Source organism: Toxotes jaculatrix, chromosome 14 (genome assembly GCF_017976425.1).
Source record: "Toxotes jaculatrix isolate fToxJac2 chromosome 14, fToxJac2.pri, whole genome shotgun sequence".
NCBI lineage: Eukaryota > Metazoa > Chordata > Actinopteri > Toxotidae > Toxotes > Toxotes jaculatrix.
The window spans coordinates 196,281-260,111 of record NC_054407.1 but is presented as its reverse complement, the minus strand read 5'-3'; the positions used below and the strand labels follow the sequence as shown (position 1 = coordinate 260,111).

The window sequence follows — 63,831 nt, the reverse complement described above, 5'->3', positions numbered from 1 at the left end:
TGGAACAGGTGACAGTGGATTAAGGTGAACAACCTTGCATCTCAGCCTCTGACCCTCAGCACATTATTGTTGTTAGTTTTTGTTTGTAACTTTATAGGTGTCAAACTTGAGATCACCATTACTGTTAACCCTGTATACATGGTCAACACAGCCTAGTTAAAATGTTGGTAGTTGAACCTGCGACATGTTGAATCTTATGTATAATGTTAGACACAATGAATAATATGTAGCTTAATAATGACAAACTGTGTGTGAAGCTGTTATAGCTGATGTAATGCAGCTATCAGGGTTTAAGGTTGTGAGCAGACACATTTGTAGTCTTTACTTCCTCAAATTTTCCATCTTCATTTAACAAAACGAGAATACTTTTGACTCATGAGTCAAATGTTTAGAATTCATCTCATTCAGACAGAAATTTGTTCATATCAAACTTATTTGATTCAAAGATTAAAACAAACCATTGCTGCCACATCTCATCATCTGCTCCAGTTTAATTCAATTCAATTCAATTCAATTCAATTTTATTTATATAGCGCCTTCCACAATCAAAATTGTCTCAAAGCGCTTTACAGAGACCCAGAGCCTGACCCCAGAGCAAGCACTAAAGGCGACAGTGGCAAGGAAAACTCCCTTTTAACAGGAAGAAACCTTGAGCAGAACCTGGCTCAGATGGGGGGACCCTCCTGCCGATGGCCGGGCTGGGTGAAAGGAGGAAAAGGAGGAAGATAGGACAGCTAGGAATGGAGGAGAGGGGGAGAAAGACATGCAGCATAATACAGACAATGTGGAATCATGTTGACAAATTACTCCTATAAATGTTAATCATGGTCTATGTAGTGTTTTTTGTATCTGCTGTTTTGTTCCTTGTGTCAGGAAGCTCCCAATCACCCAGCTCCTCCTGTACAACCAGCAGCACATGATCCACCTACAAAAGGTCCTTCCTCCTCCTCCTCCTCCTCCTCCTCCTCTATCTTGTTTAGTACCAGTGTCAAAGAAAGCCAACCCATCTGACCCCAATGACTTTAGACCTGTTGGCCTCATGTCTGGCACATCTAGGTCCACAGATGAAACCCAGTCTGGACCCTCTTCAGTTTGCCTTCCAGCCTCAGGTGGATGTAGATGATGCTGACACATGTATGTTGCAGTGAATTCACTTCACTTCAGTGGTAGTGAAGGCACTGTGAGGATAATGTTCTTTGATTTCTCCAGCCCCTTTCATAACATCCAAACACTTCTTCTGAGTGGGAAGCTGCTAAGGATGGGTGTCAGCACATCTACGGTCTCCTGGATCTCCAACTATCTGACAGACAGACCTCAGTTTCTGTGACTGACTCCCTGTCTGATGTGGTAGTGAGCAACACAGGAGCACCACAGGAGACTGCCCTGTCTACATTCCTGTTCACTCTGTACACCTCTGATTTTCAGTACAATACTCAGTCATGCCACCTGCAGAAGTTTTAGGATGACTCTGTAGTGGTAGGATGTATTAGGGATGGACAGGAGTCGGAGTACAGACACCTGGTGGATGACTTTGTGGAGCAGGAATCATCTGCTTCTGAATGTGAAGAAGACCAAGGAGATGGTGGTCGACATTGGGAGGAGAAGAACTGAGACCAAGCCCGTAATTATCATGGGGGATGAGGTTGAGACTGTTGACAACTACAAGTACTTCTGTGTCCACTTAAGTAGCAGACTGGACTGGAGGACCCACATTGATATGTATGTAGCAAAACAGCACGTTCTCCAACAAACTCATTTAGCTCCACTGTCATAATAATAAATAAATAAATTTCAGGAAATCATTCCTTCCCTTCTGCACAGCCCTGCACAACAGCTCACCTCTGTGTGACAGATGAAGTTTTAATTTAATTCTAATTTTAATCCCTTATTGTCCTTCAAGTTGTTTCCAACTGGGGGAAATTTCTCACTTGGTGTGAGTAAAATGCAGAGAGCATGCAGATGCACTAGAGACACTGGGGCAGATGGCTGCCTACTAGGGCACCCAGGGAGCTGGGGTGGATCGGCGTTTTGATACCGGCGACCTAGCGATCTCAGGCTGGTCCAAAGTCCAAAGCTGCACTCTTCACTTGCTGATCTATCTATCTATCTATCTATCTATCTATCTATCTATCTATCTATCTATCTATCTATCACACATTATACTTCATATAATCTCAACAGTAGAATATTATAAATGTTATTACTGTTATGATCAGCACCCAGGGTGGGTGTTTTGAAATCTGTTTTGGACCTTGTTGGATTTTTGTTGGGCTCCTTTGGACTATCTGGAGCTTTTGTTTAAAAACTGTTTTGGACTGTTGTTGGTCATTTGGACTCTTTGGCATTATCAGCCCCTGGGTCAGTTTTTGGATTCTTTTAGGATTTTGTTAAACTCCTTATGGACTGTTTGTGGACTCTTCTTTGGTTCTGTACTTTCTGTTTTATTTTGCAGTCCTGCTACTGGTCCTTGTTCCTGATTCCATTTTGCATTTCTTGTTTATGTATAATGTTAGACACAATGAATAATATGTAGCTTAATAATGACAAACTGTGTGTGAAGCTGTTATAGCTGATGTAATGCAGCTATCAGGGTTTAAGGTTGTGAGCAGACATATTTGTAGTCTTTACTTCCTCAAATTTTCCATCTTCATTTAACAAAACGAGAATACTTTTGACTCATGAGTCAAAGTTTAGAATTCATCTCATTCAGACAGAAATTTGTTCATATCAAACTTATTTGATATCAAACTTTGTTCTTGTTGAGCTCCCGTTCCTTGTGTATCTGTTCCTAGACTACTTCCTCTATCTGTCTGGTTTCCCACCTTGTTGATTGTCTGTCCTGCCCTAATGTGAATCACCTGATGACACAGCCATCATGGGGTGTATCAGGGATGACAGAGAGGATGAGTACAGGAGTCTGGTGAAGGACTTTGTTGTCTGGTGCCAAAGGAACCACCTGTCGCTCAATACCTCATAGACTAAGGAGCTGGTCATAGACTTTGGGAAGTCAGAACCATGTCCGCCACCACTTCCTGAGGAGGCTGCGATTGTTCGTCTGCAGGAAACTCCTGTGGATGTTTTACTAGTCTGTGGTCGCCAGCGTCCTCATTTATGCTGCGGTGTGCTGAGGGGACAGCTCATCTTAAAAGGACTCCTCCAGGCTGGACTAACTGATCAGATGGGCCAGCTCTGTGGTCGGCATGAAGCTGGACTTTCTGTTGACAGTTGCAGAGAAGAGAACACTGAACAAACCACTGGCAATCGTGGATGATGCCAGTCACCCTCTGCACACTTTGATCAGCGCAGGTGTCAGATGAGTCAGCACTTTGGGGCTCTGGGGATGAAACATCCCACAAATATGTTCTGATGCAACATCAACAATTTTGCTCAGCAGCACTGGTGCAAAGTTCTTGATCCAGTGCACCAGGATATGGTGTGGGTAGGTCTGCCTGATCTCTGTCAGGATAGACAGAACCATGTCATCCCTGATGGAGCAGGAGAAGGTTGTCATAGTCAGGAAATAATGTCTTGTTATGTTTTGTCCTGTGTTCATGTTGTCTTGTGAGTTTTGCTTTTATTTTGGAATGTGTTCTCCTTTTGTTTCAGGTGGCGTACCCTTCCTCTTGTTTCCCGCCAGTGTGATTGTTTTCCCCACCCTAATTGTTTCCACCTGTTCCCCTTACCTTGTGTCTTTATATAGTCTGCGTCTCCCCTTGTCCTGTGCCAGTTTGTCTTGTCTTATTGTCAGCAAAACAGCGTTTTTGCCCATGTTACCTTCTCTTCGTCAAGCCAAGTTTTGTATTTTGTTGTTACTTTTTCTTGTCAGAGCTACTGTATTCATTGTTAGATTTTCCTTTGTTACTTTGTTTAGTCATTGTGCCTTTTGTCCTTGTATGAGTGATTTTTTGTTCTCACATTTTCCCTTTACCTCTCGGAGTGATTTTCAGTTGTACTTAAAATATTGTCTACTTTGTACTTTGTTTTTGATTCGTGCACTTGGGTTCAGGTCCAAGTACAGCCATAACAAAGGTGGCCTGCTATTCCACACAGACATTATCCAAAGTGGCCTTTGTGACCCCAACAGACAGTTTGCTGAGGGCCTGGGAAGGCCTATTGAAGAGGGGGTGAAAAGGAATATCTTTTTGAATTGGCGTTTGAGTAGTGTTTGAATTTGTTTCCATTCAACTGGGTTACATTGCCTTTGTTGATTGTTATTCCTTATTTGGTTATGTTTTGCTTTACTATCATTGTTTGTTTGATTGTGATTTAGTTTTGTTTCGAGGTTCTTTTCGAAGTGGAGTGCTAATGTGGGGAGGCTGAGCACCTGTGGTGAGGGCCCTTCACTTGACTGCATGTGAGTTAATACACAGGGACACTATAGACCGCACCGTTTGCTGTGAGGTTGCTGTGAGTTTGGTTTTGCTGCACCAAAGGTGAGTAGTGGTAGCACACCTGGGACTCCTTTGTGTAGTCTGCCTCTCTGCATGCAGCCTCTGTCTAGTATTTTAACTTAAATTTTAAAACCTCATATATTGTTCTTCTTTTAAATGAATGTCAAGGCCTTCCCCTTTTTTTAGTAGATAAATTGTAATAAAGTACATTTTAACTATTTCATTAAGTATTTTCATCTGTTTGTAACCTTTTTCTTTCTTTTCCACCAGTTCCAGTGCTTTATTTTTTTTTTTTTTTGATTATTAAATGCATTTATATATTTTTCAACTCAGGTCTCTGCCTCAGTGATGTACCTGTCTGTACTTTTACAAAGTATTTATGCTAGGTATTTCCAAGATACTTTGTTCTGATCGATGAGTCACTTCAGACATAAAAGAAAGGCAAGTATAACTTTAAGTATTAACCACTGCAAATTATTAAGCTGGTCATCATTAACTTGTCACCACTATGGGAACATACGGACACAGTATATTCCATTTTTTTTTCTTTTTTTTTTCTGTACTTTTTCATAAATAATAAAGACACAACAGCAACAATCTCTAGAGAAGCAGGAAGGTTTCCTCACCCTTCAGTTCATTAGTATATTCAATCATGATTACTGAAAATAAATTGCCTCCAACTTGTGCTCACATCATTCATTTATCTGACTCAATGTCAATATCTTCCTTATTTTGCAATTTTTCCCAAAATGCAGTATGGAAGAGGCAGAATGGCTGGGGGCTGGAAGAGGAGAAAGTGGGTCTTTGGCATGCTAGGGGTGTGTTGCAGTGGGAAGAGGCCAGGGAAACCTGTGCTCCGCTTGGTGGAGAGAAGAACGAGGAGGGGGCTGGTGCCAATAATTGCTCACCATGCAAGGAGGGGGTCAAGCATCATTCGTGATGAAGGGCGAGCCTACAGAAATGCTTTGCCTCAGCTTGGCTACAACCATTACACAGTGAACCACAGTGTAGCATATGTCGATCCAGAAACAGGGGCTCACAAAGGGCCTGGAGAACATACAGGGTGTGGAGAGTGAGGGGTAACCGCACAGAGAAACTACTTAAAGACCACCTGGCAGTCATTTAGTGGCATGATTGGCTTGCTAGGAAACATCATCATGGTCCCCTAGGTCGCCTACTTCATGATATTAGAAAAGTAAGGTACAGCTAGTCAGAATAAAACAGGCTACACAACAGAGAAACCATGTCATGTCATGAAAAAGGAAGGGAAACTTCTTCCCTTCCTGAGGAGGATATAAGAGTTCAGAACTTGGAGTGGGTGGGTTAGTTTTTCAGAAGAATCAACATAGTTGTTATTGTTTTAAGACAACATTGTGTTTTTAATGTGCAGGCTGTTGAAAAGCACTTGTTATTGCTTTATTCTGTTTCGTAGCACATTGGCTGATGTGCTTGTTTTAATAAAATGTTTTATACTCTTATACTCTGTACTCCTAATTCTGTTACTGTTTGATGTCACAAAGAAGAATGGATCCCAAAGTTGTCTACAATATTTATTACATGTGATACAAAAGTCTACAGATCTTTAGCAAACATTATTAGATATTTGTTAATGATGAATATGGTTCACTTTAGATTAAGGGACATAAGAACATCTGCAAATGATTTATAGATGTTTTATGAATGTCTAACAAATCATTTGTTTCAACATGAAAGGACAAGTTAGTAATTGCTTCGTATCTGTATTTATTAAAGTCGTTCATAAGAGGTGAGTAAAAGGTCCACAAATCATTTATAAACATTAACAGACATTTGTAAATAATGAATTTTCTTCACTTTAGATTAAGGGACAAAATAACATCTGCAAATCATTTATAGATTTTTTATGAATGTCTAACAAATCATCTGTTAAACATGAATAAACAAATGGCACAATGCGTTTTTTTAACACATCTACACTATTTCACCAATAATTTGCTAATAAGGTTGATCATATTGAAAATTAGTTGATGAATAAATCATGTACAATGTTGACACAGCATTTTTAATAATGTCTAAATCATATATAAATGTTGTACAACTTTAGTTATAAATGGTTTTTATAATCATTTACAAATGTATATAAATGGTTTATTCATGATTAGTTTAATATCTACTAATAGTTTATAAATGTCTTGTAACTTAAGTAATAAATATTTAATAATCATTTATAACTGTATATAAATGCTCTGTTCATGATTAGTTAACTATTAACTAATATCTACTAATAGCTTATAAATGTCTTATAAGGGTTTGTTATTCTAAAGTGTTACCCACATTTCCTGTGAAGCCAAAGCCTGATATGACTTATTCCTCTGTCATTGAGCTCATTTGTTGTCCAGAGACTATTAAAACACATCAGTGAGCCTCACTGTTGCAATGGCTGACATGTTCCTTTATTACTTTGAAAGTGAGGAGTCCAGTTCATTTTCAGTCCAATCTACATCCACAGTCCTGCTGCCATAAACACTGGCTCGCTAACCAAATGTGTAGAAATCTGCACAAGAATACAACAAATAAACCACCTTCTGAGTTTGGGCAAAGACAGGGTGAGGAAGTAATAGTGTAATAGTGTTTCCTGAAATCCCACAGTGTTTTCTCTTATGTTGCTTTTTCTGATTCTCTTATGGTCTGATCTGTACGTGTGTTTTCTTGAGGCCACCCTGTGTCTCTCATATCTGAATGGACAAAAGCACAAAATAAACACTCAGCAAACAAAATAACATTGTTCATGTTTGAGTCACGTCTTCCAGAGATACACAAATTTAGAAATCACATATTACAAGTACAATGAGCAGTAATAACCACAGTACATCTTATACAAAAGACACATGCATTGAATTTGTTAAAACTCTAAAAGTTTTACAGTGTTGACAAAAATCTTTTCTACAATAAGAGCCATGTGTCTGGAACGTTGCAGTCAGTTCATGAGCAGATCACGAGACACGTGACCAGACAAGGGAAATGTCAGTGAAGACCATAAAGTGCCACTATATGTAGACGTCATCTAAGTTTGTGTGTTCACTCTGTGAGTCACCTGCTCACTTCTATTCAGTTTAACTCTAAACTCTTTTTCCTTCCCTGTATCCTCAGGTGTTTTGGGTCAGTGAGTCACTGAGGTTCACAGGTGAATTCACAAACATTAGACACAGATTTATACAGTTCAGCTTCAGTAGTTATTTTTCAATGAACTTAGTCATTTCAAACTATTTGAAATGAAGTTTCTTTTTTGTTTGTCATAAGAGCTTGAGACACATTGCTTGTGCTGAAGGGACAAAAAGAAAGCAAGTTTCTTATTACTGTTGTAACGGCTGAAGCCAAGAACACGAGGGAAGGACACAAACACAGACACTCCAGGCAGATGGACAGTGATAATGTCCCTTTACTTAATCAGCTCAACCTGATTAAAATAAACTTGCACACATGTATTTAAACTACACATGGTCAGTGAACATCACACAGCTTTAATATGTGATAAAAGAACTTTTTTTTCCTCTGGACATTAGACAGTGTCCACTGTGACGGTCCACCTGAGTATGAATGTTTAACAGTGCTTCACTTCACTCCATGTGGCAAATCATGGTTGTGGTGCTGGATGAAATGAGTTGGACTTGTCCAGATTAGTCCTGCTGTCAGTCCTGAACCATGAAACGCTGCCTTAGTAGCAACATACTGAGCACACACACACAGAGACAGAGGACTCACACACAGACACAGTCTCTTCCTCGCTGGATAACAGTTCCGGTAGGGGTCGCTAATGTCCGTGTGAAAGCAGCAGAAGAAGCAGCGACAGAGTCTCCAGCTCTTGTGTTCATCAGCAGCGTTCAGACTGGGATTTCTTCCTCCGCTCGGCTTCATCTGCAGCGCTTTCTCTTCTGGAAATGAACCGCTGGACACGGAGCTTCGTCGGGAAGAGCGCGGAGCTTTTGCACCTGATTAAAGGACACCATGCTTTACTTCTGGATACACACCGTGTGGATCCCCGCCGTCGCTTTCCTCTTTGGATTTCAAGGCAAAGGATCGTTTCACTCTTTTTCTTCCTGAAAACACCTGACATGACAGAGAGGTCTGCGCTCCTCACGGCGAAGCCTCTGACTTTCTGCTGCTTCCTGTTACAGCAGAGCTCTGTTTGCTCTAAATGAAGTTAGTGATGAGTGGAGCTGAGCCGAGCTGACAGCAGTCTTCATGTACAGTAGCAGTGTGTGACACAGAGAGCAGAGCAGCCTCAGAGGCTGATGGTACAGCTGACAGCTTCAGTACAGTCTCCTCTCAGCACAGTAGTAGAGTAGTGCAGAAACATGTGGAGCCTGTTGGACTGTCTCCACTGCTGGACTTATTTCTGAGAGCTGGTCTCTCTGATGAAATGTGTGTGTGTGACATTTGTATTAGGCCGTATGCAAGTTAGCTTGTGTGTATTGTTAAATAGCTGTAAATACCAAACCTAACCACAGAGTGGACTCTGGATACAAACCCCAGTCTCCCACCTCCACTGCTGTTAATAAACTTCTGTTTCCTCTGAACATCATCCAGCCACATTATGTTTCACACATAATGGATTTGCTTTTCCACAGTTTACTACAGTTTAGCGTATTTAGTGTATGTGGTTGTAGTGAGTGAGGGAGTGAGAGAATGAATACAGGAAGACAGATGGATCAACACGGTGAACAAAACATACAGGTGTACAATGACAGTGTTGTGGTAAAGCTGAGTTACAATCCAATATCATAATACAGAGAGGGAATATATACTTCATTAAAATGAGCAGTGAAAGAGCACAGACGAGTCACATCAATTCACTGAACTCCTCCTGTCACAGTCACAGAATAATGATCACATTACTATAGAAACTTCTGGATAAATGATGGAACAGTTCCTCATTTTCTCCGACCACAAAGAAAATGTGTTTTTAAAATGAGTTTTGATTTTTAAAAAAAAGGTAAAAATGAAGAAGTTTTCTCCTCTCTCTTCAAAAACTTTTCAAGAGTCATCATGAAGAAATAAAGTACATCATTGTGTTTAATAGTGAACTGGAAACACAGAGCCTGGAAATGTGGTGTAATTGTGGTCATAATAATAAAATTCTACAGCTGCTGCAGTGAGAACTTTTCCTTCATCCTTCTTTTCCCATCACACACACACACACACACATCATCATCATCATCATCATGGAGAGTATAGGACTTCTTAGCAAATCAGGATCGGTATTGATCACTGTTCATTGTTTTACCTGATGCTGCTCTGACATAACAAACTATAACTACTTGCAGAACAAAGTGTGTGTGTGCATCTTAAAATAAGGGTTAGTCGACACATTAAGGTCTCATCTATCTGCACAAACAAATCTCTCTTGTGTTCTATTCATCCAGTCAGCTAATAATATTCACAGTTTCATAGAAAACAAACAGAAACATAATGTATCACACAAGCTGCTCCACATAGACCTAGCATAGCATTTGGAGCAGGCACACAATTAAATTCCTCAAAGTTAAATTTAGGTTCCATTTTTCAAGAGAACTTCCCAGAACCTTTTCAGTCTATGAACCTTTAAACATATCAGCTCTCTCACACTGACTGAGGCTGAATTCTGAACAGCTACAAGATTTGGAGCTTAGTGACCATCATCAAAAGACAAGGAAACAGAAGAAAGAAAACATTTCAAAAAATGAATGTACCATTTCCTCATATGAAATAGTTTCACTGCTTAATAATAATAAGATCCTTCAACAACTAGGACTTAATACAGTCCTGTAGATGAGCTGCATGGAGCAGAAAACAAGAATCAGAGCTGAGAGTCTAAAGTGGCAGAGTTAAACTTCCAAACTTAGTCTGTCCTCACAGTCATCAACAGTTTTCCTCCTACACTCAAAACACAGCAAATGAACACTCATCCAAATGCATCACATGCCATCTCAAACACATCAACATATTTTAGATTCCAGTTTCAGGACTAAGGTTTTGAAAGCAGGAAGAATTCTCAGCAGCCTAAATTTACTCCACAGGGAGGAAATCACTGATTGTTTTACTGTCCCTTAACCAAAGAGGGTGAACATGAACACAGCCAGAAACACTTCATGCAAGAGCTGATCCAGCTTTAAGTCCTACGACTCATTCTGCAGATTTACTACAGGACATAATTGTATTGCACTGGAAATGAACTAAAAATCAAAGCCAAAAGGAGATTTGAACCTAGTGTTCAGTATAAGACAAGTGGACTCAGAGATAGGTAAATGTAAGAAGGCTGAAACTTTAAAGCACAATAATAAGTAGATGATTGTAGAAGTGGAAACAGTGTGTGCTGGTTAGTTTGCATTGGACTGGGAGATTATTTCTCCTGAGTCTTAAACTGTGCTTCTTTGTTTTTGGGCCAAATCTTGAGAGATGATGAAAGTGATTCACACATTGGAAATAAGAAGATTTTACCAAGACATCAAACTGTTTCCTGTTCACAGCATTTAAAGTGAAGTCCTCCATCAAGTATCATAATACATCACAGACCTGACCTACATTGACGTAACTTCCTAAAATAACACACAGCACTCTCCACTTTGTACTGTGACATCCAACTCCATCATTTCCATTAGAATTTCTTTAGAAAGGATCTTGTTGCAGACAGTACAGACTCCTACAGAAATCCTTTCCTTTAACACAAACTACAGTGCATCACACCAAAACAAAGTTAAGAAGCTGAGCAACCATGAGAATATCTCACAGTCATGATCAGCATTAAAAAAAAACAATGTTGTCCATGAATGATAAGCACACAATCAAACCACCGGGCTTATGGGTATGATTACTTGTTGTCCCAATTTCACAAACATATTATTTGGACAAAACATTTCAAAACATTAACTTCTAAACTAGACACTGACATGAACTACTAACATGTACTGACTTACTGAAAACCTTGGAGGTGATCTGGACTTTCCTGTAGTTTCCTCTTGTCCTTGTAACAGCAGTAGCTCCTCCCTTCCTTGTCAATAATTGTGCAGAAATATCTGAGTGCTTCTTTCTTCCTAAATCATGAGCAAGTCCTGTCCAGTCCAACTGTTTCTGCTCCTGTTTGACTTCTGAACTTGTCTCTGGCTGTGTGTCCACTTACTGCAGCCTGTGACATCAGACTGTAGAATGTTGATACATCAAAGGCATCAAAGGACAAACACACTCTCTCTCTCTCTCTCTCTCTCTCTCTCTCTCTCTCTCTCTCTCACACACACACACACACACACACACACACTCACACACACATCATCTGTATCCATAAACACATGGAGGAAATCTCCCAAACACAAACTTAACCACAGTGTGATTCACAGTTAACAAACACACTTGCATGTAAACTCTCACACCAGCATAAAAATAAGTCATTGTTTTAGGATCTGAAGAAGAAGATCCAGGATGAAGGAGATCAGGAGACAGGAGCCCCACAACAGAAGAGAGAGAAATAAAAGAAATACAATTAAAACACAAACTTACAAACAGATGAAGAATCACCTTAAAGTCATTGTAGTAAACAAAGTTTTGTTTCTGGACCCAGACTGAGAAAATACCAGTAACTGAAAATAATGATGAAATAATGTTGGAGGAAAAAAATTCTTCCTCCTTCATCCAGCCTGGTTATTTTACAGCTTCTACTCCCAGAACATGATGATATAGTGTCAGCTTTAACTTTCACCATCAGCTTCCTACTTGATTCAGGTGACAGGTGTAACTGTTATCTCAGTGTGATGCAGAGAAGAGACCAACATACAGCAGGACTCTGTGGATTTACGGTCAAACAGCACAAGATAAGTTGAACGAGATCTAAAAGAAACATGAGTCAAAATGATTCTCTGTGCAGCAGCTGATCTGTTGCAGAAACAACAACTAAAACTGTGGTAATAGAGAGATAGTGAGCTTCTACTAAAGCACTGCAAATTCACTCATAACTACAATGAATTCCTACAACTTTTTCCCAGTTAAGCAGGAAAAGTTTGGTTTGCATTATCAGTAACATAACACAGCTCTGATATGGCTGTAACTGATCAGTAAACAGTGACATAAGGCTGATATCCCAAAGTACAAACAAGAGCACAGGAGTGCGACTAAACTCCAAACTGTAGAGACTGAGGTAGAAGCTGCAAAAGTCCTGAGAGCTGAAAACAGAGAGACGTTTTAGAACAGAGCTTTCTCTCTAATCTTCAGCATAGATACACAAGTTTAGCTACTGAAGACACAGCTAAGGAGAGGAGAATGTTAAGAGTTGGCAATGGCCGACTGTGTTACCAAGCCGGGTCACAGCAGCAGTGCAGCCATCCCCTACTACCCTGGAACATTGTGTTCCCAGAATGCAGGTTTACTTGTGGTTCCTAAAGTCTCCAATAGAGAGAATGGGAGACAGAGCCCTCAGATATCAGGCTCCTCTACTGTGGAACCATCTACTAGTTTGGGTCTTGGAGGCAGACGCCCTCTCCATGTTTAAGAGGAGGCTTCAAACTTTCCCTTTTGATGAACCTTATAGTCAGAGCTGAGTAAGGCTTTCCTGAATGAGCCACTAGTTATGCTGCTATAGGTCTACACTGCTGGAAGACTTCACATGATGCACTGATTTCCTCTCTCCTCCTCTCCCTCTCCATCTGTACACATTCATATCCCATTAATGTATATTACTAACTTGGCTTCTTCTCTCTCCCATGGTGTTGTGCTTTCTCGTCTCTGCAGTTACTTCCACCTCCAGAGCTGCAGAGTCTGGATCTGTGGCTGCAGGCAAACTACTGTTCCACATGCAAAGCACTGGTGGTTGATCTTCAACATAAATGATAAAAAGACTTGGAGGACGCCTGTTTCAACTATATAAGTCAGACTGCTGAAGCCTCATGTTTGCTTCTTTTGAACTTTGGAAGTCCCTTTTACACAGGACATGGACTGTGGATTTTATGCTCCATCATTTAGGAGGATCCAAAGCAACAATCACAAATGATTTCAATTTACATTAAAGCATGTGAATGTTTTTGAACATTTGAAGTTAAAAGACAAACTTGAAAAAATAGGCACCTTTCCTTTAACACAAACCATAATACTTTGAACCAAAACCTAAGTTGACAATAAAAAACTCACAGATACAATGAGCATAAATAAACTGAACATGTAATGAAACCTTTGGGCTGAAGTTCTTGTGTGATTAGACATCATGCCAATTTAACAAACACATCCCACTGAACTGAAACACTGACATCAACTAAAAAAGGTTTGACTTACTGAAAACCTTGGAGGTGATCTGGACTTTCCTGTAGTTTCCTCTTGTCCTTGTAACAGCAGTAGCTCCTCCCTTCCTTGTCAATAATTGTGCAGAAATATCTGAGTGCTTCTTTCTTCCTAAATCATGAGCAAGTCCTGTCCAGTCCAACTGTTTCTGCTCCTGTTTGACTTCTGAACTTGTCTCTGGCTGTGTGTCCACTTACTGCAGCCTGTGACATCAGGCTGTAGAATGTTGATACATCAAAGGCATCAAAGGACACACACACACACACACACACACAGAAAAAACACCTCCACTCCTTCAAAGTGTATCTATCTCCTGTCTCAGTGGTGACAGTGAGTGAATGAGTGAGTGGGAGTCTCTCATAGTGAGACACTGAAGTTATTTTACATCAAAACAGTAAATTTCCAAATGAAATCCAGTCATGAGATTGAACTGGGATGAGGACAAACACAATAACCTTATAACTAATATAGTCTTTTACATTTACACGTGGTCTGAATCACTTCATTTATTAAATCATAAGTAATCACTACAATATACTGTAAAGTCATTTTGAACTTTTAGGAACTAAACATGGTTCTGATAAAGATTCTGTGAGTTTAAAATAAATGCAGCAAGAATCTAAATAATTGCATCTATAGGCTGAATGTTTGTTGTATGTGAACCTACAGATGATCCTGTATGTCTCTATCTTCTCTGTCAGCTTTGGATTCTGAAATCTTGTTTTGTCCTGTTTGAAAACCTGTCACTGTTGGAATCCATTTCTTTTTAACCACAGTGAATTAAAGACGATCACAGCTTTGATTCAGTATTAATCATTTGATTATGTCATATCCAATGATATTTTTACATTGTTGTATTGGTATGTTTACTTAAATCAGGGATCTGAAACAGTGGTCAGCCATCACTGACTACTGTTCTTTAAACATTTATTATATAGCCATCTAAACATCATGTTGACATTGCAGTAAATAAAACAAACAGAAGAGTCACATTAAAATGATAATCTTTCAAGTGGCCTCATCCTGAGGTATAGGTGAGTGATGTCTGTCACATTCAACAACATGATACTAGGAAGTCAAAGTGGAAGCACTGGGATCTAAAAACAGTTCTATGCAGCTGAATAAAATATTTAAATGCTGCCTTCACATTGCCTACTTTTAATTTGATAGTTAAAGAACATTTTGCTGACAATGCTACAGACTTTTACTGAAGTAAGATCAGCTAACAGTTATGTAAAAGACAGTTTACATGACATTTGTTCATTACACAGGTCCAACATAAAGCCTGTCAGTCAGAGCAAGGTAAAGAGACTGAAACATATTTAATCAGAAACATGACAAAGCACATGTTAAGAACTTTGTCTGGAAACTTTGCTTCACTAAGTTTTCATGCTGTTTATATTGGGATTTTCACTCGTCCTCTCTCCTTTCAACTCGGTGACAGATGACAATTCATTTGTTGACTGACTTTAATAATATTAACCACATTCATGTGTCAGGTTCTGCTCCAGCAACGTTATCAAAGCTTAAACTGACCTGTCAATACAAAGTGTTTACATTGGGTCAATATATTACTAATATATGCATTAATATGTTTGTAGCACTCTTGAAGAAACCACAGAGAGCTGGGTAGTTGTATGTTGCTTTAATCAAACTGTAAAATGGACAAACAGCAGCATTATCAATGATGAGCTCCTGTCTATGTGTCATTGAAGCAACACAATCACGTTTCAACATGTGCTGACCAGGAGCGACTCCAAACCACCAACTCCCTCTGGTGGTGAAACTACAACATTACAATGCCTGTACTATTTATATTGGGTCACACTACTTGGTTAAAAATAAATGAACAGCTGAGAAAACTAAACAGTTAACAAGCAGTAAATATGAAGATAAGAGTTCAGGAAGCAGACACACTCTGTAATTTTAAAATTAGGCTTAAAACCTTTTTGTTTGACAAAGCTTATAATTAGTTGTAGTTACAGTTTTAGTTATTATGACTAAACCTATAGTTTGTCACAATTATTTCTACAGACACTGTTACAGTTAAGGATAAAACCCAGAGTAGGGCTGGCTCAGGCAACTGAACCATCCTTTATTCCATGTCATTAACTCTGTGTCCTCTCTGTCCCGTAGTCCTGTGCTTGTTTCTCTCTGGTCTCTCTTTCTCTGTACCTTTCTGCAGGTATCTCTGGCTCCGGAGCTGCATGTTCTCTGTCTGTGGTCCTGGCTCCACCCACCTGCTGCTGTTTATTGTTCACAATGATCCATTTCTAACACATTACTATGTTTTTATGTTCCACTCTGCTACAGATAAATTTTGGATTAATATTCTATGCAGACTGTAATGTAAATAATTACCAATGATGACAGCTTTTTGCTTCTGTGCTCTGTTTCCTATCATAACTGTAATCTGCTGAGCACACAGTATCCACTAACTGAATGCTGGCCCTCTAACACTGTTCACTGCCAACCCTGTTGTCATTATCAAGCTTACCTCTGTCTTTTTGTCACGCAGAATCAGAAAATGCAGAAAAGAAAAAGACAGAAGATGGACACCTTTTTCAAAAAGAAAAAAATTCCTGTAAGTTAAACGCTTAAAGTTGAAGAATGTTGACATTAAACAACAGTAGCCTATTTAAATTAGATATTGTTTACATTTAATGCATAGTATTACTTTTCCTTATTCACTGAGGTTTCCTAGTGCCACAGCTGGACACATCCTCTACTCTTTTGAAAAGCTTGCTACGCCCCTGCGGAATTCCCAACACTGTATCCCACTGTTCCTGAAAGTTTACTTTCACTTTGACCGAAGTTTGTGGCGCAGATGATTTTCTCTGTCTGAAGGTAAATGTCAGCACTTTTAACGTTTTACAACACTTCCTGTTGTTAGCTGAATTATCTGATGTTCGAGGTTTTGGATGTTGTTGTGTTTTTTATACTGCGTTGTGGTGTTTAGTTGTGTAGACTCTGAGTTGTCACTGTAAAATCGGGATGAGGCAGGAGGAGGACCGTTATTATCCACCATGTTGTGTGGATATTTGTAGTAGAAGCAGAGTGAGCTGATGGTCAGTAGCTGAACACGGAGCCTTTGTTAGTCTGTGGCTCCACTTACTGCTGACTGAAGGCAGCTTTTCCTGCCTGAATCAGCCTGGGGAGGCGGCGGACCTGAGCCGCTGCTCTCCCGCCGTCTGAGCCGCTAAATGCGGTCTGAGCTCGGCCGGACAGCGGCTGGAGAACAGCTCTGACTTTCTCTGTCATTAGATGAACTCTACGTTTTTATTTGTCTATCTGTGTCTCTGCTGTTTGGTTTGGTTTGTTGTAAGTCATTTTCTACAGAAACACTGCAGACAAACAGATTGTGAGATAAAACCAGTGGATCTCAGTCTGTCTGTATCAGTGAATGGAAATGCTCGTCCCTGGATCCTGTGTGTGCTGCTCTGCACTTCACTGCAGCTTCATGGCCCCATCTAGTGGACTGACAGTGGAAGTACAGCAGCTGATGGCAGCTTCCTCTGCCTCACACTGCTGTCTGACTGCATTCAACTGACACTGATATGAAAGAGGAAAGAAGAGCCAATCAGTGGAGGAGCAGCTGATATTTCTACAGGACAAATGATGGATTTCAGGATTTCAGTTGATGTGCAGATGAATGATTTGTATTTTCTCTCCAGATGAAGGTAGAAAGTGTGTGTGAGCTGATGTGGATGTGAATTCAGCATCATGAATCAGTGTGAGGACAGAGAGGAGGGAGCCCCTCCCCCTAAAAAAGTCTGTGTGGGGACCATGAGATCCAGACCAAAAGCTCAGAGGTGAGATGAGGATCTGTAACTGTCCATGACTCTTCTCCATGTCAGAGCTCAGCACTCACATCACTGCACCATCATTATTCACACTCAAAGCTCTGTGTGTGTTGTGTTGAAGGCCAGAGCAGCAGCACACACCAGACTCTGCTGAACCTGGACCTGAGCCCAGCCCTGTGTCCATGAAGAGTGACATGTCAAAGGGTCGCTTCATTGATTTCAAAGGACAGCCTCCCTCTGCTGCAAAGAAGTGAGCTGCAGCTGACTACATGTTTTCTTCTTTACTATGAGAACACTGTGTGAATAACAGATATGTTGTCCATGTCCCCGTGTCCCTGATGATCTTAATCTCTGTGTCCACCAGGATCCATCAGAGACCAGACTTTCCTGTACCTGAGCCCGGCTGTGTGTCCATAAAGAGTGACATGTCAAAGGGTCGCCTCATTCATTTCAAAGGACAGCCTCCCTCTGCTGCAAAGAAGTGAGCTGCAGCTGAGTTTAAAATGTATCAGACAGCTGCCCTGTATAACTGGTCTTCTATGAAAGATGAAGTGATTGTGTTTTGTCTCCAGGCTTCATGAATGACACAGTATATGAACATGATCAGGCTGAAACACAGGCTTTAGTGGCAAAGTTGATGTTTCTCTTTTCAAGAAAAGCACTTCTTATGTTCTTATATGTGTCATTCAGATCAGAACTAAAACTCCCTGTAGCTTAGCACCTATCCAGTTCCAGTGTTTGTGTTAGTGTCCTGTAGCAGAGGTGAGACTTCTGTCAAACCCAGTGTGAGTCCTTAAAACTCATCATTTAAAAGGTGGACTTGTTGTGATGACTCTAGGTCATGAGGTACAGAACTGATTGCTTGTTTCCTCTCAGTGAGAATGTCACAGCACAGTAGTGTTTGCTTTAATCAGGACAGTCACCACAGAACATAAAAGCAGCTGTTGTTTGTGTACAAAGCATAAAACGCTCACAGATGCTGCAAATATAATGTGAGCTAATTCTTCATGATTCCTCCACAGAATGGACCAGGAGAGCTCAGAGGTTCCCAGTGCTCAGGCTGCCCAGCAGCATCAAACACACCTGGACTCCATATTTATGGTCTGTACATGGACAACAACTACTTTGACATCTGTTGTGTTGACAATAATCTCCATGCTGCACTTTTTAGAGCAGTGGATTGTCAGTGTGTCCAACATGGATCTGATGTTTGACTCCATGGTTTTACTTTGATTGTGTCATTCATATAGTTTTCTGTTCCAGCTGCTGGAGGAGGACATTGTCACTTTTGTGAAGAAGGAGCTGAAGAAGATCCAGAAGGTTGTGAATCCAGATTACCCAGAATGCTCAGAAAGTCAGAGGGAGGATGCTGAGGTGTTGGACAGTGAGGATGAAGAGCAGAGGAGGAGCAGCAGAGAGGCTTTTGTGAAGATCACAGTGAACTTCCTGAGGAGAATGAAGCAGGAGGAGCTGGCTGACTGTCTGCACAGCAGTAAGAGGATTTCTCTAAAGATTCAACACGATGGACAAATGGGACATTTACTAATGTCTCAAGACATGGAGGGAAATATGTTCATGTGTGTTCTTTAGGGGGGTGAACATGTCATGTTTTCTTTATGAATCAGTCATTGATGTTGTTTCTTGTTTGTTCATTCAGGACATGTTGCTGCAGTTTGTCAACGTAAACTTAAATCTACTCTGAAGAAGAAGTTCCAGTGTATGTTTGAGGGGATCTCTAAAGCAGGAAACCCAACCCTTCTGAATCAGATCTACACAGAGCTCTACATCACAGAGGGAGGGACTGGAGAGGTCAATGATGAACATGAGGTCAGACAGATTGAAACAGCATCCAGGAAACCAGCCAGACCAGAAACAAGCATCAGACAAGAAGACATCTTTAAAGCCTCACCTGGAAGAGACGGACCAATCAGAACAGTGATGACAAAGGGAGTGGCTGGCATTGGGAAAACAGTCTTAACACAGAAGTTGACTCTGGACTGGGCTGAAGACAAAGCCAACCAGGACATACACTTCACATTTCCATTCACGTTCAGAGAGCTGAATGTGCTGAAAGAGAAAAAGTTCAGCTTGGTGGAACTTGTTCATCAGTTCTTTACTGAAACCAAAGAAGCAGGACTCTGCAGGTTTGAAGAGGTCCAGGTTCTGTTCATCTTTGACGGTCTGGATGAGTGTCGACTTCCTCTGGACTTCCACAACACTGAGGTCCTGACTGATGTTACAGAGTCCACCTCAGTGGATGTGCTGCTGACAAACCTCATCAGGGGGAAACTGCTTCCCTCTGCTCGCCTCTGGATAACCACACGACCTGCAGCAGCCAATCAGATCCCTCCTGAGTGTGTTGACATGGTGACAGAAGTCAGAGGGTTCACTGGCCCACAGAAGGAGGAGTACTTCAGGAAGAGGTTCAGAGAGGAGGAGCGGGTCAGAAGGATCATCTCCCACATCAAGACTTCACGAAGCCTCCACATCATGTGCCACATCCCGGTCTTCTGCTGGATCACTGCTACAGTTCTGGAGGATGTGTTGGAAACCATAGAGGGAGGAGGGCTGCCCAAGACCCTGACTGAGATGTACATCCACTTCCTGGTGGTTCAGTCCAAACTGAAGAATGTTAAGTATGATGGAGGAGCTGAGACAGATCCACACTGGAGTCCAGAGACCAGGAAGATGGTTGAGTCTCTGGGAAAACTGGCTTTTGAGCAGCTGCAGAAAGGAAACCTGATCTTCTATGAATCAGACCTGACAGAGTGTGGCATCGATATCAGAGCAGCCTCAGTGTACTCAGGAGTGTTCACACAGGTCTTTAAAGAGGAGAGAGGACTGTACCAGGACAAGGTGTTCTGCTTCGTCCATCTGAGTCTTCAGGAGTTTCTGGCTGCTCTTCATGTCCGTCTGACCTTCATCAACTCTGGAGTCAATCTGCTGTCAGAAGAACAATCAACCTCCAACTGGTCTAAACTGTTCAGAGACAAACCTGATCCAACACAGTTCTACCAGAGAGCCGTGGACAAGGCCTTACAGAGTCCAAATGGACACCTGGACTTGTTCCTCCGCTTCCTCCTGGGTCTTTCACTTCAGACCAATCAGACTCTCCTACGAGGTCTGCTGACACAGACAGGAAGTGGCTCACAGACCAATCAGCAAACAGTCCAGTACATCAAGAAGAAGATTGAAGAGACTCCCTCTGCAGAGCAAAGCATCAACCTGTTCCACTGTCTGAATGAACTGAATGATCGTTCTCTAGTGGAGCAGATCCAACAGTCCCTGAGTTCAGGACGTCTCTCCACAGGTGAACTGTCTCCTGCTCAATGGTCAGCTCTGGTCTTCATCTTACTGTCATCAGAAAAAGATTTGGACGTGTTTGACCTGAAGAAATACTCTGCTTCAGAGGAGGCTCTTCTGAAGCTGCTGCCAGTTGTCAAAGCCTCTAACAAAGCTCTGTAAGTGTATAGATAGTTGGATTTATCATTATATAGAGACTCTGCTATTTTATTCAGCAGGAGAGAAAATAAATTCCTCTCTCTCTCCTCTCTCTGAGCTTCATCACATTGAATCTGAATTAAAATAATGGATCCAACATTAAAGAGCCAAGTCTCAGCTTTAATTTGAGCAGGTTGACATCAGTATAGAAAGAACTGTGTGGGAGATTCAGCCCTTTTAGTGGTTCAAAAGTAACTGGACAAATACACGTGTGAAACAAACTCATCACATTTAATATTTAGTGTAAGATCTACTTGATCTCAGTGCTACATTTGACACTATTGATCTCAATATTCTGTTACAAAGATTGGAACATCATTGGGATTAAAGGAACAGGTTGGGTCGAGAGAGAGAGTGAAAGAAGGATGGGAGGGGAGGAAAGAGAACATAAGACAATGCAGGTTTCATACAGACAGCAAGATTAAAAGTAATAAGAGAACAATAGCATGATTAGTAATAGCACTAATAGCAATACAATAGTGCTGCACGATTTGAGGAAAATGTGCGATTGCGATTATTGTGGACAATATTGCGATTTGCGATTGCGATTACGATATTATAAATGAATGGTGTCATGAGTCCACTTGCTTGAATATCAAGGACAACACATAGAATAATGAGACACAAAAAAATACAAAACCTGAAGATTACAGACTTTATTATAGAGTTTGTTCCAAATAACTTAATATCAAAAGTTAAAATATTAAAAAATAAATAAATATTTTCAAAATGTATCCGTGATTGTACGTTGTGGTTCTTTCAGGCGGTTTTCAGTTTTATCTTTCATGTTACTTGGTTGGGCTTTTATTTGCATGCGCTCGTCGAATTTTTCTCTGTGTTGTGTCAAATGTTGATAGAGATTGGTCATATTACCTCGGGACGTAGCGACTTTAGCTTTGCAGGTTTTACACTGCACGTCTTGCTGTTCAGGGTCGCCTAATACTATTAATATCATTCCTGACACCGTCACTACGACCTGCCCCGTGCGCAGATTATTGCAGGTTGCAGAAACGGTGCGCTCGATTTGTTTACCCAGTTGTCCAGGAATGATACTAATAGTATTACTTGCGCGCATATTATACCTATTTCGTGGCCTCGAATTAGTATTTCGTGCGCACGTAATAGCTACTTTGTGGCCATAATTTAATATTTTTTTTGACCATGTCACTAGAGGGGCTCCGTAGCTCGTCCATCGTGTTCCTCCTCAGCTTCCATGTCAGTCACTACTGTTTGCTGAAAGCCGGGTAGTCACGTGACCACACCTGCGGCTGCCCACAGCGTGTGGATGTGGCGTCAATTACTCCACATTGGTTTACATTTAATCGCAAATCGCAGTCTTTTATGCGGTCACGTAATCGCACTGCGTGATATCGCGATTGGATTAGATTAATCGTGCAGCACTACAATACAAGCAACAACAATAGAAGAACTACATTGTGGGAACAATTATTAGGCAAGTACGTTTTTTGACCATATCATCAGTTTTATGCATATGTTCCAACTCCAAGCTATATGAGTACAGATAGATAGATAAAGAGAGAGAGAGAGAGGAGCTCGGTGCATGATGGGAAGTCCCCTGGCAGTCTATAGCCTATAGCAGCTTAACTAGTAGATGGTGTGAGCTGCAGAGCAAACTGAGAGTTTGTTCCTTTGATTGTCCTTTCAACTCAAAAGTTATTTGACTTTTTCTTCATTGGTTCCTCTTCAGACTGAGCAGCTGTAACCTCTCAGAGAGAAGCTGTGAAGCTCTGTCCTCAGTTCTCAGCTCCCAGTCCTCTAGTCTGAGACACCTGGACCTGAGTAACAATGACCTGCGGGATTCATGGGTGAAGCTCCTGTCTGCTGGACTGAAGAGTCCACACTGTACCCTGGAGACTCTCAGGTCAGATCAAGTTCCAGTTTGTGTGAAATGACTGCAGATATTTCTTGTACATCAATGCTGACTTTAGAGAGGCCCATATCTAATGATTTTCACAGTTTATTCAATCCTTGAGTTTTTCAGTCTATTTTGTTTTAATCCAGCTTCACATTTATGGACTCTGTCTGAGATACACAAGCTCATCTATGCTTTGCTATAAAATGGTTTAAACGAGACCCACAGCTCTTTACATGCTGCCTCTCATTCACCCATTCACACACACTGATGGCAGCCAGCTACCATACAAGGTGCTGGTCTGGCCATCAGGGCTGGTTTGAGGTTGAGGTTTTTAGCCTAAGGACACTTGATGTTGACAGGAGGAGAGCTGTGATTAATGGACAAACCTCTCTACCTGCTGAGACACAGCTGCCCTGTAATTACAACTTATAAACAATTTTTTCAGAGGATTCAAACTGAATCAAATCAAGTACCAACATTAACACAGTTGTAGCGGCAATCTGTCCACTAATCTTCTTTACCGCTACTATTAAGCAAACCTTCAGCAATAAGTATGACTGGTAATGAATCTTCTGACCAGGTAACAATGTTCCAAAAAACTTTACTTAAAAAAGCAAAAACAAAGGTACAAGATTCAATCGTAAACGTACCGTCAAAAAAAAAAAACTATCTTGCTCCTTAGGCTGTGTTATGCCGAGTCAATGATACAGGCCTGGACCGAAAAGCAGACAGATGAACAGTTTATTCACAAAGTGCAAAAAAGGGAAGAAAACAGGTAGAGGAGGGATTCCGGGGCAGGGTGGCTGGATCGGCTGTCGCGGCGGCGAGATGGCAGTGACAGTGGCCGGAGGTGACTGCAGAGAAAAGTAGCACACAGGTTAGATGGGAGCAGAGCAATTAAATCCAAAACGATCAGGTAAGTTAAATCACAAGTAGAAGTCACGAGGGTGAGCGCAGAGAACTAGTCACCAGAAAAGATGACAGAACAATCTGGCAAGGGAAGACAGGAACGCTGAGCCTCTTATAGTTTCAGGGGAGACTGATTGCGCACAGGTGTGTGAAATCAGCCTGATCAAGAGGATGGAGTAGGGAGGAGCTGCCCCGGAATCCACTACCTGAAAAACACACCCACACCAAAGACGCACACACGCACCCACACATACACACAGAAGAAGAGAGAGAGAGGAAAAAAAAAACCAAAACAGAAAACCCCAGAGGCAGCATAGGTGCCTCATGACAGGCTGCTTAATCGTAACTGACGCCTAAGTGGCTGTGACCTCACAAACAATCAACCAAAAAAAGGGCATTACAACATTTTTCTCAGTTAACCCTTGAACACTGTTGTTATGGCTCTTATATTTCCAGCCCCTAATTGCTTATGCGAGATGCAAAACAATTACCACAAATTATCAAACAGTAGAGCCATAAAACATTCAACATAACATCTATTATACTGTTACATGTGTATTACATGTAGACACTCGTACTGACATACATCACATCACATGTTTCAGCAGGCACAGTTTGTTTACAGGTCTTTCCAGTATGTTAGTCTTAGTCTGCACGCTGACTTTGCTGTATGAGCTCTGTTTCTGCTCTGACCAGCTCTTCCAGTGATAACGCAGGCTGTGGAATTGTTGATTTGAATTTCAACGTGCTTTGCAGTGAGCTTGTTTTGTTTTTCTGAGTTGTTTTCAGACTGACTGACAGTAGCTTTGAGCTCCTTTCTCTTGTCTTTTAGTAGTATTAGTGTGTCTTTCAAGTTCTCAGTTGTGCTGGTCATGACGACTCTAGCGCATGTTTTGACTTCTGGGTCTCCTTCTATTGACAAGTCTTTCTCATCCCGCTGTTTAGGCCACTCATCTTTGGGTTTCAACAGGAAAGCTGGGCCATGTATCCAGACTTTGTTCTGCATGAACTTCTTCACTTTGACCCCTCGAGAAGCCTGATCAACAGGATTTAGTGCCAAGTGGACATAGAACCATTGAGTGGGATGAGAATGGTCCCTTATAGTGGTGACTCTGTTCGCCACAAAGGTTTTGAAGCGAGGACTTTCATTTGAAAGATATCTAAGTACTGTAGTTGACAACAACAACTGCTGCTGTCACTTCCAGTCTCGGTATTGTGACATGTTTCAGAGGCGTCACTCTTGATTTTCCTGTGATGAAGGAACAGTGTTTTTTTGTCATCATGACTGGTAAGCACTATGTAAGATGCAGTAGCATATCCATTCTCGCTAACATCAGCAAAATGGTGCAGCTGTGCTGAAGTCAATCCACATTCTGTGTTTTTCAGCTCTTTAATTTTGTCGCATACAGAAAGTGCATGATTTTTCTGGCAAAAGAAACAAGGTTTGTGAAAAGCTGTGAGAATATCTTTTACAGGGCTGCTTTTCTTAGCAGTTGCCTCCATAAGATAAGATAAGATAAGAGAATCCTTTATTAGTCCCTCAGTGGGGAAATTGCATTTAGCAACAGCAGGGATAAAGTACAGTAAGTGAGAGTGGGATATAAGTAAGAGGCCAATATGGCCAGAACAAGATTTAAATAAGGTAGAATAACTAAGAAACAAGAAAATAGCTGCTGTAAAAAAAATAAAAAAAAATATATACCTACATAAATAAATAAATATGAGATGGAGATTGTTGAGTTGAGTGACTATAGTACACAAATATTGCACACTAATAACTGGGTTATTGCACATTGATGTATGGTAATCAGTATGTGTGTTAGCAATGTTCGTTATAGAGTCTGACAGCAGCAGGAAGGAAAGATCTTCTAAATCTCTCCTTCACACACCGAGGGTGGAGCAGTCTGTCACTGAAGCTGCTCTGCAGAGCTGACAGGACGTCCTGCAGGGGGTGGGACTCATGGTCCAGCATAGATGACAGTTTTGCTAGGACCCTTCTGTCTCCAACCTCACGCACTGAGTCCAGAGGACAGCCCAGGACAGAGCTGGACTTCCTGATGATTTTGTCCAGTTTCTTCCTCTCCTTCTCAGTTATGCTGCTGCTCCAGCAGACTACACCGTACAAGATGGCTGAAGCCACCACAGAGTCATAAAAGGTCTTTAGGAGTGTCCCCTGCACGCCAAAAGACCGCAGTCTCCTCAGGAGGTAGAGCCTGCTCTGCCCCTTCCTGTACAGTGCATCTGTGTTGTCAGTCCAGTCCAGTTTGTGGTTTAGGTGAACACCCAGGTACTTGTAAGAGTCCACTCTCACAATGTCCATTCCCTGGATGTTCACCGGTGAGGGGGCAGACTGGTGTCTGCGGAAATCCACCACCATCTCCTTGGTCTTCCCTGCATTGATGAGGAGGTGGTTTGGCCGACACCAGTCCACGAAGTCCTGCGTCACTCCTCTGTACTCTGCATCATCGTCATCACTGATCAGGCCGACGATAGCAGAGTCGTCAGAGAACTTGAGCAGGACACAGCCGTCTGTGTTGTGTCTGAAGTCTGCAGTGTAGAGGGTGAAGAGGAAGGGCGCAAGCACCGTCCCTTGAGGAACACCCACACTGCAGGTCAGGGGGTCAGACACACAGTCCCGAGCTCTCACAAACTGGGGCCTGTTTGTGAGGTAGTCCAGGACCCACTCTGCCAGCTGTGAGTCCACTCCAGACCGCACCAGCTTGTCCCTCAGAAGCACAGGCTGGATAGTGTTGAATGCGCTGGAGAAATCAAAGAACAGAATCCTCACAGCGCTGCCAGGCTTCTCCAGGTGATTCAGGGCACGGTGCAGCAGGAAGATCACAGCGTCCTCCGCTCCGATCCCGGGTCGGTAGGCGAACTGCAGAGGATCCATTTCTGAGCTCACCTCAGCTCGGAGGTGGCCCAGGACCAGTCTCTCCAGTGTCTTCATTAGGTGTGATGTGAGAGCCACTGGCCTGAAGCTGCTAGGATCCCTAGCATGTGGTGTTTTGGGCACTGGTACAACACAGGAGGTCTTCCATAGCTGTGGTACCATCCTCAGCTTCAGGCTCAGGTTGAAGACTTGCCCCATAATCCCACACAGTTCCTCTGCACAGGATTTCAGGAGCCTGGAGCTGATGCCGTCTGGTCCAGCTGCCTTTCGTGCTTTGATCCTCCTCAGCTCTCTCCTCACCTGGGCAGGTGTGAAGGACAGGGGTGGGCTGGGGGGGTTACTGAGTCCATAGGCCGGTGGGGAAATAGTGAGGTGTGAGTGAGAGGTGTGAAGGGCTGCAGGAGTGGGGCATTGTCCAGTTGAGCTGGAGGTGTGAAGGGCTGCGGGTGTGGGGCATTGTCCAGTTGACAAGGTGTGGGGCAGCTGCGTGGGGGGAGTAGTGGGTGGCTGGTCAAACCGGTTGAAGTGTTGGTTCAAGTCGTTCACCCACTGCAGGCCCCCCTCAGCCTGGGAGTGGGGTGTTTTGAAGCCTGAGATGGTCTTTAGGCTCCTCCACACCCCACTGATGTTTTGCTGCTTCAGCTGCTCCTCCATCTTCCTCTTGTACCTGGCCTTGCCCTCCCTGATCTTCCTTCTCAGCTCTTTCTGTGTCTCCTTGAGCTCCTCCTTGTCCCCTGACCTGAAAGCTCTCTTCTTCTCCTTCAGTAGAGCTTTAATGTCAGGGGTAATCCACGGCTTGTTGTTTGTGAAACACCGTACCCTTTTGGAGGGCACAGTGTTTTCACAGCAGAAGTTTATGTAATCCGTTATGGTGTCTGTAATGGTGTTGAGGTCCTCCCCGTGGGGGTCAACGAGCTCAGCCCACACAGTGGTGTTGAAGCAGTCCCTCAGAGCCTCCTCGCTCTCAGTGGTCCACCTCTTCACCACATGGGACTCCACAGGCAGCCTGTGTACTATAGGTTTGTACACAGGCTGTAGATGAACAATGTTGTGGTCAGCCCTGCCCGGGGGGGGGGGGGGGGGGGGGGTTGCAGAATATGCCTCTTTGGTGTTGGCATAAAATAAGTCCAGTGTTTTATTGTCTCTGGTGGGACAGTTGACAGTTGACATACTGTGACATGGTTGCATCTTTCACACTTGTAGCAAATTAGTAGGATTATCCATTTCTTCCATGAATTCAATATGGTCCATTGTGTTTCTACATCCAATCAGGAAAAAGGCATAAGCACTTAATGCTTTACCATCTTCAGATTTGATCTGAGGCCATTTCAAAGCTTTATCCATGTATGCATTTGCAATCTTCAGCTCGTCTCCATATTGCCTCTGGAGCAACTTTCTGGCCTCGAGGTAGCCTCTGTCAGGTGACATATGCTCACAGCTACAAACAAGTTCTTGCGGATCCCCGCTGGTATACTGCTCCAAATAGTACAACGTGTCCTTATAACTGCCTGTTTTATCATCCACAGCAAGCTCAAATGCCCTGATGAAGGATTCATAAGTGAGAGGGTCACCTTTAAAAACTGGAATGGCTTTCAAAGGGAGATATGACCTCCTCTGTTGCTGTACCAGCATCTCAATAATCTCATTCTGCCTCTGCATGACTTCATGCAGTCCGTCATTGTGAGCTGCCTGTGGCTGGCTGCTGCCAGGTGGCTTGATCTGACGTGTGTCTGGCAAAGGCTGCGCCAATGTACCAGGAATGTATGCTGCTTGTCCTCCTGCAGCAGCATTCAAGGATTGCATAGCATCTGCGCTCTCTTCTTCTGGTTTACTTTGTGAACGCCTTTGAGATACAATGCTGTTAATGCTTCCTTTCTCACTGTCATATTCCTTGAACACCTTGAGTTTGGCGCTAGACTCTGCAATAGCTGTGTCAAGAGCAAGCTGTTCCATTTTAGCTTTCAGCTTCAGCTCTTTACTTTCCAACTCCTGTTTCCTCCTTAAAGCTGCTGAACATGCCATCAGAGCGTGCTCTGCTTCATCCTTCATACGTGCTGAGGACCCAGTAGTTGTTAATATTATCAATTATAATTGATAATGCAACTGAGGATTTCTTGCTATGTCGACACCCTGTAGCAGCTTGAGATACACTGTCCTCTGGTTTAACATCATCCTCACCAAGATTGCTTCTTGGATCTTCATTTGCACCTTTATCTCCATGTGCATTATTTTTTATCTGTTAATTTCTTCTTCATTACAGCACACCAGTTTTCAGTATTTTCAACAAAGTCTCTTAATGGTGCTGCTCTTGGTTCATACCAGTTATGTTGATCTGCTTGTCCCTCATCTTCATCCAATAAAGCCACAACTGCAGCATTTATATCCTCAAACTCAGTGAATGTTTTACCAAACTGATCATGAAGCATTTCTTCTATCTCATGCACAGTTGAGCCATCAAGTTTCAAGTTTTAAATAATTCACATCATACTTGTAAGCTGAGAAAATTTACCTCTTCTGGATCCAATAAGCCTGCTTATTTTATCCTCCACTGCCTTCTCTGTGGGCTTTGGCGCCCTCTTGTGGGTGGATTCTTCCATGGCCACAGCAAGAACCACTTGGCTAACCGCTGATATCCAAATCCACGTCAAAGCAATGCGTTTGCCCTTTATGCGCTGCGCGTCTCCGACAGGGGATTAAAGAGGTCATTAAAGTAAGTTGTCGAAACTTGTTGCACAGCATCCACAGGCTTAATTTCTTTCGTTATGAGGGCTTGGGTTTTAATCCTCATCCTTTCAGAAACGGCTTAATCCACATTAGTCCGTTCTTCTCTTTGTCGAGAGTGGAGGTTTTTTTTGACAAGCTTGTAGCGGCAATCAGTCCACTAACCTTCTTTACCGCTACTATTAAGCAAACCTTCAGCAATAAGTATGACTGGTAATGAATCTTCTGACCAGGTAAAATCCTTTGCAGTCATTGACTGTAATATCCATTATTATATTTTAGTCAATGTGCTGAGAGCCTGAAGAACAAAACATGTCTAACTGTCCAAATACTTACAGCCGTGACTATACATGTCTGTTTATTACTGATTGTGTCATATTTAACTGTCATGTCTCCAACTTGTTGAGAATAAAACAGAAAGGATTTGAATCAGAGCCAACGAAAGATGATCATCAATGCAGAAACTGAGAGCAGTGGCGGTTTTACATTGAATTTCTCCCTGGGCGAGACCCCCTCCAAGCGCCGCCCCAACCCTAACCCACGAACAGCCATGTTTATTATAACAATGTCATGTCATGTCATCATCTGCCGCTTATCTGGGTCCAGCCAGTCCACAATGCACCGAAGTCCTACAGCACCTCCCATAGGTGGTGAGCCATTGGTAGGTAAATATACTCTATAAACATAAAAGTGGAAAAAATATACACAATCACACATAACAGCAGAGAATAACGATAATATAAAAATAATAATATAATTTTTTTATTTTAGAATAATAAAAATAAAAGAATAATATACAAATAAAATATAGAATAAATATTCTGAATAGCACAAATCCTTCATCACACAAATGAAAACACACTAAAGGAAATCTAAAACTAAAACCCGACCTTTCTGACCTTGATGCAAAATCATCAATAATGTCATACAAAATCTGCTCCCCTATTCAGTGATTGATACTGATGACAGCAAGGCCAGTGAGCCGTTCCTGAGACATGGTTGACCTCAGGTACGACTTGATCAACTTTAGCTTTGAAAAACCTCATCTATACAGTGGATACCCCCCGCCTTGTCCGTTCCATCTGGGAGAGACCCAGAGGTGAACTGTCCCCCGCGCCCCCCTCCCCTTTCCCCTCCTGACACAGCTTCTGAGCACGGTGCCTTCTCAGCAAGCAGGGACTCCTGCAGCTGCAGGGGCGCCAATTTGCTCATTCCCCACACAGTAATATGATAGATAATAGAAAACCGCTTTGCGGCACAGATGATTTTTTTGTTGTGCCGCCCCCCATGTGATGCAACCCCTGGCAGCTGCCCGGTTCGTCCCATACCAAAAACTGCCACTGACTGAGTTTTGTTCCTTTGATTGTCCTTTCAACACAAATGTTACTTGACTTTTTCTTCATTGTTTCCTCTTCAGACTGAGCAGCTGTAACCTCTCAGAGAGAAGCTGTGAAGCTCTATCCTCAGTTCTCAGCTCCCAGTTTACTCTGAGAGACCTGGACCTGAGTAACAATGACCTGCGGGATTCAGGAGTGAAGCTTCTGTCTGCTGGACTGAAGAGTCCACACTGTACCCTGGAGACTCTCAGGTCAGGATCCATCAACCTGTTTAGCTGATGATTTGCTCATATCTGATTTACATCAGTGGATAAACAGCCAACTTGTGTAGGATTGTTCAAAGTAAATTTTACTAAAGTTCAGCAGCACTAGAGTTATTCATCATTTTCTCATTTTTGTTAAAGTTGTTGATTTTTTTAATCCTACAGATGATGTTCAAGGAATTTGCCTTAAATACATTGAACCTGGACCAAAATGGACCAGGACCAAAAACTAAAATATGAACAAAAAAGAACAAGAAAACAGACCAGCAGGTGTTGACAGAGGGTTCCTGTGTGATGTTGTGTGTGTCTGCAGGCTGTCAGGATGTCTGATCACAGAGGAAGGCTGTGCTTCTCTGGCCTCAGCTCTGAGCTCCAACCCGTCCCATCTGAGAGAGCTGGACCTGAGCTACAATCATCCAGGAGACTCAGGAGTGAAGCTGCTGTCTGCTGGGCTGAAGGATCCACACTGGAAACTGGACACCCTCAGGTATGGAGAGGCCTGCTGCAGCCACAGACAGTGTGTGATAGAGGAGGAAGAGCTGGAAACATTTAGTGTGTCACAGCTGATGACAGATCTCAAAAGAAGTGCTTTGAATTCAACAAAAACACCAAGAGGGGTTTAATAGAAAATATGTGACAATCATTAAATCAGGTGTGGTCAGCTGTTTTCTGTGACCTGAGCAGGACTTTCTCAGACTGGATTTCATGCTGCATCAGCACAAAGTCAGCGTGGAAACATTTGAGCTGCAGCTGGTTGAACTGCTCCTGAACCAACAGAGCCACTTTGAGCACTCAGAGTGCTTTCACCACCACAAGCCCAAAGACTTTAGATACCTGTTCAGTGCTGACACACTAATAATAACATCCCAACAATAATAAGACCATCTACACTGCTCAGAGACATTCATCTGCCAGTGTCTCAAACCAAGGAAGAAATGAAATCAGGTCTCTGATCATGTCTCTGTCTTCTAAAATATCCATGATCAATAATCAGCTGAACCTCTCTGAGATCCTGATCTTGTCATTCTGAGATCTTTTGTTGTGTCTGACACCAAAAGTGATATATATAAGACAAATGATGAAATCTTTCCTCCATGTCACCTCCCTGCTCCGTATAATTCCAAGATAAGGACTCCAGGTCCTTTGTCTGTTTGCTGAATGAACAGAATAATCAAACCATCTGTGTATGAGAGCCATGTAATGTCCATATTTGCATGCTGAAAGAGAACGTGCTGGTCTGACCCCCCTCCTCCTTTCAGGGTGGACCCTGGTGGAGTCCACTGGTTGAGACCAGGTCTGAGGAAGTGTAAGTGTGGTTTTCATTTGATTCCTGAAAACAAAGCAGCTCACATTCAGCCATCTTCAAAGTGTCAATCAGTGATCAGGTGATAGATCAATAACTGCAGCTGTGTTGTGTCTTCTTCTCTCCATCAGATTTCTGTGAACTCACCATCGACACAAACACAGTAAACAGAGAGATCAAACTGTCTGACAACAACAGGAAGGTGACACGTGTGGAGGAGGATCAGTCATATCCTGATCATCCAGACAGATTTGACCAGTGTCCTCAGCTGCTGTGTAGTAATGGTCTGACTGGTCGCTGTTACTGGGAGGTTGAGTGGAGAGGAATGGTTGATATATCAGTGAGTTACAGAGGAATCAGAAGGAAAGGAAGCAGAGAAAACTGTTTGTTTGGAGAGAATCAGACCTGGAGTCTGAGCTGCTCTGATCTTGGTTACTCTGTTTGGCACAATAACAGGAAGACATCTGTCTCCTCCTCCTCTTCATCATCTTCCTCTGTCTCTCACAGAGTAGCAGTGTATGTGGACTGTCCTGCTGGCTCTCTGTCCTTCTACAGAGTCTCCTCTGACTCACTGATCCACCTCTACACCTTCAACACCACATTCACTGAACCTCTGTATCCTGGGTTTGGGTTTGACCTGTGGTGGTTTGGTTCCTCAGTGTCTCTGTGTAGAGTGTAGCAGAGAGAGTCTCCTCCTGTTAGAGAAACTCTCTCACTGTTGAACAGATAGTTCAGTCTGTACATGTCTGTCTCTTTTACTCACACACACCTTTTCAGATTCATGTATTAAAGCACTTTATTTGTTAAACTCTTCTAAATGATTAATTGTAAACTTGGCATAGAGTTAAAAAGCTCCTGACTACTCTGAAGAGTTTGTTTCGATTCTATGAATTTTGAAATATATGAAACTATTTGGTCATCACAGCCCAGCTGATCATTACACATCAACATTTTATTACTCAGCAAAATCCGCTGCTCTGCTTTGCTGTAAAGGATAAGGCTGATGATTTGTCCCCAACAAATAAACCACCTTCTCCTATTTGAGTTTGTTTCACTAAAAGAAAACTACAATGTCCAGATATTTTAGTACATTACTGAGCCTTTTTTCTTAAACTGAAACTATTTTTTTAGTGAATTGTTTTCAACAATTTAAAAAGCTGAGAGCCACAGACAGGGTGAGGAAGTATAATAGTGTGTGTTTCCTGAAATCCCACAGTGTTTTCTCTTATGTTGCTTTTTCTGATTCTCTTTGTGGTCTGATCTGTACGTGTGTTTTCTTGAGCCCACCCTGTGTGTGAATGGACAAAAGCACAAAATAAACACTCAGCAAACAAAATAACATTCTTCATGTTTGAGTCACGTCTTCCAGAGATACAAAAATCATATAATCCGAGTACAATGAGCAGCAATAACCGTTCCAGACACATGCATTGAATTTGTTAAAACTCTAAAAGTTTTACAGTGTTGAGTCTGGAACGTTGCAGTCAGTTCACAAGCAGATCATGAGACACATGACCAGACAAGGGAAATGTTCACTCTGTGAGTCACCTGCTCACTTCTATTCAGTTTAACTCTAAACTCTTTTTTCTCCCCTGTATCGTCAGTTGTTTTGGGTCAGTGAGTCACTGAGGTTCACAGGTGAATACACAAACATTAGACACAGATTTATACAGTTCAGCTTCAGTAGTTATTTTTCAATGAACTTAGTAATTTCAAACTATTTGAAATGAAGTTCCTGTTTGTCATAAGAGCTTGAGGCACATTGTGCTGAAGGGACAAAAAGAAAGCAAGTTTCTTATTACTGTTGTAACGGCTGAAGCCAAGAACACGAGGGAAGGACACAAACGCAGACACACCAGGCAGATGGACAGTGATAATGTCCCTTTACTTAATCAGCTCATCTTCTGTCTTAAGGAAAATAAACTTGCACGCATGTATTTAAACTACACATGGTCAGTGATCATCACACAGCTTTAATATGTGATAAAAGAACTTTTTCTTCCTCTTGACATTAGGCAGTGTCCACTGTAACCGTCCACCTGAGTATGAATGTTTAACGGTGCAGAGACAGAATAACACAGAGACAAATTGCTGACTAAGATGCCATCAAATTTCCCCACGGGGATTAATAAAGTATCTCTATCTATCTATCAGAGACCAGCAAACACTTTGTGTTGCTTCCTCCTCCCATTCCCCTCCTCTTCACTGGCTTCACTTCACTCCATGTGACAAATCATGGTTGTGGAGCTGAATGAAATGAGTTGGACTCGTCCAGCTTAGTCCTGCTGTCAGTCCTGAACCATGAAACGCTGCTTTAGTAGCAACAGACACAGTCTCTTCTTCTCTGGATAAAAGTTCCGGTAGGGGTCGCTAATGTCCGTGTGAAAGCAGCAGAAGAAGCAGCGACAGAGCATCAGCAGCGTTCAGGCTGGGATTTCTTCCTCCTCTCAGCTTCATCTGCGGCGCTTTCTCTTCTGGAAATTAACCACTGGAGACGGAGCTTCATCGGGAAGAGCACGGAGCTTTTGCACCTGATTAAAGGACACCGTGCTTTACTTCTGGATACACACCGTGTGGATCCCCGCAAGGGATCGTTTCATTCTTTTCATTTCATGTCCTGGCGTTTTCCACTAGGAAACATCTGAGTTGAGAGGGAAATTCCAGCTACCTTTAAACATATCAGCTCTCTCACACTGACTGAGGCTGAATTCTGAACAGTCTGAAGATACATAGCCAAGTGGCTTGGCATTCTGGATGCCTTCCACTTCTGTACGGACAGTCTGGAGCACTGTTTCAGTCACTGTCTGCTCCTTCAGTACAGCGCTGAGAGCCGTCTTCACTGACTTGATTTCTCTGTCCCACTTCCCACCGAAGTGAGGAGCACTTGGAGGATTGAAACAGAACTTGATTTGCTGTTCAGCTAATTGTTCTTTCAGGTGTGGAGCCATAGCCTTGAAGGTCTCCTGCAGCTCCCGGGCTCCTCCAACAAAAATGGTCCCATTGTCGGAGAGGAGCTCAAAGGGTTTGCCTCTCCTGACGATGAAGCGCCGCAGAGACATCAAAAAGGCGTCGGCATCAAGTCTCTAGAAGATCCAAATGCACAGTAGTCATGCATTTATAGATGATACCCCATCGCTTTTCCAGTCGACGTCCAATCTTCACAGTGAAGGGTCCGAAACAGTCCACACCAGTTGAGTAAAAGGATGGCTTATACAGGCGTAGACGAGCTGGTGGCAGGTCTGCCATCTTAGGGACTGAAGGGCTTGCACACCATGCCTGACACTGCACGCAGGTGCGCTGCTTCCTCTTGATTGCTTCCCTTCCTCGCAGAATCCAAAACCAACGGCGGAGCTCCGCTACTCACTACACTCTCTCTGATCCAGGATGAAGGAGAGTCTCATCGAAATTCTGAATGATTAACTTAGTCAGGTGATGTTTGGGGTCCAACACGATTGGGTGAATAGAATCCAACTTTAGCTGCTCTGCTCTTCGCAGTCTCCCTCCAACTCTGAGGAGTCCTGTTTGCTTATCATACTCAGGGGATAAGGAACTCAAACGACTGTTGTTTGACAGAGGTCTGTCATACATGAGTGCCTTGACTTCATCCGGAAATGAGTCCACCTGTGCCTGCTTTAGCAGAGTCTCAGCTTTGGTGTAGTCAGCTGCCTCTCTGTGTGAGCTTGTATCAGCCGCCCCATGTAGGGACCGCGTTGTTGCTTGTAGAAGGTCCTTCCATGAGGAGAAGCTGCTGACATCAGTTAGTTGAGGACAGGAATCAATCATCTGTCACATGTGCACTGAAAGCGGCTTTCTTGAGCTCATCATTCTCTAGTTCTGGACTGACTGAGGGTCTGATTGGCCAGCAGTCTTCAGGGTGACGCAGGAACTCAGGGCCTTGGTTCCAGCGATGTGGTTGAGACAGTTCACACAGGGTCATGCCTTGTATGATATCATCTGCCGGGTTGTTTGTGGTATCCACATATCTCCAATTACTCATGTCAGTAAGACTCTGGATCTCAGCCAAGCGGGTGCCAACAAACACTTTGTAACGGCAGGACTTTGATTTAATCCAGTGGAGGACTGTGGTGGAGTCGGACAAGAGCAAGACTCATCTGATGGGCAGAGTGATTTCGTTCTGAAGGACACGGGCCAGTTGAGCGCCGGTAAGAGCAGCACTCAGCTCCAGTCGAGGTATGGAAAGTTGCTTCTTTGGTGCCACATGAGATCTGGCTAGCACAAAGGAGACATAGACTTCCCTCTTGGCATCTTCTGTCCTTAAGTAGGCCAAAGACCTGTATGCTCTCTCAGATGCGTCACAGAATATGTGAAGGTCTCTGACTGATGTTGGTGAGTCCACAGATGCTGAGGCATAACATCGAGGGAGCTCCACCTGGATCAGGTCAGGTATTTCTTGTTCCCAGGCACACCATCTGTCTCGCAGGCTCTGTGGTTGGATTGGGTCATCCCAGCCAAGTTGTTCCTTCCAGAGATCTTGGACAAGGACTTTGGCTCGGGTTGTGAATGGCAAAATGTAGCCTAGGGGATAATATTGACAGGCTAGCACTTTATAAACATTCCTCATCCTGTGTTCAGTGCTCCACTGCTTTGTGCTTGTATCTCAGGGAGTCTCTGAGGCAGTCCCAGCGTAATCCCAAGGTTGGCTCCTGAAGGTCTGTACTGGTTTGGGAAAGCCATTCTCAGATCTGGCTTCAGGTGGGAGATGTTCAATGACCGCAGGTACATTGCTGGCCCACTGGCGTGTCTCAAAGCCTCCGCTGTGGAGTAGCTGGCGCAGACCATCAACGAGGTCCTTAGCTTCATCTGCTGAAGGCAGTTATCAACATAGAATGACTGCTCGATACACTTAACAAGGTCACTGTTGGGGTCACCCTTGTCATGGATGTGCCATTGCAGGGCATAGATGGCACAGCAGGGACTGCATGTTGTACCAAACGGCAGGACTTGCCACTCATAAATGCTTGGCTCTTCAGTTCTGTGCATATTACGCCAAATGAAGTGCAATACTAGTTTGTCTTCTGGCAGAAGGCATACCTGGTGGAATCTGATGAGGACTCCTAGCAGGGATGGACCTAAGGTTGGCCCTGGGAGGAGGAGATCATTGAGGGACTGCCCATTATATTGGAAAGAGCAATTAAAAACTATCCTGTTCTTGCCATTGTGGGTTACCATGTGGTGAGGTATGTACCAGGATTCTGGGGAGGCTTTAGCTGCCTCAGGTGGCACCTTGGCTACATAGCCCATCTTCTCGAGCTTCTCGATCTCCTGGCAGTACACCTTAGCGAGATATGGGTTTTTAGCTAATCTCCGCACTGTGCTTCGGAGACGGGGCAACACTGCTTCCATGGGGGCTTGGAGAGTTGATGCATTAGCTTGACGAAGCAGTGGTGTTGCGTATCTCTGTATGCCATCAACATCTACTCTGACAGTGGATGTCTGGAGCAGTTCCATGGCTTGCTGATCCTGCTTTGAGCGGGTTACCTGCTTCTCATTCATATAGGGAAGTATGTCTGCCTGCCTGCCTGCCAGAGGTGCTCGACGTTTTTGAAAAGTTCAGTGGCTGGTGAAGCTGTTGTGGTGAATAGGCATTGTTGTGTGGATGCAGGAATCTGGTCGATGCTGGTGGGGCCTTGAAGAGTCCAGCCGAACTTGGTGTGGACTGCGATTGGTCCACCTGGTAGGCCCATACGGACTTTCTCTGTAGCTGTCAGGAGATGAGGCATATCAGATCCAATCAGCATGTTCAGAGAGGCCCATGTTATCAGATGTGAACGCCTGATGTATACTTCTCACCAGGTTTCAGCAGGGGGGATACATGGAAGGTAGCTGAAGCACCTTGGAGCTGCACTATGTCTTGGCAGACAGTCCGGAGAGTGAGTGTTTCGGGGTCTAGGGCAAGGTTCAGGTGTTGCACAGCTTGTGGCAAGATAATACTCCTCTCTGAGCCGTCATTGAGTACAGCATGGGTCTCCAGCACTTGGTCTTTGTTGTGAAGCAGGACTTTCACAACCTCCAACATCACATTTGGGGACCTATTTGGTTTGCCTAAGTGTACCTTTGTAGTGGGGACAGTCACCATGAGCACACTTTTCTGGTTTTGCTGGACTGCGTCATGCAATACTGTCAAATGTTGCTCTTTGCAGGTGTTGCAGGGTCGCTTGAGAGTGCAAGCATCTGACTTGTGTGATCGTCCTCACCTCCAACACTGCTGTTCATCTGTTATCCACTTCACAATCTGACTCGTGTCCAGTTTCTTGAACTCTGGGCAAGCATTCAGGAAGTGATCTCTGTTGTCACAATGAGGACGGTATGGTTTAGGTTTGTGTGCGGGCTTGGGGTGTGAGGATCGTCCTTTGGAGCTTTGGTCATTGACAGCAGTGAGGAAGAATGCAGTAGATTTCTCCTTTGGCTTGGTGAAGGTATGTTGGTCTCTCTTTATTGGCTTGGGGTTTCATGGTTATAGAGTGCTGCAGCTCTGCCAGCAATGCATTTAGCCTGGGATTTCATCTGTAGACACGCTCCCAAGTCAGGTAAGGTGTTTGTTTGGTCTGTGCCTGTCTGAAGAATCCCTGTGTTCAGGCAGTGCTCCACAAAACCATCGCGGTAGCTTGAAGGCATCTTGCTTAACAGTCGGTCGACATGGGACCCACATCTTAGTTCGTAGCCGTTCTGACCTTCCAGAGACTTAAGCATGCCTACTAATGATTGGATGGACAGGGCGAAGGCATCAAATGCTTCAGAGTCTCCAAACTTGAGGGCTGGAGCATTCTGTACAGCACCCAATTTACTCTGGACAAGCTGCCGAGGTTGGCCGTACTTGTCCTGTAGAGCTTGCATGGCTGTGGTGTAGGGCTTTGGATCATAATAATAATAATAATAATAATACATCGAATTTGTATAGCGCTTTTTCAGGTGCTCAAAGACGCTGGACAATGGAAGCAACAAAACAAAACAAAAACAGAGCAGTAAACAACAATGATAACATTAACAGAAGTGACAAGTGGTGGAGAGATGACGCGGTTCAGGGGAATGCCAGAAGAAACAGGTGGGTTTTGAGCTGGGATTTGAAGGTCGGTTATGAGTCTGAGTTTCTGATTTGCTGAGGGAGAAAGTTCCAGAGGGTTGAGGCGGCAGCGGCGAAGGCTCGGTCCCCCAAGGTTCGGTGCTTGGTTCTGATGATTGGGGTCAGGATGTTGGAGTCAGATGATCGGAGACGGCGGGTGGGGGAATGGCGATGGAGGAGATCAGTAAGGTAGGGGGGGTCAAGGTTATTTAGGCTTTGTAGGTGATGAGGAGGAGTTTATATTGGATACGGTATTGGACAGGGAGCCAGTGGAGCTGTTTGAGAATGGGGGTGATGTGGTCTCTGGAGCGAGTGTGGGTGAGCAACCGGGAAGCTGAGTTCTGTATGTATTGAAGTTTATGAAGGTCGGTAGAGGGAAGTCCGTAAAGAATGCTATTGCAGTAGTTGAGTCTGGAGGTTATGAAAGCATGGATGAGTATGTCTGCAGTGGAGTGAGAGAGGGAGGGACGAAGACGGGCGATGTTGCGTAGGTGGAAGAAGGATGTCCTGGTGATGTTACTAATGTGGGATTTGAAGGTGAGGGTGGGGTCCATTGTGATGCCGAGGTTTCGTACTGAGGGGGAAGGGGTGACATTGTGACCGTCGATAAGGAGGGAGAAGTCCTGGGTAGAGGGAAGGAGAGCTTTGGGTCCAATGATGATGAGTTCTGTTTTATTGCTGTTGAGTTTTAGAAAGTTGTTGTCCATCCATTTTTTGATGTCAGTTAGGCAGTTTGTGACGGTGGAGAGGATAACTGGGGTGATGGATTTGGTGGAGATGTAGAGTTGTGTGTCATCAGCGTAGCAGTGAAAGTGGAGTCCGTGGTGGCAAATAATGTGTCCAAGAGGTAGCATGTAGAGGATGAAGAGGAGGGAGCCAAGCACCGAGCCTTGGGGTACTCCGTGAGTGACTGGGGTGGTATGGGATTTACAGCTATTGATGGATATGTAGTGGTGACGATCCCAGAGGTAGGAAGTGAACCAGGAGAGTGCTGAACCAGTGATGCCAAGAGATGATTGTAAGCGGTTGAGTAGGATGGAGTGGCTGATGGTGTCAAAAGTGGCACTGAGATCCAGGAGGAGGAGGTCGTTGGTAACTTTGAGAAGAGCAGTTTCAGTGCTGTGGTGAGTGCGGAAACCGGATTGAAATGTTTCAAAAGACTGGCAGGAGTGGAGGTATTGCTGGAGTTGTGTGAAGACGGAGCGTTCCAAAATTTTAGAAAGTAACGGGAGGTTGGAGATGGGTCTGAAGTTGTCGAGGTTGTCAGGGTCCAGGCCAGGTTTTTTTAGGATGGGAGTGATTGCAGCAAGTTTAAGTGAAGATGGGACAGAACCAGTGGTGAGGGAAGTGTTTATGATGCTGGTGATGAGTGGGATGAGAGAGGGGAGACAGACTTTAATGAGGGGTGATGGGATGGGATCCAGGTGACAGGTGGTGAGCTTCGTGGTGGAGACAAGTTTGGAGATGTCAAATGGGGATAGAGGTGAGAAGGATGAGAGGCTATGACTGGTAGGTGGGTTGAGTTCTGGTTCTGCGAAGGAGTGGGCGGAGGAGAGCTGTCTGTGTATTGAGTCAATTTTAGAGTGAAAGAAGGACAGGAAGTTGTTGCATTTGTCTGTAGTGAAGGTGGTGGTGATATTGTCCTTTGGTTTTGTTAGCTTGCTGATAGTGGAAAACAGGGTGCGAGGGTTAGAGGAGTTGGAGTGGACGATGTCGGAGTAAAATTTGGAATAGGCATTGTTGAGTTCAGCTTTGTATATGGTGACGTGGTCTTTGAGCGCTTGGGCATGTACAGAGAGTCCAGTTTTCTTACAGAGGCTTTCTAGCTGTCTTCCTTTCTTTTTGAGGTTGTGTAGTTCTGGGGTGTACCATGGGGCGGAGTGGGAGAAAGAAACAGTTTTTGTCTTGAGGGGGGCGAGTTGGTTGAGGCAAGTGGAGAGAGTCCATTTGTAGAGGTCGACAAGTTCAGTGGGAGTTGGATTTGCAGGGAAGGAGGAGGTTGTGATGATGCCAGATATTGAAGATGAGAGGGAGGTAGGGCAGAGAGATTTAAGGTCTCGGAAGGTAATTGTGCGTGAGTGTTTGGAGTGGGGGATGGGAATGTTGATGTCCATGGTGATAGCAAGGTGGTCAGAAATTGCAAGGTCGGTTAGTGAGAGGTTTTGTATGGAGAGACAGGCTGTTGAGCAGACCAGGTCCAGGATGTGTCCGCGGCTGTGGGTGGGGGAGTTTACATGCTGAGTGAGATTGAAGCAGTTTAAAGTGTCCAGGAATGTCCAGGAAGTCAGCTGTGAGTTAGCATTTTGGCGAGTCGATGTGGATGTTGGAGGAGGAGAGATGGTGAGACGGAAGACAGCTGGGTGAAAAAGTCTGTGAAGTCGGAGAGGAAGGATGAAGTGGTTTTGGGGGGACGGTAGATGATGGCAACTGTGGGTGATTTTGGGCCAGGGAGTCTGAAGACCAGGTGTTTGAAGGATGAAGCAGCAGGGATGGATAGGGGGTGGAGGGTGAGGTCAACCCGGTGGATGACAGCAATGCCTCCTCCGCGACCTTCTGCACGGGGATTGTCCAGGTATGAGTAGCCTGTTGGTGTGGTCTGATTTAGTGCAATGTATTCCATGGGTTTGTGCCAGGTTTCTGTGAGACAGAGTAAGTCCAGTTTATTGTCGGTGATGAATTCGTTTAGAATGAGACTTTTATTGTTGAGAGACCTGGTGTTGAATAATGCTGTCTTGAGAGGCTTTTGTTTTGAAATCGTCGAGGCGGAAGTTGGCACTGGCAGGATGTTGATTGGAGTCAGGTGACGGGTGCTCGGATGACGCAGTCGGATGTTGTGATGGCGTAGTGCGGAAGAGCGGGAGCTACGGTCTGTCCAGATTGAAGGAATGTTATTTTCAGCTGTGGAGTTGTATGAACGTTTGCGACGGGAGCCTCTATGGATGTAGGGGCGACGTCGAAGAAGGCCGAACTGTCGTAATGCTGCGGTGATGTCAGTTGAGGGAGGTGTACGGTGGTTTAGTCGGAGAAGCTGCGAGGACGTGTACCGAAGAGCCATGATTGTGTGGAGATTTGCGGAGGATGGGAATGACCACACAGAGGCCAGCAGTAAGGCTGCGAACAGCCACCCCATAGCAGCTGACAAGCTGGACGTGTGCCCTGGAGACATTCAGGCCGGCGAGCGAAGATGATCAGCTGCACAAGCTGATCACATCACACGCCGGGGCAGGCGACAGTCAATGCGGGAGCAGGCATTGTGTGGTCAAAACGGGAAAAATCACGCCGTGACAGGCGATGACCAGGCTAGGGTACAGTCCAGAAACTGAAGCAGCACCGAAAAACCACCACAACCAGGTAGGGAGACAGTGAAACAGCAGATTAACAGATTATGTCGGAGGGATAAGCCAAGCGCGCCAGCGTCCTCTCCCGTCCCCAATTTTAAACCTTGTTTTTTTGTACATGTAGTTGTGTACAGTTCAGCTGCTGCTGTCCTTGGTTCTGAATTCACCAACCCAGCTGAATGGTCCTGAGTGCTTATTTTTGTAATTCATTTGGTATTTTTGAGAAGATTGAATATCATTAGTATGGGTTATGTTTTGGTTAGTGTTAGGCTTTCAATTATGATGGTTAAGGTTAAGTTAGGTTAGGTTAAGGGGCAAGGGAATGCATCATGAGAACATGTGTCCTCACAACCATAAGCCCAGTGGTTTGATTGTGTGCTTATCATTCATGGACAATGTTGAGTTTTTTTTTATGCTGATCATGATTGTGAGATATTCTCATGGTTGCTCAACTTCTTAACTTTTTTTGTTGTAATGCACTGTAGTTTGTGTTAAAGGAAAGGATTTCTAGGAAGTCTGTACTGTCTGCAACAAGATCCTTTCTAAAGAAATTCTAATGTAAATGATGGAGCATAAAATCCACAGTCCCTCTCCTGTGGAAAACTTCCAGAGTTGAAAAGAATCAAACATAAGGGTTCAACAGTCTGAGTAGATCAAGTTTCTATCTTTGGGGTCTTTCCATTAGCACATAAGCTGTGAGGGCATGCATTTCCATTACAGCCTCACAGGAGTTAGCAGGGTAGCTGTGCCAAATTGCACTGTGTTGGTCCTGCTTGGTAGCAGGGCTGACCATTGCCAACCTATGACATTCTCCTCCCTTTAGCTGTGTCTGCAGCCGCTACACTCCTGTGTGTCTATGCTGTAGACTAGAGAGAAAGCTCTATTCTTAATTCTCTCTGTTTTCAGCTCTCAAGACTTTTGCAGCTTCTCCCTGAACCTCTGTGATCTGGGGTTTACTTTCACTCCTCTGTTCCAGTTTGGACTTTCAGATATCAGCCTTATTTCACTGTTTACTGATCATTTTCAGCCACATTAGTAGTAACATAACAGCTGTTATGTTACTACTAATGCAAAGCAAACTTTTTGCAGTTTCTTTTAAACTAGGAAAAGGTTGTAATAAAATGAAATGTGTTTCTCAGTGAGTTAGCATCACTTTATTAGTGGTTCAGATGAACAAATCAGTTTGCTGTGCAGTAAAGTGGAAGAAACACTTGCAGCGTTCCAGCACAGCTTTAGTGACAGTGGCTGTTCACAGCATGGCTTAATGTGAGTACACCTCCACAATGGAAAACGCTATTTGTTAGAACGAGGAGTATGTTTAGATGTCACATTTTCAGCACACCTTCCCAGTTTAGTATCAGGAAGCTGGCATATTTGTTTGGAAAGCTTGCATTGTAGTTTTGGAAGCCACGCCTCCTTGTCTCTTGTGGCCCCAGTCAAGTTCTCTACATCCTAAACAATATGTTCCCTTTTGAAACCAAAATGAAAGTTTTGCGTTCATGGTGATATATACATTGACAACTGGAAATTATTACCAATCATCGTAACTTATTTGGAAACTTTTCTGTACATACAGAGGGTCATTGGTAAATCTTTGGTCTAAGGTAGAAGGAGTCAGTTTTAGAAAACCTAGGACATTTACTTTCAACAGAGTCCCTTCCTACATCTGCCCACTTAGTCCAGTGGTTGTGGAGCCACCTTGGGTGGCCCTTGAGGCCAAGATAGCAGACGACTGCATGAAGGCCCATGTTGTCCTTTTTCTCAGACAATGCTGACTTGCAATTTTCTATTACCTTATACAGAAATACAACAGAAGTTATTAACTTCCCACACCATTAATAACACCATCACCCCTTGTACATGGCAGAACCATGTTGTTTTGGCGAGCTTGGAAGAAAATGCCTAATTTCAAAGTTTAGTTTTCTGTTGGCCTGAGACTTTTTTCAACTTGTCACATTCCTGAGATAATAATAATACTACAGATGGTGTACATCCCATTCAATACAATATAAACCTATAATGTCAGAATAATCATTAGGCCTAACAACATTCTCCCATGATAAAAATGATATCAACCAGAGGAACAAATATCATACACTCACAGCAGTTATTACACATGTACCAGCCACAGCCAAAGTAATGTAGACACAAAATACTAATTCTGAACTGACTCCATCATTATTGATCAAACAAGTCATCGTAGGTTACATTTTCACAGTGTCCATTTTTAATAAACAATACTTGCTAGTGGACCTGTGAGGCTGTAGATACAGTGGTGCTTTGAGATAAAAGGTGATATTAGCACGCATAGCATGTACAGCATACTAACATTTGTTACTTCATGAAGTACAAAGAACACGGATGGGAATCAGCTGAGACTTCTGTGAATGTCCTTAGTAGATGTCAAGATGCTGCTGGTGGCATCAAGTGTCTCCAAGTGGATAGATGTGGATGAAGTTTTGGTATTTGTCACTTTAACCATTAATATTTATTTAGTTTCTTTTTCAGTGTATTTACACAAAATGATCTAATCACTCAAGGGGCCTTACACTTAGGCCAGTTGTGTGTGCCAACTTTGGCATTGAGGCAGGGCTCCAATTCCTTAAAGATGGAGCATTATTTCTCACAGGAGTAAGGTTAGAGGATTGAGTTTTGGTCCTTGCTTTGTGGAGTTTTCTTTTTCTCCTTTTTCTTTTCTTTTTCTTTTTTTGTGGGTTTCACACAATCAGCTAGAGGTCCAGTGTCAGTCCACTGTTGGTGGAGTCACAGACACAGACCAACAACCGGAGAACCTGGAGCTCCACAGTCACATGACAGAGACACCAAGCTGTTTATAAATAAGACATGTGGTCTTTGAGGATCAGGTCTCACCCACACCTGCAGTAAACTTTACAAATTCTAGAAAAGACTTTGTAGCTCCCCTGCGCCCACTACTACAGACAGCAGCCACTACTACTGCAGTGGAGCCCACTACCTTAGAGGTGGGCCATTACTGGGAAAACTACTGCTCACTAGTACTGCAGGGGAGCCCACTACCCTGCACCGCTTACTGCAGCAGACTTTACACGGTCTAGAAAAGACTTTGAAGCTCTCCCTTCAAACTGCTCCACTGCAGTAGTGGCCGAAGGGGAGCTGGAAAGTCTAAGTTCACCACCACCGTTTGCTGTAAGTGAACCTTTGATTGTGTCTGTGGTCCCTTTTAAACCCATCTTTTTTGAAAAAAAAAAAAAGATATTTAAATCTGTATCTGTAACAGCTTTTCTTTTTAAAGCGTAATTTTAATCTTTTTATAGGATTATAAATAAGAACATTTTTAAAGATTGACCTCTAAGAGCCTTGTTTCATAATTCATTTCCAGCCCACAGTGTTTCTGTCCTCCTGCAAACCTTTGGATGTCAGTGTGTCAAGCTGATGTTGGTGAATCTGAGGCTGTGTTGACTGAGAGAAGAAGCTGTGAGATCTTTTAGACCCTGAGGAGTCACTCTGGACTGATTTGATAGATGCTCCACAAATAAAAGTGCTTCTCCACTCAACTAACTACTACTCCTCATAGGGACTGTCTGCAGGAACTGAAGCTGCTTTTGGTCAAAGAGATATTCATGTGTTCACTGTTCACTCAGGACCATTCAGCTGGGTTGGTGAATTCAGCACCAAGGACAGCAGCAGCTGAACTGTACACAACTACTAACAGATAGATGGAGTGTGTACAACATTCATGTTAATATATCTGCTGAAATCAGCAGTAACCTGCTGCAATTAGCCAATAATGAGCCCATTAGCCTCGATAATGAAGTTCACATATTATTATTTGCAACACAGGATGAAGACAATTAGTTTAAAAAAAATAATAATTTAAAGGTTTATGAGAGTTGCTACTTTATTTTTAATCCTGTTGCTGTAGATTTTCCTCAACTCCAAACAATGTGGACTGTGAAGTGAAGCATTAACAAGCTCTCAGTCAGCACCATGGAAAGAGGCAGAGACGACTGCTGTTCTCTCTACAGTACAAAACAATTATCACTGTTACACTTTATTTTTCTCACATGGTTAAATTTTTTCAGTGTTACTTCAAATTGATGAAATCACAGTTGCACAATCATCTCTCTATCATCTCTTATTTCCATCCTACACTTTTTTTCCCCAGATCCAAAGTCCAGTTCTCCTGCACTGCAGCCTCGTCTCCACTGACTCTACTGTTGCAGGGTGCAGACAGATATATTCCTCCTTCTGTACACATGCTGCAGTTCAGCTGCTACTTTTCACCTGCCAGAGTGGAGCTTCAGTGTGATGGTGTAATGCATTCACACATGGTTCACACTCTGTAAATGTGTGAGTGACCTCATGCTGGGCAGGATACCAGAAGGACAGCAGAACAATATTACAAAATAAATGTTAGTGATCACAGCACAGCCACACACCCCACTGAGGACACTGAGCAACCCTTTACAGAGCAAACAGACAACAGTGACACATCTGATGTTTCCTCCTTTACCTTAGACTCTGAATCAAAGTTTATAAAGTTTAGTTTTGACTAAAATCAGGAAGAAAGTCAACCTGATGTCACGTCAATGAATTAACAGCAGCTCTGATGTGTTACCAGCTTAAATGTTCTTCTTTCTCCAGAGAGCATCATCACTTGAAGTAAATTGTACATTTTTTTTTCAGACAAATACACCTGACACACCTCCCTCACCTTCTCTCTCTCTCTCTGTCTCACACACACACACACACACACACACATTCACAGAAAAACAACTGACAACTTGTTGTAGGATCAAAGTTTGTTTTGTGCAGCTAATAATATTCTTAGTTTAAGGCTCTGAATGTTTTGTCACAGTGTTCAGCTGTGTCTCTGTTAAACCTCTTTGTGAAGCCTCTCATGACTGTGGCCAAACGCACAACACAGCCAGCATCACCCTCATCATCACAACAACAGACCTGTCTATATCTGTGCCACAGCACCAAGCACATGATGTAGTGGTGTGTGAGTGTGTGTGTGTAAGTGTGTGTGTGTGAACAGGAGAGAGATCAAGTGTGTTTTGTTTATGTTCTCAGTGTCAGAGTCTAATTAAAGTTGAATTCAGTGCAGAGTACTACAGTACAATTCAAGTGCTGAACACTGAACATTATTCACAACCTCACTGACAAGAAAAACACTATTTACTGAAACACTGACATTGATACAATTGACAGTTTTATTGCTTCATGATGCATCTGCTTCATTGATCTGATGTATTTCTCTGTGAGTCACATTGTACTATAATCTGTACAGATGTTCCAACTAACATTCAGTATCTTCATCCACAGAAACTCCTCCACTGGCTCACAGAAGACACAGAGACAAAAAGGTGAAGCTCCCATTTACCTGGACACTGAGACGCTGATTCACTTCCTATCCTCAGAGCTGCTGAACTGTACATGGTGTTTAAATAAACTGTCAAACTTTATTTAGCAGACAAATCAGAGCCAAAATGGAGCCGTCTGTAGCAGTTAGTCTGAAGAGTCCTACAGCTCAGCAGCCTGAGGAGCTCAGAGGGAAGGAAGAAAGGCAGGGCTGCTGAGGAGAAAGAAGAGGAGGAGTTCAGCTGCTTGCTGAAGATGCTTTGACTCCACTAGTAGTTTATAATGGGGTCAAAGGTCATTCTGGAGGGCAGTGAGCCTTCAATATGAGATTCAAAAAAACATAGTCTGTTTGTTAAATCATCAGACAGATGAAAAAAGGCTCCAGCTTTGCTGCTGTCAGGTGCTGAAATGCTTCAAGATAACTCAGCCTTCCCACAAAATTGGTTTCACTTTGCAGAGATTCTTATTAAACCAATGTTAAAAAAAATCAACACATAATATTGACACCAGCAGCCCTTTGATAAACAGCTATTATGTCCAATGGAGCCTCCATATTCAATCTATTCCTCACCAGAAAGTAAATAATTCTGATCATGGTATAATTCTTCATCATTCTTTCATCATCTTTTGTCCCAGCAACATAGGTGCAAAGTAAATGTCATTCATTTATCATTCTGCTCTCAAGTGTATAACCACAGATGGTTATTGTACATGATGACAATAAAAAAAGAAATAACGCTACTGAATGAACTTATTTCTTCAATATGACAGATGATGCTTGAAAAATATACAGTTGTAGGAAGCAAAGGAAACAAGAGAAGAAGCTTTTGCAAAAACAAGGTTCATGCTGATGCTGAGGTGCATTTTCACTTTGCACTCATCAAACACACATTCACAGATGACTACATGAATACATGACTACACACAAACATGACTTTGTGTACAGGTCTAGTGTTTTTTTTTTCTTTTTGTATTCTTTGACAGAGGCACAGGTACTGACATAGGTCTGAGATGCTAAGACAGAGAGAGGTTAGGGCTAGGGAATGCATTATGCCAGAGAGTGTCCTCACAAAGATAGAAGTACCAGTATATGTGTGTGTGTGTGTGTGTGTGTGTGTGTGTGTGTGTGTGTGTGTGTGTGTGTGTGTGTGTGTGTGTTTGTTCTTTGATGCCTTTGATGTATCAACATTCTACAGCCTGATGTCACAGGCTGCAGTAAGTGGACACACAGCCAGAGACAAGCTCAGAAGTCAAACAGGAGCAGAAACAGTTGGACTGGACAGGACTTGCTCATGATTTAGGAAGAAAGAAGCACTCAGATATTTCTGCACAATTATTGACAAGGAAGGGAGGAGCCACTGCTGTTACAAGGACAAGAGGAAACTACAGGAAAGTCCAGATCACCTCCAAGGTTTTCAGTAAGTACGTTAGTAGTTCATGTCAGTGTCTAGTTTCGAAGTTCATTTTTTGAAATGTTTTGTCCAAATGATATGTTTGTGAAATTGGGACGACAAGTAATCATACCCATAAGCCCAGCGGTTTGATTGTGTGCTTATCATTCATGGACAATATTGAGTTTTTTTAATGCTGATCATGATTGTGAGATATTCTCATGGTTGCTCAACTTCTTAACTTTATTTTTTTGGTGTGATGCACTGTAGTTTGTGTTAAAGGACAGGATTTCTAGGAAGTCTGTACTGTCTGCAACAAGATCCTTTCTAAAGAAATTCTAATGTAAATGATGGAGCATAAATCCACAGTCCCTGTCCTGTGGAAAAGTTGACTTCCAGAGTTGAAAAGAAGCAAACATGACGCTTCAACAGTCCGAATAGATCAAGTTTTTATCTTCCAGGTATTTTAGTCCAAAATTCCCCTCTTTGTGTTTCTACACCTAATGTTTCCTTGCAAATCTGTGGTGGAGAGATGGAAACACAGAGAGGAAATTCTGCACTAAAAATCAAACATTTGAAGAACCTTCTTGATTTTGTTTAACAATGGTGATGAATTTTGGAATTACTATTTGCACAGAAATAGGACTGTGGATTTTGTGGCCTATCATTTCCACAGAAATTGTTTAAAGAAGGGATCTCCTGGCAGCCAGTATGGACAGCAGGAAGAATTAGATCAAACACCAGTGCTTTGAATGTGTAAATGGGAATGTGAGTATATCTTTAAGTGATTTGGGTTTTTTTTATGCCTTTATTATGGACAGTAGAGAGATGACAGGAAATCAGGTGGAGGCAGAGGCATCAGTATTTCCAGTGGAAACTGAATTAGGGATGTTGTGGTAGATGTTCAGAAGCTTAAGGTTGTTACAGAGGTGCCCTGAAAAGTAGCATATTATGGGGTTTTTCCATTAGCACATAAGCTGTGATGGCATGCATTTCCATTACAGCCTCACAGGAGTTAGCAGGGTAGCTGTGCCAAATTGCACTGTGTTGGTCCTGCTTGGTAGCAGGGCTGACCATTGCCAACCTATGACATTCTCCTCCCTTTAGCTGTGTCTGCATTCGCTACACTCCTGTGTGTCTATGCTGCAGACTAGAAAGAAAGCTCTATTCTTAATTCTCTCTGCTTTCAGCTCTCAAGACTTTTGCAGCTTTTACCTGAACCTCTGTGATCTGGGGTTTACTTTCACTCCTCTGTTCCAGTTTGGACTTTCAGATATCAGCCTTATTTCACTGTTTACTGATCATTTTCAGCAACATCAGAGCTGTTATGTTACTACTAATGCAAAGCAAACTTTTTGCCGTTTCTTTTAAACTAGGAAAAGGTTGTAATAAAATGAAATGTGTTTCTCAGTGAGTTAGCATCACTTTATTAGTGGTTCAGATGAACAAATCAGTTTGCTGTGCAGTAAAGTGGAAGAAACACTTGCACCGCTCCAGCACAGCTTTAGTGATAGTGGCTGTTCTTAGACCTTAGACTTAGACTTTTTAATTGTCATTCAACAGACACACCGTCAGTGTATATATTAAACGAAATATCGATACCTTGGCTCACAGTAAGGTGGACATACAAAATACAGAAGTAATATATTCACAGAATCTAGAATATAAAATGTAAGCTTCTAATACAAGAGTTAAAGTGACAAAAGAAAGAGTAAAGACAGTAAAGTGACATAGTGATTTGTTGATATTGCACTGTCAGAGGTAGCAGCATGTTATAGTCCAGTGTGGGTTCATTGAGGGTGGGTGGAGGGTTATTTCAGACTGTAGATACAGTTTATTTACTGTGTGTGAGTGTTGACCAGTCTTATGGCCAGGGGGATGAAACTGTCTCGGAACCTGGACGTCCTGCTGCGGATGCTGCAGAACCTCCTACCAGAGGTCAGCATAGAAAACAGTCCATGGTGGGGGGTGGGTGGGGTCAGAGGAGATGCGTTGGGCTCTGGCTAGGCAGCCCATGCACCCAGTGTCCTGGATGGAGGGGAGCGGGGACCCAATGATTCTTTCTGCTGTCCTCACCACTGTCTGCAGAGACTTCCATTCAGAGGCCTTGCAGGCCCCGAACCAGACAGAGATGCAGCTGGTCAGCAGACTCTCAGTGGTGTCTCTGTAGAAGGTAGTCAGGATGGGAGGGGGGAGGGAGGCTCTCCTCATCCGGCGCAGGAAGTGCAGGCGCTGCTGTGCCTTTTTCACCAGGGAGGTGGTGTTGAGGGACCAGGTTAGGTTGTCAGAGATTTGCACCCCCAGGTACTTAGTGTTACTGACGACCTCCACCACAGTGTCATTGATGAGGAGTGGTGTATGACCGGGCCGAGATTTCCTGAAGTCAACATTAATCTCCTTTGTCTTGTTCACATTGAGGATCAAGTTGTTGACTTTGCACCAGTCCACCACGTGTTTCACCTCGTCCCTATATGCCAGCTCGTCGTCGCCCTGGATGAGGCCCACTACCGTCGTATCATCTACAAACTTAACAAAGTGGTTGGTGTTGTATCTGGGACGACAGTCGTGAGTCATCAGGGTGAACAGCAGGGGGCTGAGAACACGGCCCTGGGGGGAACCGATGCTCAGGGAGATGACACTGGAGATGTTGTTATTCACCCGTACAGACTGGGCTCTGTAGGTCACAGCATTCACAGCATGGCTTAATGTGAGTACACCTTAGCAATGGAAAACGCTATTTTTTACAATGAGGAGTATATTGATTTTAGATGTCACATTTCCAGGCCACTCACCTTCCCAGTTTAGTATAAGGTAGCTGGCATATTTGTTTGGAAAGCTTGCTCTGTGGTTTTGGAAGCCACGCCTCCTTGTCTCTTGTGGCCCCAGTCAAGTTCACTACATCCCAAACAATATGTTCCCCTTTGAAACCAAAATGAAAGTTTTGCGTTCATGGTGATATATACATTGACAACTGGAAGTTATTATCAATCATCGTAACATATTTGGAAACTTTTCTGTACATACATAGGGTCATTGGTAAATCTTTGGTCTAAGGTAGAAGGAGTCAATTTTAGAAAACCTAGGACATTTTTTATGAGTCTCGAATGTAGAAATGTTCTAACTCTGTCTTTAGCTGTTTACTCTGCTCTTTTTCTGCTGCGCATACATGAACCCAAATATCAGGTGTGTTTGGAGATACAACCACTTTGTTCTTGTGGTTTCACTCGTGTGATTAAGGATAGGATAGGATAGGATAGGAACTTTATTGTCACTTGCACAGGCGAAATTTCGTTAAGGAGTATAGCCTCCGGGCCGCAGCAAAATGTTTGCGCCACCACACGCTTTCCTGAAAGTTAATTTGCAAGTTGCAATACGTACATTTGACACACAGTCACATCATACATTATGACTTTTGTACACAGTACACGTGGAAACATGCTGGAATTTTTCCATAGACACATAGGGGGGGTGCAAAGATACAAAGATAAGGTGCGGAGGCAGACGGTAGATGGGGGCGGGTAGGGAGGGGAGTGTGTGTGCGTCAGTCTATGAGAAGTGTTTGTATGCGATTTGTATGACCGAGACTGCCAGGATGTTTACAGGTCAGTTCATCAGTTGTCCTTGAAGGGAGATACGAGCTGCATAGGAATTTGATAGGAGCACAGCTGCAGAGCTATTCTTCTAGGCCGGGAGGGGGGGGGGCGAGGGACAGAAACAATACAGCCAATATGCAAGAAGCAATTTTATAGATCCGCTTTGAATTTATCTAGATCAGTAGTCAATCAGACTGGTATCGGTGCTCATCATCCCCTGCAGATGCATGGACTAGCTTCGACATCTCCTCAAGCTTGACAGACAGTCCCTTCACCGATCTAAACAGGTGTTCGGACTGTCTTCCGATGTTATCACTTCGTCTTCCCTCCTCCTGAGATGTCACTGATCAGTCCTTCGATCCGAGCCATCTTCTGGTGGAATTCTGTCAGCCGAGTATCCATGAACCCGTGGTGCTGTTTTATCTCCGCGCTTAGCGGTAGTGCCAATCTGCCAGCAGCGGTTTTTCCAATTCTCTGATAGATCAGGGCAATACCCAGGCCAATCAGTAGTATCCCTGCTATCACTGTCCAATAGATAAATAGATCCTCCACGTCTTCCAGGGACAGCGCTTCCAGGCATACCAGACGCCAGGAGTCCCAAGCATCTCGGACATACCCTGCAGCGAATGTCCCCTCAGGGCAGAGTGGTTCTCCCGGTGATTCTTTTCTTTGTGGGAAAATTTTGTCCAATGCACTGAGTGAACGGTTAATATGTCAGGACTGACGTTGTAGGTTGAGAGGACACAGGCGCAGAGTCAGTTTTCAGGTGAATCAATCACGGTTTAATCAGTCCAAGGTCGGTATAACAGAAAGTCAGTCCACGAAGGCAGAGGTACAATAAGGGTTAGGCAGCTCGAGGTCCAAACAAATCACGGCAGAGGTCATACACAAATAATCAATCAGAAACGAACGCTGGAAAGCTTGGTAAGAACACAAAGAACACACAAGACAATCTGGCGACGAGTGCAGGGAGGACGGGGACTTAAATACATCAGGGGGAGGAGAGACAATTACACACAGGTGAAACGCATTAAGGGGGGAGGGCAATCAGGAGGTGGAAGGAGCACACGAGGAGAGGGAAACTCAAGACACCTGGAACGAGAGGGAAAAACAGTGAACAACCGGAAACTACAGCATAACCAAAAAATAAAACAGTAAACACTAAAACGAAATAAGACCGCCCTGGCTCCCAGGGCGAAACCTGACATAATAAGCTCCATCTCAAAAAATATATCCCAAGAGTAGCAGAGCAGGGTGTTCAGGAAAGAAAATCACAAAGACGAGACGAGAGAAACAAAACAGCAAGCCAAGAGACAGTAGGAGCAGTCAGAAACACGTCTGCACTCCTCAGAAGCAGGAAGTAGGAAACAGTAAAACAGTGTCTTTAGTGAAACCATAAGTCGAACCATGTCTGTGCTCTGGTGCTGCATGGTCTCTGTCCATGGTGCTGATCCAGATCCAAAAGACACCTGTTTACTGTCCACAGACCGATGTAAAGTTGAGTGACAAGTATGGCTCCATCTATCTGCAGCTCACATCTAATGGGCTATTAAACATTAGATCTCTCTTGTCTAAATCTCTGTTAGTGAATGATTTGATAATGGATCAGCAGATTGATTTATTCTGTCTGACTGAGACCTGGCTGCAGTAGGAAGAGTATGTCAGTCTAAATGAGTCAACCCCTGCTAGTCATATTAATGATCACATTCCTCGAGGCACAGGCCGAGGAGGAGGAGTGGCAGCAATCTACCACTCAAGTTTATTAATTAATCCTAGACCTAAGCCGAAATATAGTACATTTGAAAGCCTTATCCTCAGCCTCTCACATCCAAATTGGAAGACAGAAAAACCAGTACTATTTGCTGTGGTGTATCGTCCACCTGCTGCTTACTCAGAGTTTTTGTCTGAATTCACTGAATTTTTATCTGATTTAGTGCTTAGTACGGATAGAGCAATTATAGTGGGCGACTTTAATATTCATGTCGATACCCACAATGACAGCCTTAAGACTGCTTTCTATTCAGTATTAGACTCAATTGGCTTTTTACAAAATGTTAACAAACCAACTCACTGTTTTAATCACACCCTTGATCTTGTACTAACCTATGGCATAGAAGCTGAATATTTGACAGTATTCCCTCAGAACCCTGTTTTATCTGATCATTCTTTAGTAACATTTGAATTTACAATAATGAACTGCACAGCATCTGAGAAAAAAATTAACTACTGTAGATTTCTGTCTGATAATGCTGTTATCAAATATAAGGAAGCTATTCCATCTTTATTATCTCCGCTGCCATGTGCCAGTTTTACAGAGGGCAATGGCCTAAACGTTACTCCAGCAGATATAGACTATCTAGTTGATAATACTGCTGCTTCATCGCGTTCAACCCTTGACTCTGTTGCCCCTTTGAAAAAGAAGGTCAGTAATCAGAGGAAGCTAGCTCCATGGTACAATTCACAAATACGTACTTTAAAGCAGATATCACGAAAGCTGGAAAGGAAATGGTTATCCACTAATTTAGAGGAATTCCGCCTAGCCTGGAAAGACAGCTTTATAACATATAAAAAAGCCCTTTGTAAGGCAAGAACTGCCTATTACTCATCATTAATAGAGGAAAACAAGAACAACCCTAGGTTTCTTTTCAGCACTGTAGCCAGGCTGACAAAGAGCCATAGCTCTGTTGTACCATCCATCCCTCTAGCTCTCACTGGTAATGACTTTATGAGCTTCTTTAGCAACAAAATAGTAGACATTAGAGACAGAATCCATCTCATCCTGCCTACAACTGTTAATGATGTAGGTATGTCTAGAACAGCATCTTTAGAAATGTCTGCCAGTCCTGATTTGTTGTTAGACTGTTTCTCTCCCATAGATCTAGCTGAATTGACTTCAATAGTTTCTAAATCTAAATCATCAACATGTCTTTTGGATCCTATCCCGACCAGACTTCTTAAAGATGTGTTGCCTTTGATTGTCACTCACATATTAGATCAGATAAATCTCTCGTTGGTTACAGGATATGTCCCACAGGCTTTTAAGGTTGCAGTTATCAAACCTTTACTTAAAAAGCCTTCTCTGGACTCTGACATTTTGGCAAACTATAGACCTATATCCAATCTCCCCTTTAATTCTAAAATTCTTGAAAAGGCTGTTGCAACTCAGTTGTGTGACCATCTACATAGGAACGGTTTGTTTGAAGTTTTTCAGTCAGGATTTAGAGTTCATCATAGCACAGAGACAGCACTGGTGAAAGTTACCAACGACCTTCTTATAGCATCAGATAATGGACTCGTCTCTATACTTGTCCTGCTAGATCTTAGTGCTGCATTTGACACCATTGATCATAATATCCTATTGGATAGATTGGAACATGTTATTGGGATTAAAGGAACAGCACTAGGCTGGTTTAAATCATATCTATCAGATAGATACCAGTTTGTTCATGTTAATGATGATCCCTCCATATATACCAGAGTAAGTCATGGAGTTCCACAGGGTTCTGTGCTTGGACCGATACTGTTCACCTTATACATGCTTCCCCTAGGCAATATTATCAGGAAGCATGGAATAAATTTCCATTGCTATGCGGATGATACCCAGCTATATTTATCTATGAAACCAGACGAAACAGATCAGTTAACCATACTTCAGGCATGTCTTAAAGACATAAAGGCCTGGATGACCTGTAACTTTCTTCTTCTGAATTCAGACAAAACTGAGGTTATTTTGTTTGGTCCCAAACACCTCAGAAACAGTTTATCTAATCATATAGTTACTCTGGATGGCATTAATTTAGCCTCCAGTACGACTGTGAGGAACCTTGGAGTTATTTTTGATCAGGATCTGTCCTTTAACTCACATATAAAACAAGTCTCTAGGACCGCCTTCTTTCACCTGCGCAATATCAGTAAGATTAGGAACATTCTGTCGCAGAGTGATGCTGAAAAATTAGTCCATGCTTTTGTTACTTCTAGGCTGGACTACTGTAATTCCCTATTATCAGGATGTCCAGTTAACTCTCTAAAAAGCATCCAGCTGATCCAAAATGCTGCAGCAAGAGTACTGACTGGAATTAGCAAGAGAGATCACATTACTCCTGTACTAACTTCTCTTCATTGGCTTCCTGTAAAATCCAGAATTGATTTTAAAATCCTTCTCCTTACATACAAGGCCCTCAATGGCCAGGCTCCTTCATATCTCAAAGAGCTGATAGTACCATATCATCCTAACAGATTGCTTCGTTCCCAGAATGCAGGTTTGCTTATGGTTCCCAAAATCTCTAAAAGTAGAATGGGAGGCCGAGCCTTTAGCTATCAGGCCCCTCTCCTATGGAACCAACTGCCAGTTTGGGTTCGGGAAGCAGACACCCTCTCTAATTTTAAAACGAAGCTTAAAACCTTCTTGTTTGATAAAGCTTATAATTAGTTGTAGTTACAGTCCTAGTTATTTATTAAACTTATAGCTAGTCACAATTATCTCTATAGACACTGTTACAGTTAAGGATATAGCCCTTAGTAGGGCTGGCTCAGGCAACTGAATCATCCCCTAGTTATGCTGCTATAGGCCTAGGCTGCTGGGGGACATCCCATGATTTACTGCGCACTTCTTCTTCTTTCTCTTTCTCTCCTCAGACCCACTCTCAAATTTATTAGCCTTTATTACATGTCATTAACTCTGTGTCCTCTCTGTCCCGTAGTCCTGTGTTTGTTTCTCTCTGGTCTCTCTTTCTCTGTACCTTACTGCAGGTACCTCTGGCTCCGGAGCTGCATGTCCTATGGTCCTGGCTCCACCCACCTGCTGCTGTTTATTGTTTACAATGATCTATTTCTAACATGTTTAATGTTCCGTTCTGCTACAGATAAATATTTGATTAATATTCTTTGCAAACTGTAATGTAAATAATTACCAGTCATGACAGCTTTTTGCCTCCGTGCTCTGTTTCATAATTCTAATCTGCTGAGCACACATTATCCAATAACTATTCACTAACTGTAATGTAAATACTGACCCACATTGTCTGTATTATGCTGCATGTCTTTCTCCCCCTCTCCTCCATTCCTAGCTGTCCTATCTTCCTCCTATTCCTCCTTTCACCCAGCCCGGCCATCGGCAGGAGGGTCCCCCATCTGAGCCAGGTTCTGCTCAAGGTTTCTTCCTGTTAAAAGGGAGTTTTCCTTGCCACTGTCGCCTTAAGTGCTTGCTCTGGGGTCAGGCTCTGGGTCTCTGTAAAGCGCTTTGAGACAATTTTGATTGTGGAAGGCGCTATATAAATAAAATTGAATTGAATTGAATTGAATTAATGTGTGTATGAACAGTGGTTACATACATAACTTTTGAAACTGTGTGTGTGAACATGAGCACGTGTCATGGTTGTACTCTAGTTCATAAACAGAAAGCACCACACATCTGCTGTTCACTGGATGTTGAGCTGAGGAGAGTGAAAATCTGTGACTGATTAATGTGAAGGAACATTTATTTATTCATTTATTCTGTTTTTGTTACTTTATCCTTATGTGTTGATTTGAGTAAGTGAACAAATCCACATACAGCTCAAGTGTTAAAGTGGCTCCAGGATCTTTGTTTGTTCCCAGAGTTCACACTTCTGGGCTTCTGTTATCATTTCCTTTCACCTTGTAATGTAGTCAGACAGCTGCTTTGTCTGAAGTCACTGTGAACTCTTTCTGTATTAAACCAGACTATGATCTTTGCTAAACCTCAACCAAGCTCTGTGAGAGCCTGAACATGACCATAAAAAGTGGAATAATGCTGTGGTCACTACAAACAGATGTTATTCTGCAAGATACGATATTTTTTGTGGAAAATAAATAGTCTATAAACACTTAGTATCAACGTAACAAACACATATTTATGGAAAACTGAACCTGCTGCATTTAGGTTATTTAACATATTTGCTGTTGCAGGTCAGTTGTATACAAATATAATTTTTTTCGGAGGCAGGGTTGATTTGTTTTTCACCTCCTCTCAGGAAAACTCTGGAACACTAAATCATTTACAACAAGAAGGACTGATCAGATAAACATGTTCATGAAGAAAACAGTGAAATCCTCTTCTTAACACCTCTGTTTAGCTGCAGAACTGCATCTTATTTCCACTTTTCTAAAACACCTTCAGTTCTACTCAACTAACGAGCAGACTTTACAGATTAAAATGGAAATTCCAGGTTTGGTCATTAGGTTTGTGCTACACCAAATATGTTCAGGATGCAATGATGTCTATCAAAGAACCAATCATTTACATTTAAATATTTATATATTTAAATAAGTCTACAGTGTTGTGGTTTGTTACTTTCCATGTCAGTGTAAAAGCTGGAGGAGTTTTCTGGGTCCCTGCAGCAAACACTGAGGATTACGTCTACATAGTATTCAGAATCAGAATCAGAATCAGGTTTATTGGCCAAGTTTGTACATACAAGTTTGTACATACAAACAAGGAATTTGACTCCGGTTTTTCTTCCTTTCCTGCGGTACAACAACAAAGACAACAACAACAACAACACACAACCGACGGAACACTAATGGTGCAAAAATGTGGGTGGTGCAATTTGTTCCAGAAACTAAAGATAACTATATAACTATTTACATATATATAAATATATATCCAGGCTATTGACAGAAATAGTGCAGGTTATAGTGCAAAAAAAACAAAAAACAAAAAACAAAAAAAAAACAAAAAAACATAAAGACACGGTGAAATGAGGTAGTGGAAAAATGTGCAAATATGCTGAAGGAGGTAGTGGGGAAAGAAACAGTCACATGTTCATCAGAGCCACAGCCTGGGGAAAGAAACTGTCCTTGTATCGGCTGGTTTTGGCGAGCAATGTTCTGAAGCGCCTGGCGGAGGGGAGGAGTTTAAACAGTTTGTGACCAGGATGTGAGGGGTCTGCAGAGATGTTTTTAGCACGGTTCCTAACTCTGACCTGGTATAGGTCTTGTATGGAGGGTAGGTCGGTGCCGATAATCCTCTCTGCAGCCCGGATTGTCCGTTGCAGTCCAGTCTTATCCCGTTTGGTGGCTGATCCAAACCAGACGGTGATGGAAGTGCAGAGGACAGACTGGATGATGGCGCTGTAAAAAATGATCAGCAGCTCCTTAGGCAGGTTAAACTTCCTGAGCTGACGTAGGAAGTATAACCTCTGCTGAGCCTTCTTCCTTAAACAGTCAATGTGGAGGGTCCACTTCAGGTCCCGGGAGATGGTGGTACCCAGAAACCTGAAGGATTCCACGGTGGACACTGTATTGTTCATGATGGTGAGGGGGAGGGGAGTGGGGGGGTTTCTCCTGAAGTCCACTGTCATCTCCACTGTTTTGAGCAGGTTCAGCTCCAGGTGGTTCTGACCACACCACAGGACCAGCTGTTCCACCTCCTGTCTGTAAGCAGACTCGTTGCCGTCCTGGATCAGTCCAATGACAGTGGTGTCGTCTGCGAACTTCAGAATTTCCACAGATGGATCACTTGAGGTGCAGTCATTGGTGTAGAGGGAGAAGAGCAGTGGGGAGAGGACACACCCCTGGGGGGCACCAGTGCTGATGGACCGGGTCTTGGATGTGATTCTCCCAAGTCTCACCTGCTGCTGCCTCTCCGTCAGGAAGCTGGTGATCCACTGACAGGTGGAGGCAGGCACTGTGAGCTGGGAGAGCTTCTGATGGAGGAGTTCAGGGATGATGGTGTTGAACGCCGAACTGAAGTCCACGAACAGGATCCTTGCATATGTCCCTGGGGAGTCGAGGTGGTGCAGGATGTGTTGCAGTCCCATGTTGACTGCATCATCCGCCGACCTGTTTGCCCGATAGGCAAACTGCAGGGGGTCCAGCAGGGGGCCAGCTATGTCCCTCAGGTGGTTCAACACTAGTCTCTCGAAAGTTTTCATGACCACAGACGTCATGGCGACGGGTCTGTAGTCATTAAGTCCAGTGATAGTGGGCTTCTTGGGCACTGGGATGATGGTGGAGCATTTGAGGCAGGAGGGCACTTCACACAGCTCCAGGGATTGGTTGAAGATCCGGGTGAAGATGGGCGTCAGCTGCTCAGCACAGACTCTCAGGCAGGAGGGGGACACTCCATCAGGTCCTGGAGCCTTCCTGGTCTTTTGTCTCTGAAGGAGCCGACACACATCCTCTTCACGGATCGTCAGGGCAGGCGGGGGGGGGGGGCTGGGGCAGTGGGGGAGGTGTTGCAGGTGGGTTCTTTGTGTGGCCGTGAGGTGTGAGAAAGTCCTTATCAAACCTGCAGTAGAAGGTGTTAAGTTCCTCAGCCAGTCTGGGATCTTCTGCAGGGTGGGGGGATGGTCTCCTGTAGTTGGTGATGTGATTAAGACCTCTCCAAACTGATGCAGAGTCATTTGTTGAGAGGCTGTTTTTTAGCCTCTCACTGTAGCTTCTCTTTGCCACTCTGATCTCCTTGGTCAGTTTGTTCCTGGTCTGTTTAAACAGGGCCTGGTCCCCACTCCTGTAGGCCTCCTCCTTGGCCTGGCGCAGCTTCCTCAGATTGGGAGTAAACCATGGCTTGTTGTTGTTATATGTACAGAAGGTCTTGGTCTGCACACACATGTCCTCACAAAAACTGATGTACGATGTCACAGTGTCAGTAAGTTCGTTGATGTTAGTGGCTGCAGCTTCAAAGACACTCCAGTCAGTGCAGTCAAAGCAGGCCTGTAACTCCAGCTTTGACTCCTCTGTCCATTTCTTCACAGTCCTAACCACAGGCTTAGAAGATTTTAGTTTCTGCTTGTAGGTTGGGATGAGATGAAGCAGACAGTGATCAGAGAGCCCTAGTGCTGCGCGGGGGACAGCGCGGTAGGCATCTTTCAGAACCGTGTAGCAATGGTCCAGTGTGTTTGAGTCTCTGGTGGGACATTTGATGTGCTGCCTATATTTAGGAAGCTCACGTGTGAGGTTTGCGCTGTTAAAATCCCCGAGAATGATAATAAGGGAGTCCGGGTGTTTTCTCTCAGTGTCTGATATCTGGTCGGCCAGCTGTTGTAACGCATGTGTTACGCAAGCTTGGGGGGGGATGTAAACACCGACCAAAACAAACGAGGAGAACTCCCGCGGTGAATAAAAAGGTTTGCAATTTATGAAAAGTGTCTCTAGGTGAGGGCTGCACGACTTTTCTAACACTGTGACATCTGTACAGCAACCTTCGTTTATATAGAAGCAGATTCCACCACCTTTCGTTTTCCCTGAGAGCTCAGTGCAACGGTCCGCACGGAAAAGTTGGAAGCCCGGCAGCCGTAATGCGCTGTCCGGGATGCGCTCACAGAGCCAGGATTCAGTGAAACACAAGGCGGCGGATCTACGAAAGTCCGAGTTGGTTTGGTTGAGCAGCAGCAGTTCATCTATTTTGTTCGCCAGGGAGCGGACGTTGGCCAGGTGAATAGACGGGAGCGAGGTTCGAAGTCCCCTCTGCCTCAACTTGACGAGCGCTCCTGCTCGTTTCCCACGACGGCGTCTCCGGCAAATTCCATAGAGCGCTGCTGCGCCTCCGACCAAAATCTCCGTAAAACTTTCCGGATTGATGAAGGCTGGGGGAGAAAGATCTGGGGATGTCTCTCTGATATTTAGAAGCTCCTCTCTGGTGAAAGTGATCAGTGAGGGGTTACAAAAAGCTCCAAAAAAACACAAAAACAAGCAAAGTGCAAGAGAGCGAAGTACCGAGGTCGCCATCTATTATTTCCATATCATCATATGCTAATCCACATTCTCCACTCTACTGAGATCATAAGTGTGTCTGGCCACAGTCTGCAGTGTGCATAGTAAATATACAGAATGTAGTATAATGTGTGTTTGTGTGCATGTGCGTATGTGAGAGAAAGAGTAAAAAATAATCCTTGTTGGTTGAGTGCACCTTAGACTGACTGAACCACAATTATGCCTACAATCTACTCCCCTATTTTTGGCAGCATGTCTGTGAGGCCCCAAAGTTAAACTCATCAAAGTTTGTGTTTCCATCTGTTTGTTCGGGAAAAGGTTACGGTTGCTACAGGGAGACACATAGCAACACAAAGAGAATCACAGAACAGGTAGAGAGACTTAGAGTTTCAGTTCAGTGACCCAGTCCTGTGGTAATGATGTCAACAAGCAGCTGCTGCCCAGTGATGACACTGACAACCCACCCATCCCTCCCTACTCGACAGCAACACACATACAATATGCACACACACTTACATACCCTCGTGTTTACCTGTTCTGTCGGTCAGATTTTAGTTATGACGATTATATCATAATAATGAGAAGTTCCCAGTGATGATATCTGAGAGATTTTAGCTACATCCTCTGATTTCTGAGAGCAAAGATAATGAGTCAACAAATCATAAATTTGAAGTCACATGAAAATTTATTTTAAATGTGTCTTTTTGGCTTTTTTGGGGGGGGGCTATGACTACTGTGGGAGAAACTGGAGCACCCGGAGAAAACCCACATGTGGCTTTATTTTGGGGTTAAATGTGTCTTTTGGGCTTTTTTGGGGGGCTGTGACTACGGTGGGAGAAACTGGAGCACCCGGAGAAAACCCACGCTATTGTGAAGGGAATATTTGAAGTTCATGCAGAAATTATTTGAGGTGACTGAGAAAGGGTTGGTGATTGTCAGTTTCTGCTGGAGGAGGAAGTGGTGTGGTGAACAGGATTAGGGTAGGGGTTAGGAGTAGAGTTAGGGTTAGGGTTAGGGTTAGGGTTACGGTTAGGGGAGGTTTGATTATAATTGCTGTCATTGCTTTATGGCTGCACCATATTGATGGTGTGATGCACCCAGGAGATGTATAGATGGATCAGGGTAATGTTGACAGCATGA

The 63,831-nt window shown here is 43.3% G+C and overlaps 2 long non-coding RNA genes across 2 annotated transcripts; both read left to right on the top strand.

The window, feature by feature from the left end:
* The first annotated feature begins 17,662 nt into the window (after window positions 1-17,662).
* On the top strand, window positions 17,663-18,549 carry LOC121193334. The gene is made up of 3 exons (XR_005895279.1): window positions 17,663-17,720; window positions 17,835-17,951; window positions 18,493-18,549. It is a non-coding gene; the product is annotated as an uncharacterized LOC121193334 (long non-coding RNA).
* Window positions 18,550-20,906: 2,357 nt separating this feature from the next.
* LOC121193328 lies at window positions 20,907-30,846 on the top strand. The gene is made up of 3 exons (XR_005895272.1): window positions 20,907-20,931; window positions 22,680-22,853; window positions 30,788-30,846. It is a non-coding gene; the product is annotated as an uncharacterized LOC121193328 (long non-coding RNA).
* Window positions 30,847-63,831: the final 32,985 nt, after the last annotated feature.